Genomic DNA, 61,178 nt, shown 5'->3' on the forward strand with positions numbered 1-61,178 from the left:
TACAATGCCCAATCTGATTTCCATCATATACATTACCAAGATTCTTTGGACCGCCCATGAAATCCCGTTTTCCAAAATCAATCTTTTAGACTCGTCCGAATAAGACATTCCAGAGGTATTGGACAGTCCATAAAATCTTACAGTGTCCAAAAACAGTATCAGCGATATATTATCCACTGGATATTTAACATCATCAAGTAGCTTATAGAAATCACAAAATGCTTCTTTCAGACCGTATTTATCTAAAACTGATTCCCAGCAGATATGTTCATTTACAGTTTCTATAGATTGGCAATTTAACGAGTCTTCAAATTCTATATTTCCTTCAGGCAATGTTTGAGTCGAGGCAGAAAAGTATCTTACATTGTTTTATTCACGGCGTACAATTTCCCACATAACATCATCATAATCGTACTCGTAGTCATCATTATCATCAGTACGTGTTTTATTTGGTGTTTTCGAAAATAGTGTAGAGCATATGGTTTTCCTTTTTTTATCGGTGAAAACAAATTTATGGGGAGATACTTTCTTCAGGAGAACTTTTGATCGAATACTTGTTTTTAGTTTTATCTGGAGTTGGCGTTGTGAAAGTCCTGTTTGCAATTTTCAGTGGGAAGGTTCTTCGTCTTTTGTTTTTTTGATTGACCAATTGACAACTTTACTTTTTTCTTCATGTTTTATCTGAAGAAAAAAACAAACACATGCGGTATTCGAATAATTAATATTACTGTTATTATATTATGTAATTCCATAACCGTTTATAAATGTTAAAAAAATGTAAATAAAATGAAAGAACAGATGCGAGTGAAAACATATGTAATCAGTTGCTTTAAAGATAACGGCCTTTTTATGTGGCGTACTTCTGTAGACGCGCCGTTTTATGGGGAGTACATCGCTAATTTTGGCATAAAGCTCCCCTAAAACATGAATTTACGCCATGAAATAAATGTTTATTTGTAACTTGTTATACTATTCTCGCGTTAAACAGGTGAAAAGTCAACAAAATGATTTTGAGAGACAGAAAATGAGCTTAAAAGTGAGCGTACGAGTTTGAAACCGGCTTCACACGTCAGTTTACTCGAATGTTTGAAGAAACTAGAGAATTACTTGCCAAAACCACACTACCATTGGGAGCGTGAATGATCTGCAGCTCGTACTGGATATATCGCTTCTTTAAACACGTTGATCTTCAATGAAAATTAGTTGTTTTTCTTACCTCACCATACAGGATGTTTACAAAATCAACAGGAAATGCCGGTAATGGAGCGTACAATATACCGTGCATGTAGCGTACTCGCCGTAAATGCGACGCATACGTTGGACACGGTGAAGTCGTATGAAATATTTTCACTCGGACTAAAGGCACAAGTGAAATCACTACGCTCGACGTATAATCGCCTGTTGCGCATAAATATTGTTAAAATGGTTTTACTATCAAGTATTTGTTAAAGGACATCGGACATTATGATAGGGATTTTGCCCAAATTTGAATGCCATCTTATGACTTTAATAACAGATAATGTTGTGTATTGTCTTCAAATACCCGTAAACTGGCTACCAAACTGTCACAAAAAATAATTTCATTTTCTATTTGTTTTGTTGAAATTCTAGCATTTTGCGACTTAGGGTCATACTTTCCGTAAAATGTGCAATGTTTATTTTCAGTGAAATAAGCATATGAATTTAAGGTATGCCTATTATAAAATGTTTTAAAACAATAATTACATTTTTACAATGCAGATTGTCAGTTTTATTAACGATTTTTAAAAATAACTGAAAAGCAAAAAATAAAAGTGGTACAAAACTTTTGATACCACAACTGTACTTAGTCCTTTCCACCCGAGGGCCCATGATAACTGATGCATTGGGTTTGTTTTCTATACATCTACTGTTATACTGTATCGGCACATGCAGTACACATGTACAATACTGACCGGGCATTATAGTAGTATAGGATAGACAACGAGTGCCGTTGTCTACGGGATATATACAACGAGCAAAGCGAGTTGTATATATCCCGTAGACAACGGCACGAGTTGTCTATCCGACTTAGACCACGTGACATAAAAACTGCAATTATTGAAAACTCTCCCACGCGTTCTATAGAAATTAGGATTAACGTGTTTTTATAAGAGTAATATCATCTTTGTACCGTTAGCGCTTAATTGTCAGTAGGGCATATGAAAGAATGCAGGTTATTTGTATAAATTCAGTTTTATTCAAATACTCGATTTACTAAGATTTAACGTTCATTAACACTTTGAGTCATTTGCAATCACAAAATTAATGCTAAACAGTTAAATATGGATTTCTCAAAAATACTCAAAATTGGACTGCATGCTGAACAATTAGTTTTTGTGAGGAGTTTGCATGTTGGCGAAACACGATGACAGATACGTTGATTCGTTGATTCAAGAAGATAGCCAGGTTATTTATTCATTTATTTAGTTAGTTCTTTTTTTATTTGTTTACTTTGTTTATCAGGATATAGTTAGTGCGTAGATGCTCGTAGGACTACGAATACCTTTTACTATATCGCGCCCTTCTTGTAAGAATGATGTAGTTGTTTTACTTTCTAACTGGGCCAAGTTGTTCGAAACTTTAACGGACTGTAATTTAGTTTAGTTTAGTTTATACTAATTTGTTTTAGCTCGATTTTGATGAAAGCTTTAACTGTTTAAGCTTATTGTAACCACTCTCGAGTCCGTTTCCTATGAAAACTAGTACTGGGGTCATATGAAAAGTCATGGTCGTGACCCCAATGACGCTCGAACCCACGATCACTTCATTAAGCTGTTAAACTAGCCGCCTGTTAAATTTCTATTTATGATACTAGTCTTGGTGGGCGGGAAACACTAGTATGATGTTTTAATTTTACAGTAAAGATGTTTTAGTGTTTATAATCCTTAACAAGTGCATTTGATTTTCTAAGTTTTCTAAACTGTCGAAATCTACTGATAAAGTCAATCGACCGTTAACTCAATCGCCTGTTAAAGTTTCGAACAACTTGATCCAGTTGATTGCAAATGTAAGGATCGTGCTGACATGTCTTTTTTATAACAAGTGAACATAAAAAGTTACAACTGTTGGAAACGTTTCAGTGAATGTGTAAATTACGTTCTACACTACAAATATGTAGTTTATTGTAATTCATTTTTATTAATATCTAATAACATGGGGTCATTTTTACAATATTAATATTTAGACGTTGTCAACTGAATTTACCTCCAAGTCAGTCTTATTTTTTATCCCATTGATAACTGGTGAGAATATTGCAAGGTCATTTAACTCCGGCGTTAGCCTGTATTGTTAGATGGTAAATTGGCACGAAATTCACGCGTTTTTTGCCCAAGTTTCCCCCGATATATATACAACGCTGCTGTTGTATATGAAATATAGACGGGTACAAGTCTGCTTTGCGATTGGCTATTTACGGATTATCGTGGTCTAAAGAGTTATATACTATATACATGTACTTTTATAATGGCCAGCAAAACAGATAAATGTGCTTTGTGTAACTCCAATACAAAAAAGAATAAAACAAGATATAATGGTAGGAGAACACTGAGTGGCCCAGCATATCAATGGCACAGAACCTATCTAGCTAGTATCGACATTAATGTGGACGATACTTCCATATTATGTAACTCTTGCATTTGCAAGTTATACAGAAAAAGAAAAAGGCTAGATACTTATGCCAGTGGCATCGGGGTTGGGATTAATGTTGGCGACATCGGCGTTAGTTGCGGTGATGTCGGGGTCACTTCTGTGGGTGCCAGTGTTAGTACTAGTGGCGTCGGTATTAGTTCTGGAGGCGCTGGGGTTAGTTCAGAAGATGCCGGAATTGGTGGAGTTGAGGATGCTAGACCAAGTATTTCTTTGGTTAGAATTAATGCACAAATTGCCCCTAAAACGCATTCCAGGTGCGTGATATGTTTTACAAAGGTTAAAAGGACATTTGCACCATTATCCCCATAGCAGCTTGTCTAGATCTCTTGGTCAGGTTTAGGTTGTTGACACATACATCTAGTCGTATATGTCTAAGCCACTTGCTTGGTTCACGACTTGCGGCAGATGTACTAGTTGTCTCCAATCCTAATGAAACTGCATTGACAGACTTGGATTGTCAAGAGGCAGCAGACCTGATTGAAGATTTCATAAGATATACATCACAAGATCAGTCTGCTTTCAAGCTTGACTTTCTAAGTCCATCATTTACAGATGAGCACTGCGCTTCATGGACAGGGTGGACAAAGCAGCAGTTTAGTTCCATGATGGGCTGTCGATTTGTTTGTTTGTTTGTTTTGGGTTTAACGCCGTTTTTCAACAGTATTTCAGTCATGTAACGGCGGGCAGTTAACCTAACCAGTGTTCCTGGATTCTGTACCAGTACAAACCTGTTCTCCGCAAGTAACTGCCAACTTCCCCACATGAATCAGAGGTGGAGGACTAATGATATCAGACACAATGTCGTTTATCAAATAGTCACGGAGAACATACGCCCCGCCCGAGGATCGAACTCGCGACCCCGAGATCCGTAGACCAACGCTCTTACCTATTGAGCTAAGCGGGCGGGCTTGATGGGCTGTCGAGGCATACCATGGTAGAATGAAAAAGTGGTTAAGCTTTGACATTTGGCTGCTACCAGTTGAAGCAAGCCGGGAGTTATACAAGCAAGCCAGGAGTTATACACGTGAGCAGCCCGCCCGCTTAGCTCAGTAGGTAAGCGCGTTGGTCTACGGATCGCGGGGTCGCGAGTTCGATCCTCGGGCGGGGCGTATGTTCTCCGTGACTATTTGATAAACGACATTGTGTCTGAAATCATTAGTCCTGCACCTCTGATAATTCATGTGGGGAAGTTGGCAGTTACTTGCGGAGAACAGGTTGTTACTGGTACAGAACCCAGGAACACTGGTTAGGTTAACTGCCCGCCGTTACATGACTGAAATACTGTTGAAAAACGGCGTTAAACCCAAAACAAACAAACAAATACACGTGAGCATCTTTCAGATGATGGAGAGTACAATATAGATGTACACTTGTTAGCTCCTGGCATGCTTCGATCTCGTTTTCAGTCCAGACATTCCAACGCAAAAAGATACTTCTGTTGGATTAAATACGAGATAGACAACGTCCAAGCTTGGTATTGCCAATGCAAGGCTGGAAAGAGGACAGTTGGTTGCTGTGCTCACATAGCCAGTATAATGTGGTACTTGGGATCAGTCAGACACACTGACAAAACGATAAACTTGGCCAAGAAAACGGACAGGAATGTACTGGATGCACAACAAATGTAGCATTCTGTTGAATAAACTTTGAACAAAAAAAAAACTAGGAATAAAAAAAAATATAAAAAAAAAAATTAAAAATAAAAAACACACACAAAAAAAACAATAAATAACTTTCTCTGTTCTGGTGGCGTGCACGTCGCAGGGAAGGCATACAGTAAGTTAATGTATGTATTTTAAGGGTAAATATGTTAATGATATATCAGCTTACTGCAACTAACAACCAGAAGAATATCTTATATCACGCACACACCATTTTTCAAATATTTTTCATTTCATAGAAACGCTGGTTTCTAAATATTTTGACATTTTGTTCATATATATATACTATAGTGTTTTCATGTTTGAACTATTTAAAAAAAACGAATAAAATATCAATATTTAAGGTTTAAGAAATGCATGCAATACTTGTCAAAAATATTTAATGTAACAATATTGTACTCACACCCTGGAGGTGGTTTTTTTTCAATTTTGAACACTTTCCCACCTGTGACCAAGCAGCATTTTTGCAACACATGTATATAATAATTATTTACAAAGGCATGTAAAGTTTTTTATTGCGTCACTGGTGGGAAAGATGTTTAAAACGGAAATTTTTTTATTGCTCACATTTCAATAGAAATGAGAATGAGAAATGTCTACAAAGTCATCTTTTTTGTTCACAAACTTGTAAAATTTAGTCGAATGTATCAAGAAATGATCTTTAACTACCTTTATCATGCTATTTCAGAAGTCTAGCCCTTGGTCAGATTTTACTTAATTGGATAGGCAATCTGAATAGGAAAGTGTCCGAGGTCCTTTACAGTTTTTCAAATGTAATGTATTTGTAAACATTTAACACCTTTCAACATTATTTTACAGAAAGCTTCCGGATTAAGTGCTAGTTGGGAGACAAGCTCAGAATCACCTGCTTCTTCAGCATTGGTTGAAATTGAGAATGGGGCGTCTTCGGCTGATTTGACAGAGCAACCACTGTCTCCGAATTTTTCACGGGAATCTGTCTCGCCGGAGTTTTTGCCGGATGTGTCAGCTGATTTTTCAGCGGAGCCGTTATCTGCAACACTTACGGTTACTGAAGTTGAAACGGTGTCTCGTGGGACACAGTGCGGTGGCGACATTATCGTTGACAGGTGTCGCGTATGCGATGAGGGAGATTTAGATGGTGTGTGTTTGTTCGGGTTTAACGTCTTTTTTCAACAAGTTTTCAGTCATATAAACGACGGTGTCTACTTGTAGCAGTGAGCACAATGCCCAACTTTATAGTGCTGCCTCACTGGCATATCACGCCGTAGACACGTGGCATGATACCCCACCCAGTCACATTATACTGACACCGGGCTGACCAGTCCTAGCACTATCCTCTTAATGCTGAGCGCCAAGCGAGGAAGCTGCTAGTACCAATTTTACGTCTTTGGTATGACGCGGCCGGGGATCGAACCCACGACCTCCCGCACTCGAAGCGGACGCACTGCCACTAGGCTACCGAGGAGATTTAGATGGAAAAGACTGGCTAGGATGTGAGCACAAACCAACTTGTGATTATTGGGTTCACATCCAATGCCTAGGTTTTAAGGCAATACCCCGCAAATTGCTTAATAAAGTAGAGTAAAGTGCTTAGGTATAAAATAAATTTATGATTTTCATATTTACATTATTCGTCTTCTTTCTTCTGTATCTCCTGGTACGCGTGTAAACAGTCCTTACAGAACTAAAGGTCTGTTTTAGTACTTTTCTTAATAACCTTGTCCCAAATCTGTCTCAGCCTGTCGTGCTCCACTTCACCGCCATCCTAGAAAATGTAAATGCATTTAATACAATCTGGCCAGTATTAAATATATAGTATTATGCAGTTACTTTTTTTCGGACAGGACACGTATGAAAAATTGAGATTTCACGATAATGTATTGCGACTCATTTAGTGATTTGTCATTGAATTAAATCATTTTTTGAAGTTCAAAGGCGGATTAATTATATCACGATGGCGCATCCCTGATGATATAATAATACGTATCTGAAAGACAAAGTATGTTTTATACTAGAACTAATATGTAAATTACATAATTTATTTGGATAGCGATCATTATCTTCATCTTTGAAGATATTCACCATACACTGGCATGCTCTGCTTAGTTTTTCCTTTAATTAAGAGTGCACCACAATGATATTTGTTGCTATGACATAATAAATGTGACGTTAAAAATGTGTGTGTTCTAGCGTGTGTTTGTGTTGCAAATCAACACACAATTTCACTGAAAAAAGAAATCGCTTTCTGTTATAATATGTAATAATTTAAATCATTCAGCATGTGTATTATTACCTCTAAAATAAGATTCAACAGTTTTTGTATCTTCTTCGATATGACGTCTTTAGTTTGGTTGTTGATATATAGGTATTTTTTCAATCTTCCTTTGCGAAGAAAATGCGTTCGCACTTGAACGGGTCCGGAAATGACTGGTAATATCTGTAACAGTTATAAAATTACATTATTCATCTTTACTGAATTTGACAAAATTGAAACAGAAATATTCTAAAAAATTTCCGTATGTTTCTTACCTTTCTTTGTTCTCATTGCACTTTTCTTGGAAATCAACGTGTTCTGTGTCTAGTTCTGTAATTCCATCCATGCTCATGACTGTTTCGCTGGTAAATAATTCATTGCAGCATCGAATTTGTTGTCTCCAGTGCGCAATTTCGTTTGAGTTATCACGTTTTCTGAAAAAGCATTTAATATAAAACTTTAACTTTTGAAAATAAACTTTACTATATTTTGTATCGCTAAGAAATTTGGAAAACATATAGGACACACTTTTATTATAGGATTGAACTTTGTAATAACGGTATTAAGTCTAAAGTTAAATTATTTATCGTTATGTCTAATAAGAGTTATTTTATGCTTTTCTCTATTAAACACTCTCACGTTAGAATGACGTCACGTTAACGTGCGGTGACGTCAATATTTCTGTTGCGACCAAGAAAGAGCGTCTACTATATTTCATCTACTGTTATAGATTAAGGGCACTTAAAATTATTCATACCAAAACCTTTTTTTTAACACTATTCATACACTCGGGCGGTAATGTACGTCGTACAAAAACATTTTGCACTACAATATTTACGTGGAGGTGGTGTATGGGGCATGTCGGTGTATCGTCTAGGTATGCAACACCAAAGCCATATTATTTATTTGAGCCACATCATGAAAAAAAAAATTAAACGTGCATATTGTGAAAAAATACCTGAAATATTCATCTTGTTCCTCTGTAAATTTATCTTTAATCTGTAAAAATGATTAGATATCTAAATATATCTACATATTTAATAAATTAATTTCATATATGGCCTTTTTGAACATTTTAATTATTAATTGTCATTTTTAAAATTTCTTAATGGTATTTTTAAAGCAACTGTTGTTGGATAATATTGGTGTATGTACGCACGCACTTTAAATTTTATTTATTTATTTATTTGGGTTTTACGGCGCACCAACACAGTATAGGTTATACGGCGCCAAACAAGACTACAAATTTTGGTTTTCACATCTCATTTACATCGAAATAAAAACATGAGGTATGGAATCAAAATTTGCATACCTGCTGGAATCACAAAGTTACAGCAAAACCAAGTGTTAAGACCCTATTAGTCACCTCTTACGATCATGCAAGGGTAAGGCAGTGGTTCCAATTCTTTTCATACACAGATCGTCCCAGAACCACATTATATAAAATGTTAATATAATGAAATTCTTCTATAGACAGTTTTGCTTCTGAAAGTATTCTCGCTTAAACTGATAATCTAGACGTCGCAGTGTACGTGCATGATTGTTTTGTTTTTGTTTTTTTTTTTGGGGGGGGGGGGGGGGTTTAACGCTGTTTTTCAACAGTATTTCAGTCATGTAACGGCGGGCAGTTAACCTAACCAGTGTTACTGGATTCTGTACCAGTACAAACCTGTTCTCCGCAAGTAACTGCCAACTTCCCAACATGAATTATCAGAGGTGGAGGACTAATGATTTCAGACAAAATGTCGTTTATCAAATAGTCACGGAGAACATACGCCCCACCCGAGGATCGAACTCGCGACCCCGCGATCCGTAGACCAACGCTCTTGCCTACTGAGCTAAGCGGGCGGGCTGTACGTGCATGAGTACAGATTTTCAAGTTAACGTGAACATAGAAAAGACAGAATCGCTGAAATTGTTAAAAAGCATGAATTTGTAAAAAATGATTTTTCGATAATGGAATGTGATTATTATATGCTTTTAACAATGAATAATATTTAGAGGTCATAGGCTTGGTTATTTGAAAGGATCTAAACACTGTGGCAGTGCATGGTGAATAGGGTTAATTCTGCATTGTCATAGAGATGATGTTATGATTGTTATACGACTCCAGAATAAAGTCGCCTCCTTCACCTTTACTAGGGTGACCAGAATGCGACATGCAGGACATATCATGTATCAATTTCCTCACTTCGGTTGGAGACTTATCTTCTACAATTCTACGGCGCATATCTATCCCCATATATGACGTCATGTTTAATCCGTAAAAAAGGATAGACAGTTGTTGCATTGTCATAGAGATGATGTTATGGTTGTTTCTACGTACTCCTTTGAGGAATAAATCCAAAGCGTACAAGAAATTGAATACAACCTTGAAAAGGAATATGTATGTCGGTGATTTCATGCACGATATATATGAAAAGTACCCCGCTAAAAAGATTTGTTTTCCTTTACTCAAACTATGTCTAACATAAGGCAGCACTAACTCTGTGGCAAAAGCGTTTAGAAATATCTGAAGCATTGCCCAAGACTTATGTTGATTTGACGCAGATTCACAAAACGACAATGCCTTCACTGATTTGAATCCTAGCATTTTTGCTAATTCTTTCAAACCCACTTTCCATAAGATTTTAAATAATGCTTTAAACAACAGCGGGTGTTAAGTGCTGTGTGGCGGCCGTAAAACATCTCAGTGTTGTTATATTTTCTTGTCCTTCGGGATCACTGATTTCAACTCATTTAGATTTGAAGATTGAATACTGCTTAAGCCGGTGCTAGGGGGCGTGGGCAGTGTTGCACTTTCCACTACTGCTCATGAACAGACTCAATCAAACCGAGTCTGCAATTTTCACTGTTTGCCTTGTTGTCCGTGCTTCCGAGGGATCTACTTTCCTGATTTTATTTACTTCACAACAGCGGGTGTTAAGTGCTGTGTGGCGGCCGTAAAAAGTCGCCCCGACTTCATCTCAGTGTTGTTATATTTCCTGGTCCTTCGGGATCATTGATTTCAACTCATTTAGATTTGAAGATTGAATACTGCTTAAGCCGGTGCTAGGGGGCGTGGGCAGTGTTGCATTTTCCACTACTGCTCATGAACAGACTCAATCAAACCGAGTCTGCAATTTTCACTGTTTGCCTTGTTCTCGGTGCTTCCGAGGGATCTACTTTCCAGATTTTTTTTCACATAGTTTATTTCATAATGTCCTAATTCGGGTATCAGATGTATATTTTTGAACACTTTACTCTCGTTCAAGTCAGGATTTTCTATGTTATGTATATTCAAACAATGAGAAATAAACAATTCTTTCTTCTTTAAGATAAGTCCACACACAGGACATAATAGATAGTTTTCAATAAGTCTTGAACCCAGTAGGTACGGAAGACCGTCACACCCCACGGCCATCCAATCTCTATAAAATAGAAAAACTGGAAACTCTACAGGTCGCTCCTCACAAAAAAAAGAAACTGTTGCAGGCTCGGTTTGATTGAGCCTATTCATGGACGGTAGTGGAAATGCATGCTACCGTCCACGCCCTCTAGTCCCGGGTTAAACAGAACTCAACATTTACACATGCTAAAAAGAACAAAAATAATTTAGAGACATCCGCAGATGTGTTCATACGGCGTTGCACATGGAACCTTCAATGCTACACTAGTGTGTAATACCATGAAAAGCGGCGTATGGTCCCCAGTTAAAATAATGGGTTTGTCCTAAACGAGACAACAATGGGTAGAACTAAACAATCTGGAATTTAGAAAGGGGATCTGTGGTTATGGAGCCTGCTTATCACAGGAACTGCCAAAAAGACCAATTTAAAAAGCAGGCACCATATCACAGGGGTGATTGTACAATACGCAAAGCTATGATAGCGGGAGTATTGGAACCACCCAGGCCGACATGTTCATGCTGAGAAACTAAACAGTACCAATAACACGACATAAAAGTCGTGCTGAACGATTTGAAAAGATCGAAATATATATTTGAAATATTAGTAAAAACATCTGCGACAGATTCGTAAAGGCAGGGATTCGTAAATAATGGTTCTAAAAGTGTCACCTCAGGTTTTCCCTTTATAGCAGATTCGGCGTCATCATAAGGATCTGTTTGTTTCCGGTTTATCTTTTACAATATTTCCTACTTCGTTAAAATATATAGACACAAAATAATCGTCTTTCGCTGTTGTCTGATCTTCATTATTGTTTTCATTTATGTTTAAGTTATCAATATAATCGTGAAATACTGAATTTTCATACTTTTATTCGTTCTCAACTATAGACGTTTCTATACACTTTATAAGATGTTTCAAGGCCACTATTCTTTGTTTCAATTTTTTCAGGACTTACAATAAAATAGAAAACGTGGAAACTTCACAGGTCGCTCAACACGACAAAAACGAAAATGTTGCAGGTTCGTTTGATTTAGTCTGTTCATGGACGGTAGTGAAAATGCAAGCTACCGTCTACGCCCTCTAGCCCCGGGTTGAGCAGAACGCAACATTTACACATGCTAAAAGTACAAAAAACAATTTAGAGCGTCCGCAGATGGTTTCATACGGCGGTGCACATGGAAACAAAGAAAAATATCAAACAGGGAGTGCCACGCACCAAAAGCGCAGCCTCCTCAAAACGAACCCCCAGCACGCAAACGCGTTCACTACATACACACTCAAAGCTTACACATCAGGACAAAACGAACAACACACACACACACACACACACTCAAAGCCAACACATAAGGACAAGACGAACAATAAGCATACACACACGCGCGCACACAGTCAACACACAAGGACAAAACGAACGAACAAAGGAACACAGTGGGGCACCGCCTTGGAACGGTCAGTGGCAAAAACACCACTGGGAAGCTTAAACCGGTTTATGGTGCGCACCCAACCTTACTCTTACCCCCACCATGTTCCAAAGACATGGGACAGTGTAAATAAAAGTAATCCCTCCAGGTGAATCTCTAACACACGTAATGGAAACAAAAAGGCATGGCATGTAAAACACAAAAATGCTCGTGTATAAATATATAAAAAGCAAACCTTAAGAACCAAAAACGTATGTACTCAATGCCTTTTCAGAAGACAGAGCAACAAGAGAAACACCCTTAAGGGCCCGACGAAACAGGCCAGAAGACAAATATCAAAACAGTTCAGTCCTGGTAGGATTTAAAAACTGCTCATCATAGAGTCCTCCCCCTCTTCCGTCAGACGCAATCAAAGAGGAAAGCGTAGTGTCCAACTGTAAACGGGTTGAACACTAAACATGCGGTATGTCTCAAAACAGTTAGGTCGTAACCTCTTTTAATAAAACGTTTGATAATCTTTTCAAATACATTTGGAAAATTACCATGACCAAAGATCTTACGAAGTTTGTAAACCACATCCCCATAAAAAACGGGTTTAGAAATACCTTCTCGCAGAAGTGTCTTTAAATTACTATTGATTTTTAAAACTTAATCAGAATTACGATAATAAAATTTAGTAAAATATTTACGCAATTTGTAATAACGGTAGCCTTGCTGAAGAAGTTTACTTGTAATATATTGATTACGTTCATTGAAATGCTTGACATGACTACACGCTCTGGCAAACCGAATTAATTGAGAAATATATACCCCATAAGATGTAGCCTGAGGTACATCCCCATCCAAATGGGGAAAATTTACAATACTAAAATTAAAATCATCCCTCTTGTCATAAATTTTGGTATGTATAATATTGTCATAAATAGAGAGATGTAAATCTAAAAATGAAGCATCAGTATCCGAATTGTTAGTTTTAATTAACTGAAGCTCCCTAGGATAAATAGTACCCACCAAATGACCAAAAAACGGATTATCCATATTAAGAATATCATCATGATAGCGTGATGTATTATTAAATGTAGTTATAATATCTGCTTGCGTATATGGAGAAAGGCTCAACATAAAGTCTCTTTCATAACAATATAAAAACAAATCTGCGACAAGAGGTGCACAATTTGTTCCCATGGGAATACCAACAACTTGTCTTAAAAACTGCATTCCCAAACCTGATGTAAATGTTGTTCAATAAAAAGGAAAGGGCTTTACAAACTTCAATGATACACTAGTGTGTAATTCCATGAAAGCGGCGTATGGTCCCCAGATAAAATAATTGGTTTGCCCTAAACGAGAAAACAATGGGCAGAACTAAACAAACTGGAATTTAGAAAGGGGATCTGAGGTTACAGTGCTTGCGTATCATTGGAACTGCCAAAAGACAAAATTAAAAAGCAGGCACCATATCCAAGGGGTGATTATACAATACCCAAAGCTGTGAAATGAAAAAAGTGGAAACTTCACAGTTCGCTCAACACGACAAAAACGAAAATGTTGCAGGCTCGGTTTGATTGAGCCTGTTCATGGACGGCAGTGGATATGCATGCTACCGTCCACGCCCGTCCACGTCCACATGAAAGCGGGAGTATTGGAACCACCCAGAAGCCATAGATATGGGGACAAGTTTGTATTTTCTTTGTATTTCATAATCAACAGGTGGTTGCAAAAACAACAAAGTGGCTACTACACTAACCATACACTTTGCATCGTAAACAACATTCCATCGTCTAGATAATATCTGATTGTTGTCGAAAAACACAACTCCATCCCCCTGTGGCGGTAGTTCAGTCACAGATTTGTTACTACTATCTATGTCTTTCATTTAAGTCGTATAGTGTATTGTAGGACAGAATTTGTACAGTAAGTCTACTATATTTCGACTTCCAGTTAAGTAATGAAAAATCAAACTTAAACAATGGTGGTAGTTTCCTATATATGAAGGTTTCGCTAAACCTAATAACTGTTCCAGTGTTATAATCTTTTTTCAAGGCCAGTATCAGTATTTCTAGAGCATATTCCGTTTACTAACTGTACTAAACATTTACTAAATGAGGTTACATGGTCAGAATATTGAAGGTCTTTTAGACTTTGAAAATTTCTAGGCTTAATGTCTGACTTATCATTTTTAGAAATGTACTGATCAAGCGAAAATCAAAGCTGGTTTAAGTCATCTTTTGACATACGGCCAGTCTGTAAATGTTCACATACGCGCAAAACTGGTGGAATATCGGTTTTAAAATATTGCACACAAAAATAACACGTGAGAAGCGTTATCGCAAAGCCTATTTTCACGACGGAGTTCTTTTGAAATTAATTTGTAATTTGACAACAGAGTCATTCTTTTGTCCATGCCTTCGAATTCCCCCCTAACATTAACTTCTTCATGGTGTATGCATCCGCACCTTTCATTTTCTTCATCTCCTGTAAACTGTCCCTTTCAAAGAAATCAACACAAAAAGAGCAAAGATACTTTGCCCTACTACTAAGTTTTCTAACAGCAACTAAATAATCTGTTCCTTTCTGCACTTTTACCGGAAAACAGGTTGAAAACCAAGCATTTTTGGCCCTTATACCTTTCCATTTTTTCAATATCGGCATGTACAGAGCAACTGCATGCAGCTTTTTTGGGTCCCATATCTGAAATGTCGTCATGAAATTTATGCAAAAAAATACGCACGAATAAAATAATAGTGATATTGAAAATAAATTTTACTTTCAAAAGCGAATGATGGGCAAAGGCTTATATATCTCCAGCAGACATTTTAAGCACATTTCGCACGCAAAACTTTACATAATTACCAACCAAACTCGTTGATTCGCTCCTGATTTTTATAACATAATGATTATCATCATTAATAAAACCATGCGCGAGCATTAGTAAAACCATGCGCAGACCCAGAGGGGAAAATAAAAAAAGGAGAAAGGAAGAAAATGGTTTTTCGAAAAATGCAAAGTGTAAAAGTGTATGTGGCTACTGCTACATACGACCTCGGCGTAATTCATATTTATATTAATTATCTCAAAGAAACAAAGAATTTCACCCTTCAGAAAACTTATTTTTTCCCCCAAATTTAACAGGTGAGGTCATAAAAACGTGAAAATAAGGGGTATATGCCCTCGGGCCCCACCTGGTCTCCTACTTTTCTACTTCAGCCTGTTGAAGAAACAAGTTTGGCAACCATATACTTGTAAACGGCTAGCATTAAAAAAAAATGTGTATAGAGACACATGTTTCGTAGTGACGGGTCGGTCGGAAAATAAAATTGACTGGATCCGCGCATAAAAAAAAACTGTTTTTATTACTTGTTATACAAGATACAATTTTTTATTTATAGTTGGGTGTCAACATTGTAACATTAGCTATAAAATAGCTATCGGCCAACTTTGCAACAATTAAGAAATAACAGTACAAACTAAAAAGCACATAGAAAAACACATGAATTATCAAGCATAAAAAGCAAATTGTTCATAAAAAACAAAGACAAATATCAAACAGGGAATGCCACGTACCAAAAGCGCAGCCTCCCCAAAACGAAACCCACAGCACGCAGACGCGTACACCACAAGCACACACACACACACATTCACATACACGCGCACACACACAAAGCCAACACATAAGGACAAAACGAACGAACAAAGGAACACAGTGGGGCACCGCCTTGGAACGGTCAGTGGCAAAAACACCACTGGGGAGCTTAAACCGGTTTATGGTGCGCACCCAACCTCACTCTTACCCCCACCATTTTCCAAAGACACGGGACAGTGTAAATAAAAGTTATCCCCTCCAGGTGAATCTCTAACACACGTAATGGAAACAAAAAGGCATGGCATGTTAAACACAAAAACATAATACATGTGAGGGAATTAAAATCATACAAAGTAAAAATATATTAATAATACAACTGTCAAAATAACTTTGAACTTTACGACGTTTCAAAACTGACACTGTGAAAACTGTTGTTTTTTTATGTCGCTACAGGTACACCATATATATTCAAGGTAATACAAATGTCAATCAAATTTTGGGATGCTGGGAAAAGTTTGTAGCTTTATATGCGTAGATGCGAATCCAACATGGCTGCTATAGTATAATTGCAAAGGTTATTGGAGGAAATTTTGGTAAAAATCACATTTGTTGGGGTGTTTAGCTGGTATTCGCTTACCTGTCAATGAATATTTATTATGTGACAGTGCATTCAATGTAGAAAACGCAAGAAACGCAGCTTTCTGTCGGAAAAACTGTTAAGGCGACAGAAAATGGCCGATGTCATCAACAACGTGTGAAGGTATCGGAATGCGGTTATTTCTGGTTCTCGAAGTATTTTGTGTTAAGGTGGCGTGCGTCTTATGTTGTGATACACGGATTGGTGTATTGTTGAATACACCAATTGGTGCATAATACACCGATCGGTGCATGATGCACCAATCGGGCAATATGACCTGATCAATATAATTTGAACAATCTTGGTAGAGGGTGACATAAGGACCGTTTGTGTGAAAGAGGACACTGCTAATGCTCTTGGTGAAGCTTTTTCAAAAGACTCTTCTTCACATAATTATGACCAAAGATTTCAAAACATTAAATTAACTAAAGAAAGCAAACCTCAAATAATGAGGAAGATTATAATAAACCTTTTTCGATCACAGAGTTAATTGACTCTCTAGACAAATGTCGTGATACTGCAGCTGGTCCAGACCAAATACATTATCAACTTTTAAAACACTTACCTTCAGAACCATTAGACCTTCTCCTTGAAATCTGCAATATTACATGGAAAACTGGTATTTTTCCAGACTCCTGGAGAGAAGCTATTGTTATTCCCATACAAAAACCCGGAAAAGATAGCAAAACTAATCATCTTGTTCGGCTGGAAAATTTTTTCGTGATGCATTTATTAAAAACGAGCATCTAGTGTCTTGTCTTTTTCGATTTAGAAAAAGCTTATGACACTACATGGAAATTCTGATTCTTTTGAGCAAGAACAGGGAGTTCCACAAGGTTCAATTTTATCTGTCACACTTTTTAGCATCAAAATTAATAATATTGTGAACTGTTTGTTACCAGGAACAGACGTACTGTTCATTATATGTTGACGATTTTTGATATGTTATCGTTAAAAAAATATGCGTACGATTGAACGCCAATTACAACAGTGCTTGACTAAAGTTCAAACTTGGGCCAAGGAAAATGGGTTTAAACATTCCCAATCGAAAATTCAATGTGTCCACTTTTGCCAATTACGGAAACATCATTGTGACCCTGAGCTTTTTCTAAATGGTACAAAAATAGCCGTTGTTGATGAAGCAAAATTTCTTGGTGTTTCCCTCTTTGATTGTGTCTGAAGGAAGAGGGGGAGGACTCTATGATAAGCAGTTTTTAAATCCTACCAAGACTGAACTGTTTTGATATCAGTCTTCTGGCCTGTTTCGTCGGGCCCTTAAGTGTGGTTCTCTTGTTGCTCTGTCTTCTGAAAAGGCATTGAGTACATACGTTTTGGGTTCTAAAGGTTTGCTTTTTATATATTTATACACGAGCATTTTTGTGTTTTACATGCCATGCCTTTTTGTTTCCATTACGTGTGTTAGAGATTCACCTGGAGGGGATTACTTTTATTTACACTGTCCCGTGTCTTTCGAACATGATGGGGGTAAGAGTGAGGTTGGGTGCGCACCATAAACCGGTTTAAGCTCCCCAGTGGTGTTTTTGCCACTGACCGTTCCAAGGCGGTGCCCCACTGTGTTCCTGTGTTTGTTCGTTTTGTTCTCATGTGTTGGCTTTGTCTGTGTATGTGTTTGTGGTGTGCACGTCTGCATGCTGTAGGTTTCGTTATGGGGAGGCTGCGTTTTTGATACGTGGCATTCCCTGTTTGATATTTGTCTTTGTTTTTATGCCCCCCTTCGAAGAAGGAGGGGTATATTGTTTTGCAGATGTCGGTCGGTCGGTCGGAATGTAGACCAATCCGTTTCCAGATGATAACTCAAGAACGCTTGGGCGTAGGATCATGAAAGGTGATAGGGAGGTTGGTCATCAGCAGCAGATGACCCCTATTGACTTTAAGGTCTGTATGTCAAAGGTCAAGGTCACAGTGACCCTGAATAGTAAAACGGTTTCCAGATGATAACTCAAGAACGCTTGGGCCTAGGATCATGAAAGTTGATAGGGAGGTTGGTCATCACCAGCAGATGACCCCTATTGATTTTGAGGTCAGTATGTTAAAGGTCAAGGTCACAGTGACCCTGAACATTTAAACGGTTTCCGGATGATAACTCAAGAATGCTTCAGCTTAGGGTCACGAAAATTGATAGGCAGGTTGGTCATGACCAGCAGATGACCCCTATTGATTTTGAGGCCAGTATGTCAAAGGTCAAGGTCACAGTGAACAGGAATAGTTAAATGGTTTCCGAGCAATAACTCAAGAACGCGTGGGCCTAGTGTCAGGAAAATTGATAGTTAGGTTGGCCATGACCAGCAGATGACCCCTATTGATTTTGAGGTCATTAGGTCAAAGGTCAAGGTCGCACTGGCCAGGAACAGTTAAACAGTTTCTGATCTTCTTGTCCAAACCATAGGGCCTAGGGCTTTGATATTGGGTATGTAGCAAAATCTAGTGATCCTCTACCAAGATTGTTCATATTATTTCCCTGGGGTCAAATATGGCCCCATTCCGGGGGTCACATGGTTTATATAGACTTGTATAGGAAAAAAAAATTGAAAAACCTCTTGTCCAAAACCACAGGACCTAGGGCTTTGATATTTTGTATATGACATCATCTAGAGGTCCTCTACTACGATTGTTCAAATTTTTCCCCAAGGGTCAAATATGGCCCCGCCCTGGGGGTCACATGGTTTACATAGACTTATATAGGGAAAAACCTTGAAAATCTTCTTGTCCAAACCACAAAGACTATGGCTTTGATATTTTGTAATGTAGCATCATCTAGTGGTTCTCTACCAAGGTTGTTCAAATTATCCCTCTAGGGTCAAACAGGCCCCACCTCAGGGGTTCATATAGACTTATATCTATCTATAGGGAAAAACTTAGAATCTTCATGTCCATAACTTACATCATTTTAATTCAAATTTGGACCACATGTATAGTTTTGAGTGGCCAGATGAACCTTGACATGAGTTGACCTTGATCTTGACCTAGTGACCTACTTTCACATTTCTTTAGCTACACCCTTCAAATTTGGACCACATGCATAGGTTTGTGTACTGAAACAAACTTTGACCTTGTTATTGACCTAGTGACCTACTTTCACATTTTTGAAGGTATAGACGTCAAATTTGGACCACATGCATAGTTTTTTGTTCCAAAATAAAATTTGACCTTGATTTTGACCGAGTGATCTACTTTCACATTTCTCAAGCTACAGCCTTCAAATTGGAACCACAAGCATAGTTTTGTGTACTGAAATTAACTTTGATTTTGAGATTGACCTAGTGACCTACTTTCACATTTCTGAAGGTACAGGCTTCAGATTTGGATCACTTGCTTAGTTTTGTGTTCCGAAATAAAATTTGACCTTGATTTTGACCTAGTGACCTACTTTCACATTTTTCAAGCTGCAGCCTTCAAATCTGAACCACATGCATAAGTGAGCATATAATTTGTTCCTTGTGCAATTACTAAATGCATCAAGGGGGGCATTTCGTGTTCGACGAGCTCTTGTTTATCTTTATCTTTGATAAAAAACTTTCGTTTGTGCCGGAAAGCCAAATGTCTGAAGTCATTGAATCTTTTAAAGGTAATTTCAAATACTGATTGGGGAGCCGATCGCACGGTTTTATTAAGACTTTATAGGGCTTTAATTAGATCTAAGCTAGATTACGATTGTATTGTTTATGGTTCCGCAAGAAAATCTTATTTACAAATACCATCCATAATCAAGGTCTTCGTATTGCTCTTGGTGCATTCCGAACATCGCCAGTTGAAAGTTTATATGCTGAAGCAAACGAACCATCTCTTTACACACGCCGAGAAAAACTTTCATTGCAATATGTTTTAAGAGCGGCTGCCAACAAATCCAATCATGCTCATGAAATTATTTTTAAACCAAAGTACTCTGATTCATATGAGGAAAAACCAAAACTTGGATTTCGCATAAAATCTGCTATGAATGAAACTGCCTTTGAATTCGATAGCATTAAAAAAAGTTCAATTCAAGAGACAACACCATGGATCCCTCATACCCCTACAGTTCTTTTCGATTTGAAAACTGCCTTTAGAAAGTCTGAAACAAACCCTGAAATATTCAAGTCCAAATATCATGAAATCAAATCAACTTAAAAGGACTATTTTGCTATTTACACAGACGGTTCAAAAGATGAATCAAAGGTTGGCAGTGCTGCTGTCAGCCTCCTTCATCAATCAAAATTACGTTTGCCAAATAATGCAACAACATTTTCAGCCGAGGCCAAAGCTATTGATTTAGCTGTAAATTTTGTATAAAAAAATAGTGAAGAAATATTATGATCTTTTCCGACTCGCTTTCTGTTTTACAGTCAATTCATAACCGAAATATGGAAAATCCATTCATTCAAAATATTCTTAGGTTTCATGAACTATCGTTTAAAAAGTTTATAATATTTTGTTGGATTCCTAGTCATGTTGGTATTCATGGAAACGAGGATGCTGATATTGCAGCAAAGAAATCCCTTTTATTATCACAATCTAATTTGAAATTACCACATACCGATTTTAGGCCCAATATAAAGAAATACAGTTTATCTAAATGGCAATCGTCATGGAACAGTGCTTCATTCAATAAACTTCATGATATCAAACCTTCTCTAGAGGAATGGCACCAAGGGAACAGATCTGTTCGCAGGGAGGAAGTTGTTCATTCTCGCCGTCGAATACGTCATACCCGTTTGACTCATTCTTATCTTTTGAATAAAGATCAACCCGAATGTGTAACATGTCAAACACCGCCAACTATTAAACATATTCTAATCGACTGTGTGGACTTTGCTACACAGCGCGGTATATATTATGACTTTCAATCTTTGAAAGAGTTATTTGAAAACGTTTCAGTCGGAAATATTTTATCGTTTTTAAAGCAGATAGGAATATATCAAAAAATCTAACATTTCATATTTTTGTTTACATCTTGCAATATTATTATGGTTACAGCTGATAGTTTAACACACACGTATATACATTTTACATAACTGTTTTTAGATATGCTTTACATTTTTACATAGATGCTTTTAGATATGTTTCACATTACTCATAGTGTTCTTTACAATTTTACATGGATGTTTTTGGGTATGCTTTACATTTTTACATCAATGTTTATGCTTTACAGTTGGCGTTTGCAATATGTCTTCTCGGCGATATATGACCATTTTGTGTCGATTCGCCGTAAAACCCAACTCGCTCACTCACTCACTCCATGGCCGCTTTGGGTGCTTGTTTAGAGAATTAGATAATTCAGGGAATTTGGTCATCTGTAGAGAAAAAAATGCACATAAACTGGCTGGAAATGGAGGCAGTGCACAGAGCACTTCTACATTTCCTACCTCAGTTACGGTACCAAAATGTCCTTACCCGGTCAGACACTATGTCGGTAGGTCAATACTTAAACAAACAAGATGGAACCCATTCCCCACAGTTGTGTATCCAAACATGGAACATTTGGCAACTTGCTCTGAAAAACAGTCTTTCTGAAAGCAGCACACATTGCAGGCAAACTGAATGTTTTACCAGATCAGTTATCAAGAATTATCATAAGACCAAACGAATGGACTCTGAACAAATATGTTGTCAATCAGATTTTTCAGAGATGGGGGTTTCCAATGATAGATCTGTTTGCGTCTTCTTGAACAAACAAGCTCAGATCTTTTGCACTTGGATTCTTCATCCAGAAGCCATAGCATTAGATGCTCTGACAATATTTGGGACAGAATGTTTGCATATGCCTTTCCCCCAATATGTCCAATGCCGAAGGTATTACAACACATGAATCGGTTTCAGTGTATAATCATTCTGATAGCACCACTTTGGCCGCAACGCCACTGGTACCCAGAGTTATTACAACTATCAGTGGCTCAACTCAACCAATAATGTTACCAGTGACTCAAGATCTATTGAGTCAACCGCGATCAAGCATTTGTCACCCAAAACCAGAACTATTCAATCTCACTGCATGGTTGCTATCGACCAATATCTCACAACAGGTTTTTCTAAAAGGGCTAGAAAGTTGCTCAAGTCTAGCTGGACAGCAGGTACCCAAGTTGATTACAATTCCAAGTATAATATTTTCTGTAGTTGGTGCAGTCGAAAAAAGGTTGATACGTTTAAAGCATCTATAACTCAATGTGCAGATTTGTTTCACGAAGGTTAACTCTATCGTACTATATCAGGATATAGGTATATGCTTTTAGCTGTTCTTCCTCCAGTTGATAATAAACCGGTTGGGCAGCACCCACATATTATCAGAATTTTGAAAGGAGTCTTTAATGAACGGCCTCCTCAAGTTAGATTAGTACCAGAATGGAATTTGCAGTTAGTTCATAAATCCCTGCAGAAATTTCCCTATGATCCCTGCAGAAATTTCCTTATGAACCTATGTCTAAAACTAGTCTCAAATTTGTCACTTAAAAGACGTTCCGCAGGGTAAGAGACTTACAAGCATTAAGATTGGGTGAATGTGCTGTTTCAGTCCAGGCTAAAGGCATCACATTTGTTAGACAGGGTTTGAACAAACAAGATCGTCCAAATCATTTGTCACCAAAGATTCTTGTTCCTACATTACGAAAGAATAAACTGTTAGATCCTAAAAAGAGTTATTGCTTTATATTTGAAGAAGACAGAACCTTTGAGAAAGATAAATCGGAAAGATGAGACGGATTGTTCATTAGTGTAAACATGCCTCATCAGAAAGTTTCTAAACAAACAATTAGTAAGTGGATTGTTAAAGTTATTCAAATGGCTTATGAGGACAAAAATAAAAAGGTCAAAGCTCATTCTACTAGATCTCTAGGACCATCATGGGCACTTTTTAATGGTTCTTCTATGGATTCAATTTTAGATGCCGCAGACTGGATAAGAGAGAATACTTTCATTAAATTTTACTACAGGAATGTTGATACAGCAGTACTTGAACAAAAGGGTTAAATTACATATTAAATATGATAAGATATAGTTTGTGTGTTCGGGTTTAACGTCTTTTTCAACAATTTTTCAGTCATAAAAACGACGGTGTCTACTTGTAGCAGTGAGCACAATGCCCAACATTCTAGTGCTGTCTCACTGCAATATCACGCCGTAGACACGTGATATGATACCCCACCCAGTCGCATTATACTGACACCGGGCTGACCAGTCCTAGCACTACCCTCTTAATGCTGAGCGCCAAGCGAGGAAGCTGCTAGTACCATTTTTTACGTCTTTAGTATGATGCGGCCTGGGATCGAACACACGACCTCCCGCACTCGAAGCGGACGTTCTACCACTAGGCTACCGAGGCGGTATAGACAAGGAGTCTACATAATATTGTTTTAAAGATATTAAACAGAAGTTTTAATTTCCGACTGATTCCTGATGGTATGAATTTGATGTACAGATATTTACAGTAATCTAAAATATATTTGATATCATACGACAGTACTTCAAGTAAAGACGTTATATTGATTGTTAGACAACACTTGTGTACATAATATTGTAAAGTATTATGGTAGAACTTTTTAACAAAACTTCCAAGAAGAAGTACATTGATAGGTTCTACATGTAGATAGTAGGGAAAATTCATCCACAACCATAAGGTAAGTACTGCTTTGAAATCTATCCTTATGTATATTTCAGTCAGGCAAGTATAAATCGTGAAATAAAATTATGAAATTTTGATAAGAATTTGAATTTTATGAATGGATTTATACTTGCCTGACTAATTACCGCCCACCACCCCATTTGAATTTTCGGTGTTATAGTTACGCCGAAATAAAACTGATTAACGGGGATTACGGGTGGGTATATATGCCAATTTAAGATATACGAAACAAGGAAGAATATCCAACAGAATTATTGTATCAAGGAATATGACACTGCAGATGTTGCAGATAATTTGATTGAAACATGGCAGAAGGGAAAGACGGCAGACTATGTCGAGTTCTACAAGGAAGTTACGCAAGCTCTTGAGGAAGTCACCGCTATTGATGAGGAAAATGAATCGGGTAAATAATTATGTGAAGGTTTTATCACTGTTTTGCGTGTAATGTAACATTTTTAAATTTTAACATGACGATATAGCATAATATAACTGCAAATAAAAAATTAAACCCCATGTTGAAAAGCTGAACACAACAAATTAATTTTGTGACAGTGGTATGTGTACGCATGTTGAAAAACGATTAATTTAAGTATTTAGGGACCATAAGTCACGTGATATATGAAATATTTTAAACAACGTAGAAACTGGTGTCTATAACAAGATTTAAACATTGAAAAGTGAATCAATGTACATGTTTTCGTTTTGTGGGCAGTGCCACTCCACATTTGCAAATGTTCTCCGACTGCATTTTGAAAACCCTAAGCATTCTACACGGCACCAGTAGCAACACGCCGGGTTCTCACATCCAATCCATATTTTATTTGATGTTTCAAAGTTGTATCCACATAATTGACAAATATTTTCGTATAAATTGCTGTTGTCAGTGTTGTTGTCATCGTTGTCAATGTTGTCGTCATTGTTGTTATTTAGTCGTTATTTTTGCTTATGTCATCATCGTGCTTTTTGTCTTTTTGAATTAGCTTTTAGCCCGGTTTAGGAGACAGAGGCTTTGGGGGTGGTGGAGGAGGAGGTTGTGGTGTAGAAAGGCATGATGTTTTACATTCTGAAGTTGAAGCTGAAGATAGAGAGGCTGGAGGTAGAGATTTAGAATTGACGTAGAAAAACCTGTAGAACTTGAAGGTTTTTTGCCTTTCTTTGGTGATATCTTTTCTGTGTAGATAAACAAAAAAAATGAAACAACACATCACTGGAACTTACGAATAAATGAAATATCCAATGATCATCTTTCACTAAAATATTTTATTTTTACATATTTACTTATTTACAATGAAATGCTATTGTAAACCTAAGACATAGAATACAATAGAATTTAATACACATAAAGTTGTTAATTTTATGTTTAAATAAAATATATCGAGTAATTGTTCATGTTATAAAACGAAAACTCATGTATCTTTACTTATAATAAATGAGGACAGTCGATGTTACCTTTGAACACTAAGACCAAGCGTTGATGTTATCTAAAGCTATCAATATTACGTTATCATTAACAATTAATGAAAAACTAAGACAATATCTATTCAAGCTCATTTATATGTTAGACGTTTCATAATTAAACTTTTTACTTCATAATATTATTTGTGAATGATGTGATAAGCTTATCATCTATCTTTTCTGAATTCATCGTCTTGTCGCCTTTTCATAATGACCTTGTGTAGTCTTTCGGCAAGAAAGCTGTTAGGTATTGTATCAAAAGTCCGTTCATCCTTCTGTAACGTTTCCTTTATTCTGTTTATTGTGGTATTGTCACTGTACATGGAGCCATTGTCGTGGACTATTGTTTGCATCCTCCTGTATTCATGTACCTAACTTTGTCAAATGTCAATATCATAGATATAACAGAAGCTGTTGTCTTGTGGCCAAATGTAACCCGCCAGTTTCTGGCAATGGTCTGGTTGTTGTCGAAAAAAAATATGATGGCTATTTGTTTGTAAAGGTTGCAAAACTATGGACCATAACCATTTTTTAGAGTGTTGTAGCTGCCGCAGGGGTGCTGTCAGCCATTCATTTGCCCAATTAGTTTACTACTACTGATATGATAGGCAACTAAATATACAAAAAGGCAAGGGGGCAACATGTGTCAGTCTCTTGGCTTTATATATGCAGTCAACGGCACTGACAATACATGTCTCTTTTTTTAGTATTTTTTGTAGATAAACATCCTGCTGATGGCATTAAAAAACGTAATATTACACATTTTTCTCTCTTGCATCCATTTAGAGACAGAAACGGTGTCAAATTTGATGGGCTCTTATAATGAGCAGTTATATGAAGAACATCTGTGTATATATCATTGCATATTCGTGTACTTATGGCCTCAGCAATGTCACCAATCTCATCATCACTTAAATCATCAGAGGAAATACCTGTTATTATGTCATCTAGAATGTCATGCTTTCTTTTAGAACGTTCCTGTCCTGTGGGATTAGTGTTTCTTGGACAAAGTCAATACATTTTGGCAAATAACTGTACAGTTTCTAGGTACTAGTTCTTTTGTTTTCATGTAATTCGAAAATCTGTTTAAACTTTCTTGTTACTCATTTTGTGAACATAACTTAATCCACCGCCGCTAAATTTCTGGTGTTCTCTACAGTAACAAGAGCCCGGCATCTTCAGTACTTTTCAAGGTAATTCATATAAACAGACACATGCATACTATGGTATAATATAAAAACAAACGAACTATTTTAATATATTTTTGACGCATTTACATGTTAATCTGTACAGCAAAAGGTAAGCCTTAAAGGGTAGATTTCCCGGAAACACGGAACACCCCAAACACAGCCATAGAGCCATGCATCGCAAAGTAGGTCCACCACAACAAAAAGATGCGGTAACGGAAAAATAGTGTAGACGGGTTGCTTCAAAAGTCCAACAAATACATTTTAATTATATGCAAAATACAGAAAAAAGGGGGCGAGAAGGGGTAGGGAGAAGATTAAAGGGACGGATGTTGTGGGAAAGTGGAGCAAGGATAAATAATCAAAAGGTAAAGCCACATTCCTTAAACGCAGTAACCCTACAACGTAAACCACACCAGCGCAGACATCCACGTACAAAAGACAAACACACACACACACACAACTTACATACACACAAGTAAGAATCAAAGCCCTGAAAAGACTAATAGCCAGTGCTTATTGAGTGATATTTCAACTGATACACCTGAAGAATAAACATTTCATTGTGCATAGACCGGTCATGATTTGAACAATGTTGGTAGAGGTCCACTAGAAAATGCTACATGCCAGATATCTAAGCTATGTAAACTGTGGTTCAATACAAGAATATTCTTAAAGGTTTTCCCTATACAACTCTATGTAAAACTAAGTTTGCCCCAGGGTGGGGCCTCGAACGGAGTGATTTTGATTTTGAATGTAAATATAAAGTTCATTATTATTCTAGAACCCGTTGCTGCTTGTTTTTGCTCACATACCAGGATTATAAAAAAAATAAATATGGGACTTTTTTTTTTACACGTCCAGAATATTTGTGTGATGCTGTCGGATAAAAATAGAAGGGAAACTCAAACGACGCGAGTTTGAAACTTATTTAGAGCTGTAGCCAGTTGCAACACTGGGGCACCAGAGTTCAGGACTAAATTTGTTTATATATGAGAACTTTTCAATATAATTTTTCTCTACGTTAATACGTTGAACATATAATGGATCATATTTACAGGGAATAGCAAACTTGATTCAAGAGTGAAGTGCAGATTGCCGAAAGCAAAATCTTTTGACAGATCCATTTTATGAAAAAAAAATACAAAGAACTTTCCCATCTGAATTTCAGTTAGACGCCACATTTCATTCCATCTGCTAAAGTGATATAAACAAATCAACTGCAGCCTTCAAGAAAGTAAAATATATTGTTGATTTATAACTATCAGTAAGCCCGTATTTCACTAATAAACAGCAAGAACGTCATAAAGGGAAACTTATCGCTTTTTGTTGTATGGATATCGGAACAAAAATGGTAGAACACATTTATCTATCATTCTCCGTTACTATTTTACACAGTTAAATAACAAATTCGTTTCAATCTGCAGGGCTAAATGACAAAAAATCACTTGATATATAGAGTCCTGTGGGAAATCATCTACGTTTAGTTTATCTAGTCGACTTTCTATTATGTATTCCCCGGTAATATATGGTCTGAAATGAATAGCTCTATTCCATTTCCTCTTTTTGCGCAACAATTCACATTCATATAGCGGAAGACAATATATAAACAAAGTCTAATTTTGATGTATTTGATTGCACGTCTCTAGGACATTTTTATCTAGTATATTCGCAGTCCAGTCGCAACTTTCAGTTGTTACCAAGAAGGCGCTTTAACACATAACCAGATCTGTAAAAATCGTTATTATTTAACAATTTAACCGCGGTGGAATGAAACTGTTCACAATTTGAATAGAAAGTCTTAACAGAACAAAATATATCAGGCCCATATATTGTTTTCGGTTATTTTGCCTCCCAAAATGTAGTCGTGTCTGCTACAAGAAGCCATGAAGCAGAATATATCCAAGCGGCAGGATGTAAGGAGTCTACCGATTGATCATACCTACATGCTTCGGTCCAACGGGTGTTTGCGTTTTGTGACAGTATATTATGAACTCGAGGTTGTCTCACGAACAATAATATGATTACAAAAGGTAAATCAATTACATATATCATGATTTTATTGAAAATGAAGATCGTTCCATTTCTGACTACATATTTCAGTTATTTTAGTTACTGTTGTAAAGAATTTATATACATATATACCTGCCATAGTAAGCGCACCCCTGAAAAATCACAGGTGGCAGTAACGTACCTAGGATACAGTATGGGTCCATGAGCCATATACACTTAGATTTATTACAATTATAATGTTTTATGGGGAAAACAGGACAAAAAGCCATTTTGAAAAAAAAATGCATCTGTGGCAATGAGCCATTAGAAAGGTGATTAAGAACAGTTTGACATGTGCATTGCTTCCAGGTCCGTATTTTTTTTTTTCAAAACAATATTTCTTGATCAATGATTGGCCGTCTTTTGGGCAAAGAAATAATCTTTCAGAAAAAACTTACTTCAAAGCCCAGTTCCAAACCGTCTATGCATCAACAAATGGATCATTGTCACAGATGCAAAAAAATTTTCAAAATGGCTTTTCGTCATTTTTTCCCCATAAAACATTATAATTGTAATAACTTAAAGTGTATGTGGCTCATGGACCCATACTGTATCCTTGGCACGTTACTGCCACCTGTGTGAAAAACTGGTATCTCAGACGAAAATTTGCCGCCAGTTTCTTCGCTTACGTTTGTGGCTGAATCCGTAAGTGTTTAAAGGGGTATCTGGTTTTAGACTGCTTCTGTGCATGTTTTCACCGCTTAGTCATGTTGCGAAAAAGGCAGAGAAGTCGACTACTTCCGGTTTCGTCGGATTTGAATAGTAACAAAAGGAAAACCCCATTTGGACTATTAATAGAACAAGTGGACGATACGTTTTCGCACAAGCGAACTGCTTGCAATCTTTGATATAGTTCCTAGATTGCAAAACCAGGCAAGCCTTTCCTTTTAAAAGGAAACTTTATTCGACTTTATAGAGATAAAAGGAGTTATTTAATATCTCAGTTATAACTAGAGGACATTGGATAATTAGTTACTTCATTACATTCAGTGAATTTGCTTGTTTTGTACGTTTTATATTTACTATTAAATATTATGTTTATTTGTTATGGCCTAGTCTTCAAAATACTGGAGGAAATAAAAGTAACCATATGAAACTTCTCCCGTGTGCTCATCTGTTGGGAAAACTGAACCTATATAATAGGTCAAATCTGCTCTAGCTAAAATATCAAGCCTTTTATATATAGACTTGTACAGTTTACTAAGTAAACAAACTTGTATAGCCTGTGGGAACTTCTCGTTTTCGTGTATTTGATTATCGTTTACTTCAAAGGCTTATAACTGTGTAGTCATTTTTTTGTGAGACGTTTCGTTACATTAAATAATCTGTCCATAGTTTATTCTGTATGGCTGGTCTGTATTTATCACATTTAATGAGTTACTGTCAAAAATGTAGAAATCAGATTGTAATAATTATTTTTTGATTCCATGTAATAAAACAATTATTGTATAGACTGGCGGTCAATAGTCAAGACTATTGGCCCTCGATTCTTCGGCCATATAAGTTTTGTCTAAGGACCAACAAGCCTTTCAGTAAGTGCATAATTATATATATATATTATCTGTTATCTTACGTGATGAGTCGAAATCATTGGCATATATTTTTGAAATAGAAAAATAAAGAAAACCGAGACAAAATGCATTGTTTTGCAATGTGTTGCTTCTTCTAACGCTTGCAATACAAAAATCATGTGCCACTCACCGCGATAATCAATTTAAAGATATTAAGAAAACGTGTTGCCGTTATAGAACAAAAGACAAACGAATGAAAACAAATAAAATTGGTTAAAGAGAACAATAAAATGTAACCATTCGTTTGCATGACAATATTTTAAAGATTACGATGTAAAGAAATCTGAAAAAGATACACAACATATGATACCAGATGTTTTAAATTTCGCCTTTGATATGTTACTTTTCTGAACGAATACTGCAAGGAGCAGTATGATATAATTTTTAAAAGAAACTGTTATCACGTCAAAACATAATGAAATGAGTTTGCCATGTAAAAATGTTTAAGGTATTAGGCCCCTAATAGCAGTGTTTAAAAAATGGCATTTGCTTGGTATATTCTTACAGTTGACCGTGCTTCGCACTTATATGCAAATTTTTAAAAACTTTTACCGTGCCGTTTTTTATAAATTTTGTGTAATTTATGGTATTTCCTAAAGCTCAAGATTAGACAAATTTCAAAGTGGTGGCCTTTATCTAAAACGTTTTCAGAGAATTCATTATTCCATTATTTTTTATGAAAGAAACATCAAACTATTGGTAAACAATCATAACAATTAGAATAAAAACTGTCAATATCATTTTTTCTAGGGTGCCTCGAGTAAACGGATTTAATCAGGCAGAATTCAAACTCCAATATTGAAAAATTATGATCGAATCCTGCGGGTCTGTTTTGAATTTTGCTCACTTCATTCAATAATAACCTTGGGGCAGAAGTTAAACCTACCTACATTTCTTCCACAATATGTAATCTAAAGAATGAAAGCAAAATAGAGAACTTTTACCGCATGTAACTCAATATTTTTAAAGATATTTAACTCTACCCCTTCTGTTTTAGAGGTAAATTCACTTTGAACAGCAAGAAATCGCATATCATATTATTTTTTTCCTCTTTTGTACTATAAATCAATAACAAGTCTTGAAAGAAGTAAAAACTTACTAGAAAAAAAGGAAAATAAGAAAAAAAAATTTGGGTCCCAGTAGGGCTTGAACCTACGCCCCCCCTGAAAATTGCTGTCAAAGTAGGTTTATGGTAGGAATTAAATACTCTTCAAAAAGGAGGTACTCTATTATGGGCCTAATACCTTAACTGTGCAATTTGGTCATCATAAAGTTCATTCATCCTGCAATCCTTTAAATTTTGTAATGGGTTTGATGAGCTTTAAATACTGCATTCGTATACGCTTAGGCCAGAGTTTTTTTATTTTTTGTTACTCGGATTCTGGTCAGAAAAATGTTGGCAGGAGGAGGGAAAAAAATAAAATAAAATGGCAGTAAAACAACAGACGATAAGTGATCACTTCACATGTGTTGCCTGAAAGTATCTAAAAACACATTTAACCTGTAATACAAAGAAAATTACCATTCTGTGGTTAAATTTTTATTATCTATGAACATAGACTGATCATTTATTTCTAACGAAAACTATCAAAATCACTTTAAAATCACTTTCAGTCTAAGGGCATGTATAGTTTATTATGTATTAATTATTTCTTGGGTTTTTTTTGCATTCCTCGTAGATGGTTTGTAGCCTTTCGCTATACAAGAATGGCAGATTGGCCTAACAATACTGTAAGATGATTTCAGCTCCTGAATTTCGTCAGAGTTTTCCACCTCAGAATCGCCACAGTAAAAACAGACCTCGTCAAATACTTGGGTGACACCTGAAATATATGTACAAATTCAATATTGATTTAAAAATAAAACAACTGTAAATATAATGATTTGTTGTTTTGTTTTATTTCTCAACAACCACTTTTATTTCTCACCAGCAATCATCCTTACACATTAACTAACCCTTTTTGAAACACTCAGTAGTGACTAGCAAGTGACAACAGACTGAATAAACCACCTGACTGCCTGAGTACATTAATGAAAGTCTATAACAAGGGGACTGACTATTTATAAGAAACAGTTTTCAGCATATTGTACATATAGATAAAGTTACTTGTTTGATATTGGTTTAACACCATTTTTCAACAAAATCTCACTGTTCTCTGCATGTAAATGATATCTGCCCCACATAAATCAAACTTGGAGAATGAATGACTAGACACCAGTGCTGTGTTCAGGGAGAACATATCCTCACCTAGGAATTGAACTACAGATACAGTGCAACCTCTCAAGAGTAAACACCACAACTAAGGAAGACTTTATGTGTTTGTTGTGCAGAGGTATTTGGTCTTTTAGTGGATAATTTATTAAGAATTTCAACTACTAAAATGGGAAAGAAAAGAGCAGCTTTGTTGTAAGGTTTTTGCTCTTGAGAGGTGTTGCACACAGAGGTGATATTGCAGATATTAAATGATACCCGAATAATACTGTGTTTCTATTGGAGACTGATAGTTCAGCCCCTCTTTGACAACAATCTTGTCCTGATACGACCCTCCAGGAAAGAGGCAGGAACCACAGTAATACAACAACTCGTCCTGCACTGTACGTAAAGCTCTCTCCTCCACCGGTGTGAGACGACCTGCACTGTATGTCAACCTCCGCTTACCGCATTCTTGACAGATCACAAAACTTCTCACCTTTCCTGAAAAAAAATGACTTGATTTTGTAAACATAAAATTCAAGCTACAAGTTGGTTTGAAACTTATATACACATTTTAATTCAACAATTAACAAAAACTTCACAAACAAAATCTCTTAATATACCAAAAAAAAATATTGGAAAACCATAAAATGAGACTTTAAGTCATACATGGTCAATTCAAAAAAGTCATAGGTATGCATTATTCAAACCAGACTTCCACAAGAAAAGTTTCAATGCTGCCCAGAAGATTTTTTAAAAAAACTAAAGCTGTGGGAAAAGAGCACAACAGCTTAACTGCTACCAAAATAGATTTAAACTTTTTGTCCCTATCCGTAGCCACTGGCTTCTCCATGCGTGAAGGAATTTGTGAGTCGTCAGTATGTGTACCAAGGACATCGCAGAAGTTCTTGTGTTTTCCAGTGTTGGTGTCTATGACAGGATCTGGAAGAAACTGCAGCTTGGCAAATACCGCTGGTGGAAGACGTGGTTCATTGATTGAACAATACGGGCATTTATCTACACTCTCAGGGTTGCACTTCTTGATCTGAAAGATTTTTTTTCTATAAAAACAACAACTTGGTACAAAGAATTTTAAAAAGCATTTAGGAACAAAGTTTGAACTACATTTTTAACTTTATATGTAGTAAAATCTTGTTAAACCTCATATGCCTGACTACTATGTTCTTTTTACTGCAATTTTAATTTCAGATTTATGGTTGCATGTAATATCAATAGGGCTGTAAAATGATGGTCCTGTGAACAAGTTCTGCACATTTATTTAAAGCTTTTGAAAGAACTAGAGAGAATGAAAAAGCTTTCATCCCTACTGACACAAAATTATTAAGTTTAAACTGAAGATTTATTGAAAAATAATTAGTGTGTCCCACCTGAAAACTGTAATGGCGCACTCTACAGTGTCGCTCGTAGAAAGACTTCATAAGGGGACGCTCAACTTTCTTTGGTTTGTCAGGATTGATATCAGGATCAATAACTTTCAGCATCTCTTTTATGGTTACCATTTCATCATATGAGCAAGCATCATGGACACTGACAGAACCATGTTTTCTTTGCAGTCTGGAAAAGTTATCTTTAACAGCATTCAATGGAGTATCCATAGACTTTGTGAGTGCCTCCTTGAGAGTTGGACTTGCCCTTCTACGAAAAGTTTTCAGTGAATTAAGGGTTTTTATTTGCATTTCATGACCAGGTTCCATGCTTGCTCGTGACAGCCACATTTTGAAGACCTAAGTTGTGTAAGGACATTATTCTTTCAGCAGGATTATTATACGACTGGTTTGGAGCCGTTCTACAAGCTATAAACATGTCAAGATCTAATGAAATGAATTCTTCTATGGCTGCCATTTGAACTGACTGATAGGTTGTCCTATGGTCTGGACCGCCATCAGTATATCTCAAAAGAACTGGTTTGTTACAGTTAACGTCATCATCACTACATACTTCCCTAGTGATTTTTGTTGTTTCAGTAGCATGTCTAATTGGGCTGGAAGGTTGTAGAACCTTTTCTTTTAGAGTAATATGAACATCTCCATGATAAAACGTATCCCTAAAATGTTCCGGAATATCAACCAGCAGACAAACCGAGGGCACAATTCCACACAAATGATAATCATGATCAAGTGTCAACAAATTGTTTTCTCCAGCAACAAGGCTGCCATGGTGTTTTCGCTGGCAAGCCGAGGTAGGTCTATTTGGTTCTCTGATTGGAATGATTGCTTTATCATCCAGACACTGCATTATAGAATGGTCTCTCAACTCTACAGCATATTGCTTTAGGTATGTGAACTGTGTAAATGCATAACCAGAGTCAGGATGTTTGGCCCTAAGAAGTCTCTGTTGCACTGAATGCTTAACATTAAAATTGGCTGTGTAGTTCATTGCAGAATTTGAGTAAGGATTTCCAGGCATGAAGTTAAGACGAATCCATGACATTGACGGGGCAACTTTATCTGTTGGCAGTCTTTCCAGTGATTGATTTCGAAGATCTGCCACTGAGACAGCAAATGGCATGTAGGTAGTTTGAGACTGACGACGCTCATGCACTACACTTTTTTCATCTAAGTAAATTTCCAGCTCTTTCCAAAAGACATTGTACTTCGGATCCCTTACCTTACCGTTATTCTTCCTGAGGTCAACAGCAAGCTTTGGGTCATCAGAACCGAGAAGGAATTCACAAACATTGTTGTCCACACTCTCCTCATCTCTGTTTTCTGCAGCAAATGAGTGACCTGTAAGATACCTATACATGGATCGTAAAATGGCAGGCTTGTCTTTTGTAACTTTTGAATACAGTTCCATGAATTCTCTCCGCATTGCTCTTGTGGCAAATTTAGGAACAACATTTTTTATTTCAGTAAGCAGTCTGATATCTTCACTACTGGCTCTCTCTGAAACTGGGGGTTGCTTCCAGATAACTGTTAGATTACCCATGTGGTTTCCATGTGCATATGTAAATTTACCAAAGGCAAATTGGAGCTTAAGGTTACATAGCCATGTCCTCCTTTTCACAATGTCCTCTGGCTCGAAGTCAGTTAAATCAATTTGTTTATAGCTTACCATATGCTCTAACTCATTGACAACACTCTTATAGCATGGATCAATTTCTTGAGATGCCTCAATAATTTTAAAGACCTATTATCATTGAATGAACGTACAGGTGTGGTGGACAGGTGTGATGCTGCCACTCTTTTGTTCATGTTCTTTAGGTACCGCATGTATTTCAAGACAATATCATGAAATTTGTTAAGACTGGATCGAAATACGTCACATCTGTCCGCAAGGAAATACGGCAATGCCAAAACCTTCGCAAGTTTTTCTGAAACGGTCTCCAGCTCTGTATAAGTAACCTGAAACATAGCATAAGCAAGGGACCTGCATTTAAAATGTTCAGTAAATATCAAAAGTTTCATCAATTAATATTTATATTTAAAACTTGAAAATTACATTGCCATTATTTAATAATTATATAATAGTTCTTATTCTGTCAATTACCCACAAGCAGTCATTTTATGACCTTTATTATAGGGAAGGGGTACAGAGTACTAGCCATAAAATGTTGGATATAGAGAAACCCGGGTGCATCTCCCTGTCGTTTGTATGAAACTGATACCGAATTTTTCAAACGCCTTGTTTTTAATATATGATGTATTAAAGGTACTACTTTGTTGAAAGTAGTTTATAAAATATTTGTTTAATTTTTTTTACGTAAACATTGTTATCATTCCTACAAACCTGTGGCTCGCGTTTGTGCTGTTTCTTCCAGTCATTGTAACCATGGAAAGCATCAAACGGTTTTGGAATAGGCATTGATCGAAGTAAAAACTTTTCATGGAAAGGGTCTAACGTCCAAAGAACACTTGCCAGGTCGCTTACTATCCGCACCCCTGTGGTGTCCACCTGCTGGGATTTGAAACCAACTTTACATTCTTCAGACTTAGTGATCAGGTCATTATATAGCCTGTCCTTGGCTGTGTAAGGTTTCCTGAAATAATTTAAAAGGTAAAACAAATGCATACTAAAAACCAACTGTTAGAATCAGTCTTTTATATACATCCAACAGTTGATATTTTTTACACAAATCCTTGTAAAAATTGTCAGTCATTAGCTCTTGCCATATGAGTGGTCTACAGCTTGAACTCAAGTCTACAGCTTAGTGCCAGTCTATAGCTCTCAAACTTTCATTTCGGTTTAACATTTTAGGATAGTTTTATAGGAATACGACCATTTAACAGTAACATAGCCGGGCTAAATACAGTTTGGGAAGCTTTTCGAGTATTAATAAACTTAACTGTTTGCCTCGGTCATTACATCTTCGGCAAGTATTAAATCGAAGATTCAGTAGCAAACCATCCGTCTTTTTCAGCTGTCTGACTTGCTGGTTTTATTTTGTACATGAACATGCATATACTTTTTATTCACAAACATTTTAGACCAATCATCTTTATTTCATAGTTATTGATTTGTTGGGACAGTGACCTGAACCACTTGGCATGCTACGGCCACTCAATATAGTATATTTATTTGTGTTATATTTAATAGTCAAAAAATGGATGCTTTTGGGAAAACATTAGTAGGTCCCCAAAGGGGGTTCGTATGCGCTGGAATATAAAAAAAATACCTCCTATCGGGCAACTTGTCATAAGTCTTGGATAGTTTCATCAGCATATCAAAGGCTGAAACTGATGCATTTTGTTGGCAGGACTTTGTTCCTCCTTGCCCTTGGGTAACCTCAATGTATCTCATGCCCATGTCATATAAAACACCAAGAGGCATTTCGAATTCGCATTCGATATTTCCGTTGTTATTATTAACGTCCGGTACATCTTCAAATGTTTTTCTGGCAAATATTCCAGACACAGTAACCGTTTCTCGTGTTTCTTCATCTAAATTTCTCCAAACAAAGTTTTTTACACTTTCATCCTCTTGACCTTTGCAAAATTTATTTTTGTTTGTTGTACTCCCAATTTATCGTATCCCAAACCAGAGATTTCGCTTATCCATTGCGCACAATTTGTTGAAAATAATTTGCTAATTTTAACACATTGTTTGTGTACAGTAGACGCTTACTTTGGAGCGGAAATCGCGCCTATATGACACTGACGGCTAATGCGAAGACGAATATTAACGTTGTCGTCGTCAGAACTCTGCGAAACATTGATCGTCGCCCAAAAAAAGTTTTGAAAATTTTGAAATTTCAATTTTTTTTTTCGAAAATGACGGAAAATAGGGTCGGCGGGTCTGAGTAACGAAAAATCAAAGAACTCTGGCCTTATTATGTCTCCAACATGTAGTTGGGGAGACATTCGTGTGATCATTACCAAACCTAGCTATGCATATCGTCAGCATTGTCTGGTTTGATGATTTTCAGCGGAGTCAAGGCCCTTGATTCGACAAATTTCATGTTTTGGTCACTCCTTTATTATTATTGGGTGGATTTCCACCCAAACGTACATGAATGATCAGTGCTAAGTCTAGTTGTAGTTGTACATGTACATACATTATCCGGTTCAGTGATTTTCAGTGGAGCTTTTGCTCTTGATCTGTCGAATTTTTCCTTGTCCGGGCGACTGCTCAGATACCATCAGATGCACCATATTTAATAATTGCCAAGCCTAGTTGTGCACATTATAGGCATTTTTCAGCACAGTTAAGACCCTTGATTCATACAATTTTATGATGTTTAGGCCTCGTCTCATATATAATAGAACAGATTTACGTCGACTTCACAGGAGTTACCATTACCAAGCCGTGTTGTGTACATTGTTGGAATGTAATGGTTAAGTGGTTTTCCATGGTGTTATTTCCCTTAATTTGTGGCATTTTACTATTTCTGCGCGATGATGGGAGACATACGTTTTTCATTAATAAAACAATAGTTTTTATGTGTCTTGTGATGGCTGTAAAATGTCTCTTAGTACTTTGACACAATGTTGTTATATTTTCTTGTCCGTCGTGATCATGGAGTACATTCATGTTTACTATTTGTTAAGTATCCCACTTATGAATTCCACTTAAGCCGGTGCTAGGAGGTGTGAAGGGTGTTGCACATTTCATTACCTTCATGAACAATCAACTTCAATTAAACCAAGTCTGCTATTTTCATTGCTTGGCAGCGTTCTATGCTTAAATGATCTTTTCACAAATTCTATTAAGTTTTCTTCATCTGAAAGCTATTGATATTGATTACCAGTGTTTTTGACATCTTGAGGATACAATCTAGGTATTACTGAGATGTTGCTGTTGAGGTAACAGCTGATCAAGATTTATTAACTGATTAATTGCGTAGAAATACAGTAACTACAGAAGACTCTTGAATATCACCCAGTATAATCGGTTAGTATAAAACTGTAACTGTTTCCTGTAATACAATTACTTATGTAAATCGCAATTCCGCTAGAGAACATTATAACCTTATCTTTTTTTTTTAATCTGTAAATTTTGTCTTGGCTGCCTGAAACCTCATCCGGTGTTCCGTACATTTGCTGGAACATTTGAGTTACAACATTTCTCTATCCTTATTCCATTATTATCACTCGATTCGCGCGAGCTGTTTGTTAGAAGGCTTCAGAAGGGATCGTTATAATATAAAGCTTCATAAGTCATTTAAAGTGCGTCAAGTGTTTTTAGCTCACCTGTCACGAAGTGACAAGGTGAGCTATTGTAACCGCTTGATGTCCGTCGTGCGTAGTACGTCGTCCGTCGTCCGTCAACAATTTCTACAAAAATCTTCTTTTTGAAAACCACTGGGCAGAATTTCACCAAACTTCACAGGAATGATCCTTGGGTGGCCCCCTTTCAAAATTATTCAAAGAATTGAATTCCAAGCAAAACTCTGGTTGCCATGGCAACCGAAAGGAAAATCTTTAAAAATCTTCTTGTCCAAAACCACAGGGCCTAGGGCTTTGATATCTGGTGTGTAGCATCCTCTAGTGGTCCTCTACCTAAATTGTTCAAATTATCCCCTAGGGTCAAATATGGCCCCTTCCCGGGGGTCACATGGTTTATATAGACTTATATAGGGAAAACTTTGAAAATCTTCATGTACAAAACCACATGGCCTAGGGCTTTGATATTTGGTAAGTAGCATCATTTAGTGGTCCTCTACCAAGATTATTCAAATTATCCTCCTAGGGTCAAATATGGCCCGCCCCGGGGGTCACATGGTTTATATTGACATATAGGGAAAACTTTGAAAATCTTCTGGTACAAAACCACAAAGCCTAGGGCTTTGATATTTGGCATGTAGCATCATCTAGTGGTCCTTTACCAAGATTGTTCAAATTATCTCCCTAGGGTCAAATATGGCCCATCCCCGAGGGTCCCGAGTTTTACATAGACTTATATAGGAAAAGAAGTTTAAAAATCTTCTTGTCTGAAACCACAACACTTAGATCTTTGATATTTTGTTTGTAGCATTGTCTTATGGTCCTCAACCAAAATTATTCAAATTGTACCACTTGGGTGAAAAGAGGCCCTGCCCTAGGGGTCCCAAGTTTTATATAGACTTATATAGGAAAAAGCTTTAAAAATCTTCTTGTCTGAAACCATATGACCTAGGCTTTTGATATTTGGTATGATGCATTGTCTAGTAGTCCTCTACCAAAATTATTCAAATTATGCCCCTGGGGTTAAGAGGCCCCGCCCTGGGGTCACATAGTTATTATGTGATTTATATAGGAAAAATACTTAAAAAATCATCTGATCCTATTTCCAAGACTGTTTAATTATAATTACCTGATGACCCCAAGTAATATGATGTCGCTTGACAGTGACCTTGACCTACTGACCTACTTCCTTGTTTTATTAGATACAGCCTTGAAATTTTGATGACCTACACAGTTTTGCACACAAATCGTAAAACTGAATTTCATTGACCATGAGTGTGACCTACTGACTTAATATTAATGTTTTATCATCAGTTTGACATTTGAAACATGTAGCTCATATTACTCAGGTGAGCGATCCATACTATCATTCTCAAGTAATAAGACATCTGTAGTGAAGTGATCCTCCGCAGGGGCGTGAAGGGTGCTGCATATTTCACTACAACTCTTGATTAGACTCAATCTAAATGAGTCTACTATTACTTTGCTTAGTTGTATTCTATGTTTCTTTTCTAAAGGATTTAATTTCATTGTATGCTAATGAACTTAGGAACATCTAATGCATCTCGTAATTTTGTTTAGTTACAATAGTATTTTACCACAAAAAAAAAAAAGAAAAAGAACAAAAAAAAAACGAGTATATAATGCACACATCTGTCGCATTCAGCTATCTTTCCCTCTGTGTGCTAAATGTTTTCACTCCAGTTACTGTTTTCACTCCAATTACTGAAAAAGTTGTTTGAAAAGTTTTAATCGCCAATATTTTATCTTTTTTAACTTTTAGCCTGCTGGCGGCAAGAAATTCTGCCTTTGCGACCAGTGCTGATCATGGTCTGCACTGTTCGCTATTCATTCAGTAAATTTTCATTGAACACCCCTTCGAATAATAAATGGTATCGCCCAAATTGAATGATGGACCAGTCCATTTTAGAAATTTAGCAGGCTAAGGGTTAAAGCCGATAGGCATGTATCACAAAATCTGAACATAAAATATTTGAGACACATATTTTACAATATTATTGTTTGCCCCTTGTATTTTTAACTCTTTATATGTATATACGTTTTACTTATGTTTTACAATTTACGTCTTCTCGGCGATATATGACCTTTTTGTGTCGAGTCGCCGTAAAATCCAGCTCACTCACTCGCCTTGCACCAAAGTTTGAAGTTGAGAACTTTGATACGATACAATAAAATGACAATGGAGAAACTTTGCATCAAACAATAAAATTTCGGAACACCATGAAAATGGTTCAGGCCCGGTTTGATCGAGTCTATTCGTGGACGGCAGTTGAAATGCATTCTACAGTCCACGCCCTCTAACTCCGGGTTGACCAAAACTCAACAATTGCACATGTTACAAATACAAACAAACACAATTTAGAGACATCCACAGATGTTTTAATACGGCCTATAGGCTGTTCATATTGAAAACACTAAATTGGAAATAAGTGATTAGTTTTACTTTAATGGGTTATCCCAGGCGTTAAGATCATATCAATTTTCTATGTCATAAACTATGAAATCTTTCATATCTATACTACGATTTTTATAGAATTTTAATCAAAGCATTTTAAATATATTGATTATTGTATACATGTATTTTACTGTACAAGTTATATATAAAGTTTTATGATCTTATGCCTGAATACATTTGAATTGAATTGAATTGTGTCATGATTAATATGATTATGCAGCTGGCTGCTGTGGATTCGGAACCGAGTGTAGAGTTCTTTCATGCGAGGAACCATCCAGCTGGCTTACGGATGGTTGATGGTTGCACCTAGGTACCCACCAGTGATGGCTTTCTCTGCTTAATTTTATATGGGGCCTATAATTGTGTCAGTGTGCTCATCAAAATAAAACAAACTCGACTTGCGTTTATTATTGTGTCTATTTAAATTATTACATTTGCAATAAGGGAAAACAGTGTATCTGAATGCTTGATCTACATCTATTTACTGCGAGACTTAAATACCCAATAGTTTATTTTCAATAAACTCATTATAATCAGTTTATTCCATTATTGTATAATTTGAAATGCATTTTCTACTTAAAAAGTGGTACTGTTTACATCTTTTATCTGCTTGTTTTTATTTAATTGCACATTCTAAACCCATAATTTACGATGACAGGGCTTGTCAGTGGGTTTGAAATAGGAAAGTGGATCGTTGTCTGGGCTGAGTCAGTAGTTATGTACTGACGGTGAAATTAACATTTTATATCATTTTTGACCGGCGGTGAACGGCGAAGTTGCATCGTATCTATCAACATTTAGACACTAAGAAACTCTATAAACAGATTTTGACTTTTATGATTGTGTATTATGTATAGATGACGGCGATAAATACGCTGTTCCATTAGGGCAGTCGTTGGTTTGCCCTTTTCCTTGCAGATAAAGTAAATGCTGAATTTGTTTTTGTTGTACATTAAAGAACATTTTCTCCAAATATTAGCTTATTTCTGTTTTTATTTTTATCACGCAAAAGTATAATTAGAAGCGGCGTGTGCTGAATAGCTTGTTTAAAACACATGAACTTGATTTAAAGATAGATTAATATTTTCCCAAAAGCCAATCAGATTTTGTGATTCTAGACAACAGTCTTAACAAATACTTTTATCAAGGCTGTAGTCATTATTTGTTATAATTACCGCTCTATTAATCACTGCAATGTAATTCAACTTTATATGTTCTCTCTAGTAATTAAGCCCTAGGGGAAATTTTATTTCTTTCTTTTCTTTTGAACGATATGCATCAGCAACGTACTTTTTCATCAACATGCAACTCATATACATTTTTCTAATGTTACAAGCACCCGGGATGTTGAATTGTACATAAAATGATGTAATAAATCGTTAAGGAATACCATCGAAATGTTCAGTGCATTGTTATACGATTCAGTTCGGTGATACCTTATAAATGTGTCACTTGTATCAACACAGACTTCATTTGCCTACTTCATAATTAATGCAGTTGAAATTAAATGGTTTCGTAGACACGATACCGTTTAGACCCGCAACAACCTACTGACCTATTTCTTTCGACCACATGCACTTTAAGAAAATTTCTCTGATAATACTTGTAAATTGCAGTTATACTACAAGACGACAATTTTTCCCTTTCCTGAATTAATGAGTTTGGCAAACTTATCCAGTCAATCTTTATTCAGTATAGCTTTAAAAAATACATTAGCTATCATACATTGTAGAAACTTAGTAAATCAAATACTGTGCATACTGCAACATTACTTCAATAAAATGTTTACACAACATACACATGGTCTTGGCCTAATATATATCACTGTCAGTTTGTATCTAGAAATTGTTCAAATCTTTGATGCAAATTGTCTATAATTACAATTATGGAAATACATGTACAAAAAAATACATTTATCTGTGGTAGATCTTTAATTTTGTATTACATATTTTTGTCAAAGCTACGAGACCGTTAGTTTGGATGGTACTGCAAACGAAATGAGAACAGGTTAGAAAAAAAAACAATACAAAAAGTTACAAGGGACTATTTAAAACAGTGTTGCTATGACAAGAAGATTCTGCAGGTATTTATCTTACTAGTGAGCATTACTTTTGCAAGAAACAATTTTTCTATAGCATGAACTATTCGATTTTGTTGCATTAATTAGTGAATAACTAAGTTAATAAGCAATTACACATGGTATGTATTTGAGCACTATCAATAATATCCGCTCAGATAACAAATATCTTCTCAAATGTAGAATACTCCAGAGTAATCAAGTCATTCATGTTAATAGAGGATGTTGTATAATAACCATATAATCTGATAGCACTTAATAGATAAGCATCTTGTTATGACAGATTAATGGTAAATACATTACTGATATTAAATTTTATCATTGTAAATTCTGTCAGGTAGAGAAGTAAATCGAACATACAGTGAAAGAAAAATATACACTACCGTAATGCCTTTGTAAAATGTTGATGTGAATTGCGTATCAACAGTACTATCTAAGTTACAGTCAACATCAACGATGGAACAATAAGTCGTTATCCCATCAAACCGCATTTTACAATTATCAAATTTGTTATATTTCAGTCGTGGCCATGAATCGAACGCAAAACGACAAGATCAAAACGTACCACTCACTCCCTTTTATACAGGTAACTCTTATTAATACTGTCATAATTTCTGGAATTTAGATGTGTCAGTCAGTCTCGATGCATTCTTAGAATTGAAACATTCTGTAAATGAACTTGTTTTCCTAGAATAAATACATTTTCAACAGTTTGTCTCGAGAATTTAAGGAATTTGCATTGTAAGAATCGAAACATTGCAGGATGTAACAAGTCTGTGAAAGTAAGATTATGTTCAGTCATTTTCAAGTTTTATACCAATTGTGGTATTTTATTTGTTTGTACTGACTATGTTATGTATGTATTTCTCTAAAGTGTAAGATTACAGAGTTGTTTAATCGCGGCGTTTTCAATTTGGTCTTTATTCTTGTTTTTATGAAAAAAAAAAATATTCGGATAAACTGAAAAAACTTAGTATAATGTGTGACAAGATAATGAAATATCTAATTAATTTTCAAACATAACTGTGACCAATTGACATCACACATATATATCTCTCACCAGTTAAATATATATTACTTAGCGCTTTTTAAAAATATACATGTAGAAAATAACTGACTACATCAGCAGTCTAACCTGACTTTCGATTGTACAGTTAGACTGCTTTCACAGTTGGTCAAGTTATTTCAGACTATTCTCTTGTATTTAACTTTCTTGCTCGTCTAAAGCTTTCGTCTCTTCATTTTTAGGCAGCTATGAGTTCAATACATATTTATAATAAAACATATTTATAATACAGTAAACATTTAAATAATAATAATAATGATACGCACAACAACAATAATAATAAGAAGAAACACACATGGATTCTTTCTTAGAGAAACAATTATTTTTCATAGAGCAAAGAAGATATTTTACTGTAAAGTGTATTACTGTGTTTATATATAAGAAATCAATCATTGTATATAGCCCTATATATGAACAATTTGTAGCCGTTTTCCTTTTTGTCATGTGATATATTACTGAATGTATGTATTATAGAAATGTATATGCTGATGCTGCCCACATAAAGTGGGACTCATGCTTATTTGTAAATAAACTTAAACTTGAAACTTGATAAAATCTTTTTAGAATAAAATACTGTGTATACGTTGATTAACTGATTACTTCTATTTTAACAGACAAATCATTTCAATTCAATATCTTTATTTCCGCCCCTGTAGGTGCGATATACTGAAACACAGTACAAAACATAAATATGTGAAATCTAGGTAACAAAACACAAAAGCAAACTTATTTACATTACAAGAAATATAAATATCATGTTAACTTCTTAAATAATGGATTATGTTTTGATATACGTATGTATGCGTATACACAGGCTTTCATAGTCTCACTGCGATATAAAAGTAGTGCACATTTACATATAATAATACCGGCCGGGACGAGGGGCAGACGACCTATACCGGTATTACAATAGAATTCCGCTTAAACAGGTGCTAGTGGCGTGTGGGATACTTTTCCTGATCTCTCCCGAACATATTCAATCAACCCGGTTTGCTTTTATTATACGTTCATTGTTTCCAAAGAATCTCCTTATAGATTTTGTTCTTAATATGTTTTTTATCATGTCGATTACTGTATTTTTAATCTGTTTTCCTAAATTGTTTTAGAATTTGCAGTTCCCGCTACATATGCCGTTTGATTGTTTACGATAATTCGGACTATTAGCTATTAACTCTTGACAAAAATTAAGTTTTGAAAGAAAGTAAACAGATTCTTAGGAAGGTCGATTTAGCAAACAGTTACAAGGACATCAAAATTTGCCTTCCTTTGATGTAAAATAATCAAATGCAGACTTCAAGACATCAATAAACAAGAGTGCCAGAATGTCACAATATACGCCCGTCACAGCAAATTTCTTTACATTAGCACCTGTATTTGCAAATAGAATTTTAATTTTCTAGTTGTTTACAATGTTGTTTTTTTTTAGAAATTATTGTAATTCTTTTATTTTTCTAAGTCCACAAAAAAAAATCATTACCAGGTCAAGATACCTTAAAATACACCCAAAGTTTGAAAGTAACATCAATGTTGTACCACAGAAAAGTGGTCTTGGTTTTTCCCTACGGTCAATTATAAAAAAATTACAATGTAAGTTATTTATAGTAACAACTAAGGGAAGTTAATCTTTAAAGAAAAGAAAAAAAAAAATAAAAAATCCCCCCCCCCCAAAAAAAAACAAAATTCTAAGTCCACACAAAAATCCTTACCAGGTAGAGATAGCTCAAAATACACCTCAGAATTGGATGTAACATGCATGTTGTACTACAGAAAAGTGGTCTCGATTTTTCCCTACGACTTGTAATGAAAAAGTAAAATATAAGCTATTTATAGTAACAGCAAAGGGAAGTAATTCAAAAGAAGGGACCAGTGCATGACACTCCGTCTCAAGATGGTGTACAATTGTGCCAAGTTACATCAAAATCCCTCCATGCATGAAGTAGAAATGCACCGGACAAGTCATTCTTGTATCTGACCTTTGGCCTGTAAGTGTGACCTTGACCTTAGACCTAGGGACCTGGTTCCTGCGCATGACACTCCGTCTCATGATGGTGAACAAATGTGCCAAGTTGTATCAAAATCCCTCAATTCATGAAGAAGAAATGCTCCGGACAAAGTTTTCATTCTTGTATCTTTGACCTCTAAGTGTGACCTTGACCTTACCCCTAGGGACCTGGTTCTTGCGCATGACACTCCGTCTCATGATGGTGAACAATTGTGCCAAGCTACATCAAAGTCCATTCATGCATGAAGAAGATATGCTCCGGACAAAGTTTTCATTATTGTATCCTTTGACCTCTAAGTGTGACCTTGACCTTAGACCTAGGGACCTGGTTCTTGCGCATGACACTCCCTCTCATTATGGTGAACAACTGTGCCAAGCTACATCAAAATCATTCCATGCATGAAGAAGATATGCTCCGGACAAAGTCATTCTTGAATTTTTCATTTTTGTATCCTTTGACCTCTAAGTGTGACCTTGACCTTAGACCTAGGGACCTGGTTTTTGCGCATGACACTCCGTCTCATGATGATGAACAATTGTGTCAACTTTCATCAAAATCCCTCCATGCATGAAGAAGATATGCTCCGGACAAAGTCATTCTTGAATTTGACCTTTGACCTCTAAGTGTGACCTTGACCTTAGACCTAGGGACCTGGTTCTTGCGCATGACACTCCGTCTCATGATGGTGAACAACTGTGCCAAGTTTCTTCAAAATCCCTCCATGCATGTAGAAGATATGCTCCGGACAAGGTCTGTGGACGCCGCACGCCCGCCCATCCGCCCGCCAGGGGCGTTCCCATAATACGTCCCGTTTTTCAAACGTGCGTATAAAAATTAAACCTTGTGTTGAAACATATGTTTCATAACGTTAGGAGCATATTCTACATATACTTACATGTATAGACAGCAAAAACGTCACCAAGACACATATGTTGCATTTGACGAATGCGTATTAGAACAAAATTATTTTCCACTATTCCTAAATATGGTATGCTCAATTACAATGTATCTAATAAATTGCTATACTCCGTGTTTGCTTGTTTGTAAATAAGCGCCAATGAAATATACATTTAATTTATAAAGATTTTTAATGTGATTGTTGGGCATGAACTGCACAAACTGTACAAATATTTAAACTGCTATGGCATTTGTTTAATGTTAGACATTATCAGTAAGTATCTAAAATTGTGTTTTCTAACCCCATAGAAGTTATCAAACGTAAGTGTAAAATTGATAAATACATTAAAATGTTGCCTTATTAATAATGTTACGAATACTAAAAATAATGTTTAACACTTTTTACATACTTGGAAAATGTATAGATTATTTGCAACAATTTGAAAATGAATGCATTTGTAAAAGTTTTCATTGTATCGGTCCTATAACCCTATTTCAAAAACACCAAGAATCAAATAACAGGAAATTTAATATAACCCATTTTGCACGTGAATGATGCATACCTGATCCAAGTTTGTTTTTGTTTTGGGTTTAACGCCGTTTTTCAACAGTATTTCAGTCTTGTAACGGCGGGCAGTTAACCTAACCAGTGTTCCTGGATTCTGTACCAGTACAAGCCTGTACAACTTCGGAACAGTATGATCAATGTTTATCGTAATAAGACTTCTTGGTATTGACGTGAGCTATTGACGTTTCTTTATATATATATATATATATATATATATATATATATATATATATATATATATATATATATTAGGGTATAAAGACTACCCTCTCATTTATCATATTTTATTAATATGCAATTCCTGCCATTTGCATGCTTGTGTAATATTAAAATATGTATGTATTATTGATGATAAGCTGTACATGCTTAAATCAAAATAAAACCTATGTTCTGTTCTGTTCCTGTTTTCCGCAAGTAACTACCATCTTCTCCACATGAACTATCAGGGGAGAAGGACGAATGATTTCAGACACAATGTCTTTTATCAAATCGTCACGGAGAACATACGCTTCGCCCGGGAATCGAGGACGCGATCCGTAGACCAACGCTCTCCCTACTGAGCTAAGCGGGCGGGCAGCTAAGTGCATCGATCTGAGAAATATATCACATTATGTTTTATTGTCCTGAAATAGATAATCAGGTTTTTGAGTTACATGAAAATATACCTGTTTAACTACCGTAAAGCGTCTCAATAAAGAAAAACCTGTCACACGCAATCGTTAAAATCCAAAATTCGGCATAAATACTAGGTTCGATAGAAAATAATTTACTAAAATACCGGTATGCGTCGGAAAGTTAAAAGAAGTCAATTTCAACAAAATTTCCAAAATCGTTCTTTGCGCAAATTCAAATTTTACGACCTACATTGAAATATTTGCGGAATAAACAGCTTATTTTTCTTGACGATCAAAACAAGCTTTACTTTCTTAATTGATCAATGCACTTTACAGTTTATCAACCCCAAGCGAAACGAGTTATATCATGTTTTCTGCTTTAATGTTACTTTGACAGAATTGTGGATCAATAAATTATGTAACATATCGGTCATTTTTAAACGATTTACTATTTTAACTCATCTGACGGAACCTATAGAACAAATTCAAGTTTCTTTTGCAAAAATAATATATGCCATTCAACGTGGGACATAAGGGTATGCGAAAATTATGAGACAAATCTCTAGTTAGTTGAATTTATCTGAAAGTGTATAATATATGTATTAGCCTAATCACTGTAAAATGCATTATTAAATCATAAAACTTTGTTGAATTTAAAAGAAATATAAGTCGAATACCAAGAACAATCCTTAAAATAAGATAATAACAAACTTTTAAGACGAAAATTCAAATACCAGTCCGATAAGTAACAAGAAATACTGTTGTTTTAATATAACTCTAAACATACGTGCCCAAACTGAGAGTGATGCTCAGTTGAAAGTGACCACCTATAAAGAAAACATAGCTTAAGCGTAGGAATAGAATATGAAAAGCCATGTTCCAGAAAATATAAAACCTTCCCTCGCACCCCACCCCCTGGCTCCCTCCCGCCCTGGATCCTCGCTCATTTTTAATATTTATACAAATATATTCATTTAGTTAGTATCGTATTTGTCATCCCACCCGATAACTCTAATTCAAGTCACATATTTTCGTAAAAGTTCACAAAAGATCGTAACAGAATATACCATATCCTCAATAATGATGTTCTTCATGCATAAAGGTGAAAACACACACTTTACTGTATGCTATTAAGTAAACTATACTAAAGCACGTGCAATCTTTTTTAAGGAAATCCGCGAAGTGACTCGAGATGAAATCCAGTTAGCGGAATACACACTTATATTGGATTCTTTTGTTTCCGAGTCACTTGACGGAATTCCTTCGAGTGTCTCCGAGACGAATAATTAATTACCTATACAAATTTAAAAGGGCCCTCGAGTAACTTCGAAGACAGATTTCAGATTACTTGTAGCAGGGTGATTATACTTTACTCAGTGATAAGCGAAATAACACATTATTTGTAAGTAAAAATAATACTGTAGTATTTTTTATCTTACTTTAAAATAAACCATATTTTTCTGTTTACTTATGATATTTCATCACTTTTTGAGTGGATACGGCAGTAGTATTTTTTATCCTATTTATTATTCCTTCCAAATAAATACATTAAAGAAAGAGCATTTTCATGATGAAAATTAATCATTTCTCTTATAATTTTCATTAATTAATAAAGGTCATTTTTCATTTACGGCCATTATCTTAACGTTTATCTAGTTTTATATAGTTTCTAATTTAGTCCATTTTACATCAATTTATTTCTAAATCTAATTTGCACTGTCAAAACCTATTTCAATATAATATTTAACAAATCACTATTTTTTAATGGCAGTTATTTGAAATTTTGTTTTGTTTTATATAATTCTTAATACTTAACAACTTACTTTCCTAGCGGGCGTATTTTTAAAGTTTATCTAGTTATAAATAATTCATAATTTAGTGCATTTTCATAACATTATTTCTAAATTAAATTCACCAAGTCAGAAATTATTTCTATATCAAAATTTAACAAAGCAGTTTCCTTTAACGGCGCTCATTTGAAAATTTGTTTAATTATATATGATTAATAATTTAGTCCGTTCTATATAAATTTACTTCTAAATCTAATTCGCATGTATTTCAATATCATACTTAACAATTTACTTTTAGCGGGTGTTATTTTAAAGTTTATCTATTTATAAATTATTCTTAATTTGGTGCATAAATTATTACACGACTTTTTTCCTTAATTCAATTCGCAAAGTTAGAAAATATTTAAAGATCAAAATTTAACAAATAACTTGCCTTTAACGGCGGTGATTTGAAAGTTTGTTTAATTTCGTATGATTAATAATTTAGTTTATTATACATAAATATACTTCTTAATCTAAATTGCATGGTCAGAAACTATTTCAGTATCAAAATTCACAACAGTTTCATACATTCAATTAAAAGAACAAGCTAGTTATATAAAAATAATCCGTCCAAGTTAGGAAATACTGCCTCGAAGTTTCGTCAAATCATCTCGCGGCACTCGAAATGACCGATTAATTGTTTATTACAGACTCGGAGTCGCGCGGAGTGGCCATAAAATACCGGAAATCATTATAGTGTTACCTGTATAATTTCGACTCGGAGTTCCGTCAAGTAATTTCTCGGAGTGACTCGACGAAATTCCGCTAAAGTAATAAAACTATAACAGTCGGTACTCCGAGTCAGAATTAGGCAGTACTCGGAGGAATTCCTCGCTATGCAAGATTTTTCCTTCGAGGAAAAACGGAAAGTGGGTTTTCCGCGTGAGCTGATCTGTATGAAATGTTAGATATTTCAATATTGCATGGTATAATAATAAAACGAAAGTGCTATTCGGTCAAAACGTTATTTTACATGTATTATTGTTATTCTTACGGGTTGTAATGTCCACTATTCAATATATTCATTATTACTTTAAAGAATATTCTACCTGCATTAAAGCTACCTCCTCAATGGATCTTTTACTACTACAGTTTTAAACGGCAAATCTATAAGTCCATCAGACTGTATTAAAAGCAGCATACAATTTTCAAAAATAACATTACCTTTCGGACAAATAGCTTAGCGTTTCCCAGAAACACTAGTAATTGATCCTGTCGTACAAATAGAAGTCGATTTCAGTGGCAATTGCTAATAAGTTCTGCTCTTGGCATCTAGGGAATATATTAATACAGGAATACTGAAATGTTTTTGTTGAGATGACGGTTGATCAAACTCTTTTATCTGAGCACTTACAAAAACATCTTGGACATCAGTAGGTACGAAATATGCCATACTGTTACTGTCAATTAGAGGGCATAAGGTAATGTCAAGTAAATATATGCATGAAAACCCAATATAATAATTTCTGAATAAACACATTGCCAATGATAAAATGGGATACATTAATATTATGATGTTCATTAGTTCAAAGGGACTAACCCACTCATTTAAGGCAAAAAATAATCTCTCAAAACTCCATAAAAAAGTGAGTACTGTGAAAGTTACTAGAAGTACAAACTTATTGACGTAAGATTTTGACAACATATTCTTATAAATAACCAAACAATACTGTGCAGAAGGTAGTAAACCGTTGCAACGCTTTTGAAATAATGCAGGAATTTTACATTAGCCTTGCATTTTTACCAATATCTTACTTTTATTTTCACTCCATGTGTCATTTTTCTGTGTCATATGTACATTCTATGTCAAACTTGGTTGAAATGAACATGTTGAACAATTTCATCCAAACTGTGGGCGATTACATTTAATTGCTAACAGACAACAGTTAAAATCAAATTCAAATTAATATATATAATAATTGCATTAATATAATATAAATAATTACACTACACGTCATGAGCAGTTGTTTTATTGGATTATTGCTGTAATACTGAAATACATTCTAGTCATCTCTGAAAGGGCTTTCGGACAAAGGAATTTGATTCAGGATGGCCGTACTATTCTTTATGTAACACACAACATAAATGGTATAGATTTGAAAGCTCAATCGACAGAGCACTGTTTTCCGCATATTTATCTAAATTTATGATCTTCAATCAGCAAAAATATTGTTCACTTGTAATCTGAAAATCTGTTCTGGTAAACAAAAGTAACAGATATTGAATAAGTCTATGTTTATCATTGAGTTTTACTGAATTTCTTTAATGTTTCCTTTTTATTTTTTCATTTTTTTGTATTTAAACAACTTTTCATGTTTATTTTATACCTTTATTGGCTAACATAACGGCCGTGGTGAAACAAAGGAAACACAAACTTTGTGCTTATTATGGCGTTGACAGAAGGTCGATGCCGTTGCATTAAAATTTTACATAGAACTGTCCAAGCGACCAGTTTTATTACGATCTTAGACTAATGAAAACTCTGTTCGGTTCTTGGAGAGTCCATTTTCCTCTTTCATTCCATTGCTTTCATTTAGTTATTTGCTAGGAAAATGTGGTAACTCTCTCGCAACGGTAACTGTTGGCGCGCTTTGGCAAAGCAACATCACTTGAGAGCACATGCGTTCTAAGTACAATGTTCTTGAAAATATAGTTTTAAAAAGTGTAAAGTTTGTAATTATATGTAAATAAATGGTAAATCTCATTGTTTGCACATATTTACGAATGCTTTAAACTTGAAGTACACTTATCCTACTCATACTTAACAAGTACACGGCATTTGTTGATCATACTTTTTGTAAGTAGAAGATCGTAAAAAATGTAATAAGAAAACACAAACACGAACATGTCAAAATTTGGAAAGAAAACTTGAGAAGTCTCCCCGTACTTGGACTCTCACTATTGTTATATTTTTGAAGCTCTAGGATCATAGTGTCATTTAATGTGTCTATATAATAGATTTCTGTTTCTGACAGTTGCACATTTCATAACCTTAATTCAACCGAGTCTACTATTATTTTCCTAGGTTCCAACGGATTTTCTAACAGATTTTATTTAAATCGAAGTCTTTTGAGCGTTAATTGAGTAGTCTTCATTCAGTTTTTGTACAATGAAAGCAGACTAGGTTTCTTTTTAAAATCGGAGGTTATCAGATGTTTCAACACTTAAATCAGACAGCTGAAAATAAAGTAAAAATCGCCGTCGTCAGAATGAATTTTGATATGATAACATTTACAATATAAATTTCATCACAGAATTACAAAATTTAAAATGGGTTTAGTATAGCTGTTGTTGAATTGTCATATTTTTAGGATTATAATTTTAAGAATGTCTTAGCATAAAAGTAACGTGTTTGTATTACTGTATAATATTTGTAAATATTCGGAAAAACGCTTTGTCTTGTATGGACCAGTATATTACACATAGAAATATAAACTTGGCAAAAATGACATCTCAAAATATTTAAAATGGTGCATAACATGTATCGGCGTTGTTACTCATGACTGAAGAGCTTTTTCCATGTATACTTAATGTAACACATTTCATTTTCTTTGGCGATTAGTAGACAAGAGATCTTTTTTCCTTAAATATTGTATATGTTACGGCAGCGTAAAATATATATACATAAATAACTGGAAGAAGGTACTGAAATTGTCCGTCTTGTTTATCTCATAACAGCGCATGAAAGTGAATGTAATACATTTATGCGCAAACCACGGAATTCTAGCCTTCTGTGTGCGTATAATAATGTCATTTGAAAGGTATCCATTAGTTCACTATGCATTATCTAAAATGCATATTTTTAAAAAAAGATATTTTATTAGGCAGATCATACTTTGTCATTCCCGACACAGTAACTATGTTTGTGGACAGTGAATTAAATAACAGAAATGTACGATCTGACTGCAGACCTGAACGCTAGTTCACGAGGGTACGGACATGGTTCACATAAGCCTTATATGGCCTACACGATTCAGAAAATTTTCAAATTAGTAATAAATGAAAAAAATATAAAGTGTTTGCTACCAGAATGTTTATCTTCTTTAGTAAATTAAGCTTTTTTGAAACAGATTTATTATTTTGTTCAAGAGATGTCACAGAATATTGCTGAAACCACAGTTTTTTTGAAAAAATGGGCAGTTTTTGCCATATTTAGGTCACATAGGAATGTTTTTAATTGTGAGCACAGTCACTGACCAAAAAAATATTTTGTCCATAGGTCCAGCTTCTTTCACAGAATCTATAGCCATATTTTGGTTGTGGTCGACAGCTGTGTCCATATTGAAATCTTCTGATTTGTTTAAAAATTCAGGTAAAAAAATGAAGTTTCCCATACCCGTAATGTTAAAGGTATTTTCATTTACGTCTGATATTTTCTTTGATAATGAATAAATGGTAAAATATGGAATGCATTTTGATAAAACAATACTTCTTGATGGAAAAAAACTTGGAATTTTCTCTATTTAGAGACATTCAGTTTTTAGGCCATTTTTGGGCAAAAGCGAACCTTCTCCTTTATGAAAAACTTTAAAGTGTGAGTTGTTTCACGGAAAGCATTGTAAGTATAGATTCTTTTTAAATTATGAGTTAATCCTAGATCCTAAGCTGAAAAGATTATTGTTTTGCCAAAGAGCTGAATTGAGGCCAACGTTTGAAACGAGGAAATGATATCCTTGGAAATTCATAGTTAAAAGAAAAAGTGGTATGAATATACGTGCTTTAACACACGTTCTGAGAATCACAAAATACGCATATGCTTAATCATATCTTTAAAGGGACTAACCCATACATTTTAGCGAAAAACAAGTTATCTAAAAAAATCCATAAAAAGAGTTCTCTGAAAGTGACCAGTGGTACAATTTTATTGACAGAAGATTTTTACAAGATATTCTTATAAATAACCAAATTTATCGTGCAGAAGGTAGTAAACAGATGCAACGCTTTTGAAATTTTTGCCGAAAATTTACAATGTTTTTGCATTTCTACCAATATCTAACTTTTATTTCACCCACTTTATCATTTTTCAGTGTCATATATACATTCTATGCCAAACTTGGTGAAAACTGACATTTTGAAAAAAAATCACGAGTAGCTTTAAAAGAACAGTATGGTAATTAGCAAGATAACTGTGTTATAGCAGTTTTGTATGTAGTTTGATGTTGATGATTGATTAAACAGGAACGTTTGGAAACCACCTTTCTAAAAGCACGATCCCAACAATATCTGTTACAGTCACTGGTATTAGGAGAATAGAACACTTAAGATATATATTAATATTAAATTTATTTTATACAATAATTTAGTGCTCTTATTTATAGAATACTTTAGTGTACTTATATATAGATAATATAGTGTTTTTATTTATACAATCATTTAGTGTTCTTGATGTTATTAGTATTATTTCTAAAAGACATGCAGTAAGATGTGTGCATGTAATTTACACAATAGGCGTGTCAGTCTTATGCAGAATCAAATATGGTTGTAGATATTTATCAAGGCCCTTTATCACGATAATGTTCTTATCAATAAGGTTAATGTAGTTGCTTACATACAATCTGTCTCCAATCGCAAGAAAGTTCCGCTTTTTTTTCTACCAAAGTGTATTTCATTATCTATATACTAGTAAAAGTTCAATGTTTAAATATCTATAATCTGTCTCGGGATTTTAGCAATTAATTTTCATCAATTGTTAACCTTTTACCTTTTAGATAAAATGGTTAGGAATTTATGATGAGCATACGAAAGAGTAAGATGTAAACTCATGTCCTATCAGGTGGCAATATGTTTCCTAAAACGCACATAATAGCTAACGTCCCTTAATTTCGCCAGATTTCAAAATGAGGACATGTTACAGCTTTGGACATTCGGGTTTGCTCTACAATTATTTTATGGGTAAGGGCACTATCTTCTGGGACGAAATAACAAACTGCATGCCGCTTTAAAATAGTTGTGTTCCTGCATTTTAATAGAAAAAGTAATTGTTCGTTAAGTAATTTACTTTCACTTAAGTTAAGATTTGAAACAGCTCAGATAGTCTCAGAACCTATTGTTCCTGATTTTGACCTCTGCATTAGAGTGAATCTTAAACGATTCTATGATCGTATTGGCGATAAGCGATGTTCTACCTCGAGTATACAACTTGCATGATGATTGTTGTTCTTGCAGCGACAGTTGAACATGTTTCATGTAACAGGAACACTTTGGAATACCAATATCAGACGTCATTACCTGTGAGTACGAAATGGTCAAAGAACAAACACTGCGGACAAAACAAAGATATTGATCTTAATTAATCTTTGAATGTGTCTGATGGAACAAGCGGCAGAATGTTCTTTTTTCCCATGAACATTTATTATCAACATGTAAAATTATGTATCTACATCCGGTCACCTTCCCCCCCCCCCCCCCCCCCCCCCCCCCCCCCCCCCCCCCCCCCCCCCACCACCACCACACACACACAACACTTTTTTAATATTATTTTTAAACCTTAAACATTCCATCAATATTTGTCAACATGCTGAGCAAAGTTGTACTCTCCCCCACCTCGCTCCTCCACCCAGTCACCCCCACCATCCCGATCATGCACCCCACCCGCCAACATTTTTTTTCCATTTTTTATTTTCCATCAATATTTTAAAAAAAAGATATTCCTTTTTTTTTAATTTTTCAAACCTTCCATGAATATTTATCAACAGGTGAAGTTGTAAACCCCTACCCCCTGTCACCACCCACGTTCCAGATTTCTTACTTGACTGTGCTCTCTTAAGGACTTCTGTTCTTTTTAAGTTCAAATGTAATAAAGTTATTTTGCTTCTTAGTAACATCCTTAACTGTTTGCCGGACATATTTCTTTGCCATTCCTCAACACATTCGGCGAGGGATACCAATTTATCGAATTTGCCTGTTTTCTTGCTAGCTTGTTTATCTGTCTTCACATATAGCTTCTTCTACGTGCGTGCGTATGTGTGTGTGGTTGTCGTCTGCACGTCCGCGTACTGCTGCTTGTAGTGTGGGGAGGCTGCGGTTTTTTGTTGTTGTTGTTTCTTAACAGATGAATTAATCTGTTGGATATTCAGTATTTTTTGTTGTTGTTTTACAGTATACAGTAAGATTATAGAATCACTTTTTACACTCTGTATATACATGAAAATGTAATTACACTAAAAAAGTATGTCATTAACATTAACGTCAGAAAATCGTATTTTTGAAACAGTCATTTAGGATCACTATTCTACATATTTATTAGTATGAAAGTACAAATGTACCTTGACATTTTTACTATATTACATCGTTATTTTTCATTGGCTGATACACATTTTTGACAGTTGGTACAGACAGACTTTTTATATTATCATTATCAGGATATGTTCTATAAGGTAATACATTTGTTTATTTCAATGTGTAACTGTTGGAATTTAAGTAGCGGATTATTTGCCAGATGGGTACCTGTTAAAATAATTTCCAAACTGTAGCGGAAATTGTTAAATAGTTTTTTAATACTTTGCCTAAAACACAAATTGAAACTGCCCGATTTGGCCAAAAGCGGACAAAAAATAGGCGAATGAAATCATACAGACTGCGATTCGTCAAAATGACATGACATTATAAAGTATTTCGATGGAGGAAATAAAGAGTAACCCCTGTGGAATTTAGAAGAGCTGTTCATGAACAATTATTGCAGTTTTCTTGAACATGAACAAAGTTCTAGAACTGTATCAAAAGTGTTCTTTACGTGTATTCGTACACTTTAAGCACTTTTTAAGAAATGCTAAAGCAGACAAATTTCAAGAACTCTTTGTTCTTAAAATGTTCCTCTTAGATATTCTCGAACTGTTCTCGAACATTTCATAAGACTCAATACAAGTAAAATTCGTGAACTGTTCATGCGCTAAAGTTCTTAACCTGTCCCTGAAAGGTCCAAAAAGTGTCCAATTTAACACTTAAACTGATATTAAGAGGTTCCAGAACATAAGATGAACAGATCAAGAACGGTTGTTCTAACCAAGTGTTGGTGAAGTTCTTAAAATGATTCATATAACATTCCTGACTATGCCCCAAACAATTCTTAAACAGTTCATAGCCAGCTAAAGAACAGTTTAGGAAGTGGTCAGTGCTTGAACATTTCACCATCTGCAAATCCTAATCTGTTCCTAAAAGGTTACTGCCTTGTCGAAATTTTCATAAACTGTTAATGAACAAAGTCTTAAAATCTGTTCATGAACAATTTATGAATTAGATCAAGAACTGGATATAGTCCCATTTTCAGTGACTATGACATTTAACCCCATTAAAAATGACACAAGTGAAATAGTAAACTTGGAGTCGGATGGGGGCATAATAAGAAGTAAACAATTGCTGCATGAAATACAAAACATTTAAGATTTAAATTCAGATACTTACCTTTCTATAGGGGGGTCGTGAAAACTTGTGACATTTTAAAAGGATTCTGTATTTTTCAAAATGAATGATAATGACAACACCATAATTACTTAATATTTAATATTCAGTGTCCTCATGTTCCTTTTAAACCATTCTTTGCTGTAGTATGATAAATGTTTCCTTCTTATTTGCTACACAAACGTCTCAAAATTCCCGAATCACCTGTGCAAAAAATTTCCCAGCGTGCAAAAAATGATGGAAGCTGATCATGTGACATTATGAATTTGATGTTCATAAGTGTTCATGAACTTATTTAATAAAGGTAATAGACCTACGTTTTATATTTAATAAATGAATATTTCAGTGTTCACGAAACTGAACTGTTCGTGAATTAAGTTGCTAAAAATGTTTAGTTCATGAACTACCCCAAAATAGAGATGACCGTTTTGAACTGTGTGGTTCAAAGGAACATAACACAAAACGGACAAGGTGTTTTTATTTGAAGTTTCAAAATCCAATTGCTACTTTATTTTTTAGATAATCAGTCAATGTCATTAAATAACTCTTAACTGGTTGACAGTTACCAACACATGTACACTTTATCTCAGTGTATTATATCATTTGACACAAATAATAGTCAGAATAATCATCTGCTTGCATTTTCATAGTATAGCATTAAAACATTTAATGAAGGCTGGGTCTTTTTTTACAAAATGTCAGATTCTAGTAATATAGCTCTTAGTATCATTTTGAGAAAAGAAGCAGAAGTACGTGGCAATTCTAAATCTTTACTCAAATTGTTCTTGAAATTACACGTTACAAAAGGTGAATGAATAGAAGGATATTGTTCTAAAACTATTCTTAATTGCTTCTTGGTTTTCAAGAACACAGAAAGAACATTTTGAGATCTGTATAGTTCTATAACTATTCTTGAACTTGTGACAACATGTCATAAAACTGTTATCATTATTACAAAATGTAATGAACACTGTATTTCTATGATAAATTGTCCATAATTGATTACTTCAAAGGTACTCCAAGAACATTTTGAGAACACTTTGAAGTCTGCATTTATTCTGAAATTGTTCTAGAAAATGCTTCAAGAACATGCTAAGAATATAGTAGTTTTTAAAATATACACAGGGGCCTCCGTGGCCGAGTGGTTAAGGTCGCTGACTTCAAATCACTTGCCCCTCATCGATGTGGGTTCGAGCCTCACTGGGGACGTTAAATTCTTCATGTGAGGAAGCCATCCAGCTGGCTTGCGGAAGATCGGTGGTTCTACCCAGGTGCCCGCTCGTGATGACATAATGCACGGAACGGCACATGGGGTCTTTCTCCACCACCAAAGTATGACCTATGATTGTGTTGGTGCGACGTTAAACCCAACAAAATAAATAAAATATACACAAGCTGTTCTTGAAATCACTACAAGAATGACAGTTGAACATTTTAGGAACATAGAGTATACAAGAATAGTCTTTTACATTTCAAGTACACATGTTCATGAACAGGCATCATGAACGGATCAAGAACTGTTCTTTATGTTCTTGAACAATTCATGAATAGTTACAATATCTGTAGATTTTCCGTGCACACATGTACACCAAAATACCACTACTGCTGGCAGAGAAAAGTGTAAAGAAAACACAAGAAGTGAAAGGGCCAAAATGCATATACATTTTCTCACCGAAACTGCAGCTAATTAGTATTGGGATTATTATTACATATATGCACACACGTTTCCATTTGCATTAAGTGCGAAAAACATCGGAAAAACAGACGGATATAGTGTCAGAAGGAGGGTTGTACGCAGAAGTAGTATTATATGCCCAGTACATAGACACCTTCAAATTCAAAAGTGCAAATTTTCAATAACAAAAATAAAAGAAAAGGTGCGCAACGAAAGGCTAAGGAATATTTTGAGTCGAAGGAACATTTCAAGTTGTCGCTTAAATATGAGTACGACTGGTCTA

At 35.4% G+C, this 61,178-nt stretch overlaps 1 protein-coding gene across 1 annotated transcript; it reads right to left on the reverse strand.

The window, feature by feature from the left end:
• Nucleotides 1-31,964: 31,964 nt before the first annotated feature.
• LOC123545597 (uncharacterized) lies at nt 31,965-37,121 on the reverse strand. The gene is made up of 4 exons (XM_053539919.1): nt 36,418-37,121; nt 34,056-36,032; nt 32,944-33,712; nt 31,965-32,296 (listed from the first exon to the last, which is right to left on the reverse strand). The coding sequence occupies exon 2, from the start codon at nt 35,743-35,745 to the stop codon at nt 34,366-34,368; it is 1,380 nt and encodes a 459-aa protein (XP_053395894.1). The 5' UTR covers nt 35,746-36,032; nt 36,418-37,121; the 3' UTR covers nt 31,965-32,296; nt 32,944-33,712; nt 34,056-34,365.
• Between the last annotated feature and the right edge of the window lie 24,057 nt (nt 37,122-61,178).

Source organism: Mercenaria mercenaria, chromosome 3, assembly GCF_021730395.1.
Source record: "Mercenaria mercenaria strain notata chromosome 3, MADL_Memer_1, whole genome shotgun sequence".
NCBI classification, from domain to species: Eukaryota; Metazoa; Mollusca; class Bivalvia; order Venerida; family Veneridae; genus Mercenaria; species Mercenaria mercenaria.

Excerpts from the sequence above, each read along its gene's own strand:
- LOC123545597 (XM_053539919.1), bottom strand. The coding sequence starts at position 35,745 with ATGGTAAGCTATAAACAAATTGATTTAACTGACTTCGAGCCAGAGGAC.